The sequence below is a fragment of the Tachysurus fulvidraco genome, chromosome 24, assembly GCF_022655615.1.
Source record: "Tachysurus fulvidraco isolate hzauxx_2018 chromosome 24, HZAU_PFXX_2.0, whole genome shotgun sequence".
Classification (NCBI taxonomy): Eukaryota; Metazoa; Chordata; class Actinopteri; order Siluriformes; family Bagridae; genus Tachysurus; species Tachysurus fulvidraco.
The window spans coordinates 17,316,976-17,389,064 of NC_062541.1; the positions used below are offsets into that span (position 1 = coordinate 17,316,976).

The window sequence follows — 72,089 nt, forward strand, 5'->3', positions numbered from 1 at the left end:
GAATCAGGGCCCTCACTTTCTACAGCAACCACAAGAAAACTGGCCAATACAACCCAACTTATCCTCAACAGATGAGGAGTTAAGAAAATCATATTTCTGTGCGCATGTCCCTGTTACTTCATCTTCTCTACCAGCCCCAGACCAGTTCACAACATGGGCAGACAGTACAATCTGCTTATCAGCCACACCCTCAATGTCCGCCACACAGCATATCGACACTGAAATTCTCCTCCTGAAACAGGCCTAGCAGGACTGTTTTTCTGATGAAATCCATGCACTACAAAATGGGAAGGTAATAAGCTCCAACAGCAGATTAAACTCTTTGTCACCTGAATATGACCAAGCGATAGGATTCATTCGAGTAGGTGGTCGTCTTCGTAAAGCAGAGAAACTAGAGATCGATGCTTTGCACCCCATTGTACTCACACCAGAACACCCCATCACTAAACTCATAATACAGGATTATGATAATCGGCTCTTTCATCCTGGACCCGATCGTGTCTTTGCCGAATTGCGAAGAACTTATTGGATACTTAGAGGCAGGCAGGCCATAAGAAAGTATCAACGACAGTGCATAGAATGTAGGAGATGGCGTAGTACTCCAGTCAACCCCAAAATGGCCGATCTCCCTGTAGCTCGTCTCCGCATTTATCAGCCACCCTTTTGGTCGACAGGAGTTGATTGCTTTGGACCACTTATGGTAAAAATAGGCAGAAGACATGAAAAGCGCTGGGGTATTATTTTCAAGTGTCTCACCACAAGATGTGTCCACATCGACCTGCTACATGGTATGGCTACGGACTCCTTTCTCATGGCTTTACGTCGCTTCATTTCCGACATGGTAAGCCCTTTCAATTAATATCCGATCAGGGCACAAATTTTAGAGGTGGCAACCGTGAACCGTGAACCGTGCACTGCTCTTGAACCAACACTCAAAGAAAAACTAATGGAACAGAGTATCTCTTTTCAGTTTAACCCTCCACATGCACCTCACTTCGGAGGGGTCTGGGAACGGGAAATAATACGCTCTATTAAGTTCTGTCTCCAAGTAATACTTAAGGATCAGGTTGTATCAGAAGAGGTCCTTTCCACTGTTCTAGTAGAAGTAGAGGGGATGCTAAATTCTAAACCACTTGGTTACGTATCATCAGAGATATCCGACACTGACCCAGTCACTCCAAATCTGTTGCTCATGGGGCGGCAAGATGCATCTTTGCCTCAAGTGGTTTATGGTCCAAGAGATTTTCTGGGCAAGAGACAATGGCAACATAGCCAAGTGATTGCTGACCAGTTCTGGAAACAGTTCATTCAGAACTACTTGACAACTCTACAACATCGTCCTAAATGGAGACAGTCTACACCCAACCTATCAGTGGGAGAAGTAGTTATGGTTATGGACTCTCAATTGCCACGAGCCCTCTGGCCTGTGGGTAAAATAACTCAAGTTTTTCCTAGCAGTGATGGAACAGTTAGAGAGGCAGAAGTAACTATTGGGGACAGTATCTACAGGCGCCCTGTTTCCAAACTTATTGTCCTCCCAGAGTTACCAAATGATTAGTGGTATATAACCTTTAGTCACAGGTGTAATTTTATTTATTTCTAATTTGTTGTACAAATTAGGGGGCGGCTGTATAAAATACCCTGCTTTTAGACCTTATAGTTATAGACCTGCACAGACAAGTTCGGACAAGTTCTAACTAGTTCAGTCGCTACGGATGAGGCAGATTATTGTTTGTTCGGATATGTGCGTCCTTGAGACTGTAAGTTACATATATTAATGGTTAAGATACGTTATGCTACTGTTTATGTGCATTAATAATTATGAGCATCACATTTATGTTTGTAATAATTTTTGGTCACGTGTCATGATAGCATGAGCATGAGCATGTTCAAAGGTTAGCTTGCTGTTACAATCGCCCATACAGTTAGCAAAATATTTAATTCTTTGTATATGTTTGTTGTTAAACTAAGATATTAGAATTTCTACACACATATGTTATTTATAAAGTTTAATCGGATTTCTCGCGATTACCTATGTTAGATGTTAAAATTATTTCCGGGGTAATAGCGCAATATACCTTTACCGTTAGTGTATATGTTCTATTTCACTGTTTGTTGAATTAGTCTAAATATATACTTTACTTGTAAATTCCTGTTAAGTGAATTTATTATTTGTTTTATTTCAGAAACCACACACACACACACACACACACACACACACACACATATATATATATGTATATATATATATATATATATATATATATATATATATATATATATATATATATATATATACATATATATATATATATATATATATATATATATATATATATATATATATATATATATATACACACACACAGACAAACACATAAACCCAAATGGAAACTGAACATGATTCAAGTGTATTTTGTGGAATAAATCAGAGCGTTTGAACCATAAATGTCGTGGACAATCCATTATTGCATCATCCCATAACCTTCTGATCGAGGTTGAGGACAAGTGTTGACACATCAGCATCTCCCACGCATATATCTAGATCAATTACCTTTATCTAGAGATTACACTTGCAGTCTTTTTATATGTCTATTTATATGTCACAAAATATTATAAATATTACACCAAGGACGTATTGACTTGCTTTGGCCCTACTGAAGTTCACAAATGTTCTGACATTTTGTGATCACAGAATTGTTATATCATCGCAATTCTATTAGTTAATAGTACATTACAAAAAGCTGCAAAGAAAGTAACTTGCCAGGATTTTAAACATATCACTCTGTCTTAAAGTCCAACCCTTTTCACTATCTGATACATAGTATTTAAAGGAATAAGGATCCTGGAACCAGGGGCAGGATCTGAACTGAGGCTGATCTCTCGAAGCCTTACATCGTGTCTCACGTCTCTATTTGAACAGCAAATTCAGCGAGTTTACTATAAAATAATTTAAATGATCAGAACCATACAGAAATAAAATTTATAACATTGATCAGTGGGCAAAACATCCCATTTATTTGATTGTTAGCTTAATATAATTTGTTTTATGACAATTCACATTGTCTCAAAGCAAACTTTCAAACTTTAAATGTATGTATTCATTTATTTATTTTTGTTCTTAATTATTATTATTCTTCTAAATAATTTTTTCTTTTTTTTCTTCTGTTTCTAAACTTTTGTTAAGCTGCTTTGAGACAATGTGAATTGTTAAAAGTGCTATACAAATACATTGAATTTGGATTTATCAAATAAGTATGTAGCAGACAATTTGAATGAACAATTTAAGTTCTTTACATAAATATATCAACAGTAGGCTAAACAAGGCTAATTCACAGAACCCTCTTAAAACAGCATTGTGTCCATACTATATTCATCAGGAAATAATTAGGACATAATAAAACCTTTAAAATGTTGGACACACTCTTGAGTTGATACTGACATTCAGTTTAATCTATTTCAGATCATGGACTCATATAATTTAAAATGTGTTTGAGTCATGATATATGCACTTCACCATGTTACTGCATCAAACACATTCACATCAGCTACTGGAAACTGTTTAATCATTTATCAGTTTGATGGATGTGATTACAATATTTGTGGTTGCTTAGACATTAATTTGTTGGACAGGTTGTGTGTTCAAATCCCAGGTCCACCAAGTGTCCACTATTGAGCCCTTGAGCAAACCACTGTTGAGCCCTTGTGTGAGATGAAAATGTAAGTCAGTCTGGATAAGGGCATCTGCTAAATGTTGTAAATGTGCACTCTCAATACTCACTTAATGTTCTTAAATTGACTGTGGTGCTATTTGGCTTGCAAGCTTAATTGCTTATCTAGAGAATTAGAGATGTTTTGTCAGGGATGCAGGATAAAATAGACCCAAATGCAGGATCAACAGATTGAAGGACAGCTTTATCCATCAGGCTGTCAGGAAGCTGAACTCGCTCTCAAACTTGCCTCCACTTCTCTTTTCTGCCCCAGGCATCACAGATCTATGAACCCAACACACCCCTTTAGATCCCACATCCCCAGGTCCTTCCACTCCCCCCTCCCACTAACATACGAAAACATGCACCAGTCACTTTTGCTGCATTGGTCTGCTCATTCTTCACTTTATCTGCATATGCCTTGCACTGCTTTATTTATTTAAATTTCATTGCTAATATTTTGCACCTTGGGACTGAGAGAAATACATTTTCAATTCTTTTCTTATGTATGTACTGTACATGTGAAAGAGTTGACAATAAAGAGAACTTGAACTTGAACTTGAACAACAATGCCTGCCAGAAAGTCCCCCTGGTGTTCAGACATGGCATAGACCAAGCCATCCATTACACTGTCCATCTCTCTTAATTAATCTCTTGTATAACATGTGGTTACTAACTTGGTCACTAAGTCAGTGATCTACATTTTTGTTGAGGTAAAAAAGAGCCAATTTCCATTGCGTTATTCCAAGTCAGGTCAAGACAAAAAGAAGCTGCTTTGTCTGAAAGCAGCTTTACAGAACATAAACATAGAACAGAAAGTAAACATAAGGAGAAATATAGAGAATTAATATTTAAAAAAATTCAAGAAATATACAGGTCATAGTGTGTATGTATGTATGTATGTATGTATGTATGTATGTACTGTATGTATGTATGTATGTATGTATGTATGTATGTATGTATGTATGTACTGTATGTATGTATATATGTATGTATGTATGTACTGTATGTATGTACTGTATGTACTGTATGTATGTACTGTATGTATGTATATGTATTTATCCCCAATGAGCAAGTCTGAGCTGACTCAGGCAGCAGTGGCAAGGAAAAACTCTCTTAAATTGGTAAGGAAGAAACCTTGAGAGGAACCGGACTCAAAAGGGGAACCTTATCCTCATATGGGTGACACTAGAGGGTGGAGATGGAGTTCACATCTCCTCTTGGTATCATAGAGTCCAACTGGAGCTGGTAGATCTGTAGATGTCTCAGGATTCTCATCTCATCTCAGTGGACGGAAGACGATCAGAGCTGGTACAATGTCTGGATGCCTCGGGATGTGTAGAAAGAAAAAAAGCAGTGTAGAGGGATTAACATATCTGCTGTTCATAAAAAAGTGCAAGTCTAAAGTAATGGTGCATAATTTTATGGGATGTATTAATTGTGTGTGTACACCTGACTAAAGAGGTGAGTTTTTAATCTGATTTTGAACTGGGAAAGTGTGTCTGAGCCCCGAACACTATCAGGAAGACTATTCCAAAGTTTGGGAGCTAAGAAAACGCTCTACCGACATTAGTAGACTTAGATCTTCTGGGAACTACCAGAAGTCCTGAGTTTTATGATCTCAGAGAGCATGAAGGATTGTAACGTGTTAGAAGACTAGTTAGATACATGGGAGCTAAACCATTAAGAGCCTTGTACATAAGTAGCAGCAGTTTGTTAACAATTCTAAACTTAACAGGTAGCCAGTGTAGAGCTGATAAAATTGGGGTTATATGGTCATACTTTCTTGTCCTAGTGAGAACTCTGGCTGCTGCATTTTGGACTAACTGTAACCTATTTATTAAAGATGCAGGACAACCACCTAGTAATGCATTACAATAGTCCAGTCTAGCGGTCATGAATGCATGAACTAGCTTCTCAGCATCAAATACAGACAGGATGTTTCTCAGCTTGGCAATATTTCTAAGGTGGAAGAAGGCTGTTTTTGTTGTATGGGCCATATGATTTTCAAAAGACAAGTTGCTGTCTAACACCGAGGTCTTTCACTGTTGAGCTACTAGTAACAGTATGTCCCTCTAAATGGAAGTTAAATTGTGAGAGTTTCTGTGTACTGGATTTTGGACCTATACGTACTATTTCTGTCTTATCAGAGTTTAACAACAGAAAGTTGCAGCTCATCCAATCTTTTATCTCTCTAAGGATTTACAACACTTTGCCTATTTCATCTGGTTTTAATGAGACATATAACTATGTATCATCAGCATAGCATATAGCTGATGCATTACACAGTGAAATGAAACAGCGTTTCTCCATGACCCTGAGATCCATAAAGACACAGAGCCACAACACAGATCTGAGGGCTAAATATTAAATATTAACTATTCAACATGCAGGACAAGAGACAGTGCCAACAGACAATATAATACACTACAATACAGATACACAAAAGGAGATAGCAAATAAGATTGAATATACTGTAGAAGTATGATGCAAGAAGTATGCAAAATTCAACTCTATTCAAAAAATAATTATATTTAATAGTAAATATTTTTTTTTACTAGAGTATAAGTAAAATTTCACACATGCATTTATTTCTAGTTCTGTGTTTAATGTTAATTTAAAACGAGGCAAATTTAGCATAGTTTGACAAGTATAATCTTTCAGTTAAACTCCTACACAGTCTCTAAATGCTGAACCTCAGCTGTTCAGGTGGCACATTGTAACGTAAGGATCGGTTATGCCATATTTCAAAGACAGTCCAAACAAACAAACAACCAAACGATACACTTTATTTATGTTTTTTAAGAAAGCAAGAAATGCTTAATCCAACACAATATCATAGTTTATCTTGTGTGTCTTAATAAAATCAAATTAAATTCCTAATGGAGGATTTTAAGCTGTCAAATGGTCATGTTTAAACATTTTCTAACATTTGACTTCTTTTCTTTCCAAGTAAATAATTAAAATAAGTATGTTTCGCTCATAAAACAAGTGAACATATTTGTACCTGAGATGAAAAAAAAGAAAAAAAATGTTTTGAACTCTAAGTTCTTTTCCTCAAACTAGAGAAAACAGAGTATTAACTTCTACCCCGCTGTCCCCTTGCTCCTGTTTTACATTCATGCCCCGTCAAATTGATCCGATGTATGAGGAGCGCCTCATGCTGGTAGACATGACGCTTTTATCAATAACAATAAAACTGAACAGCAGATGGCGGTCTGTTTTTATTATTATTATTATTATTATTATTATTATTATTATTATTATTATTATTATTATTATTATTATTATGTTTTAAAGTATGTTTGATTATGAAGTACCACGTGTTAAGACCTAATATAAATTGATTCATAATATAAACATAATATAAATCCATTTATATTGAAACAGTTTTTTAATTTTCCTCATTAATAAAATATAAATAAAAATATTGATTACTTTTTATATTAATTAGATTATTAAAACAAAATACTCATTACACTTGATCAAAAGTGAATTAAAACTCATTAAATTGCCTAACAGAAAATAAATTCTTCCAAATACATATTTAACTCATTGTAATGAATAACAATAAAGCCTTAACAAAACCACCAATATCTATTTTACAGGCAACAACAACTTTTTTTTTAAAACTCAATATAAAAGGATAAAACAAATGACAATTAAAACGTACTACTGAAAGGTAAATAGCATTTCATTATTAATATCATGCAAGCAGAAACATATAACATGGCATTAAAACAAATTGTCTGAAAAATGATATGAACACAGTACACAATAAGGAAACAAATTTGTGCATATTCAGTAGTGTGCCAACGTTCTCTATTTCCCACCTTGATCCCGTTTATGCTTTATATCCCAATCTATTTTATTCCCTTGGAGTAAAATTCTGCTTTTCTAATTATCCTGATTAACCCATTAATCCTACTTTTACAATTTATATATTATATACAATTAATATATATATATGCGTGCTCTAAATCCGTGAAACAAAAATGATAATGATAAATCTGAATATGACAAAAACCTAATACAGTCTGAAATATTATCATTAAATTGCAAAATAAAGTAAATGTGTTTTAGTGTTTTATTTTCATTGAGTCAGATAAAGGCACCTTACTTTGAATAGCTCATTCCTTAGCTCTTGTGAGATCAACGTCTTGTCGGCTCAGGCCTTCACTATTGTAGGTTGCGTGAGTTCTTGTGGTCGTTGTGGCAAGCTGTAAACTTTTAGGAACATCTGACACTTTGTCTCCGTCAGATACTGAACAGCATTTTGAAGACACTTTATATGATATTAATGAACAGCATGCATAATTTTGACTACAAACTTAGTCAAAATTACATCCAAACTACTCGAAGGGACCTTTAAAGGTTGCATGTAAAACCCTTCCAGATAATTTCTGATATAACCCTTTTAGAAAGTCAGACATCTCTAATTATCGAATGAGTTCGTTTTGTAAGATTGTATTCACCAAGGATACTTCACGAACAGCTTCACTACAATATAATACATGTAAACAGCTGATATGACCCCATAACTAACCCATCCCATGAATCACATGAATTTGAGAGGAGTGGTCAAATGCATATACAAACTGGGGACTGACACTGCTAGCTCCTAGCAGTCTTGTTCATCAGAACATTCAGTACATCCAAAAGCCAGCAACATGGTTGAGTGGACAGATTTCGAGCGCGCTACCATCCAGGACAGCTTTTCCAAGATCGATTACAAGACTGTCGGTCACCAGGCGCTGGCAAGGTACAATCATTTTAATACGTATTACCTGACTTAAAGAAATGGTTAAATACATAAATGACATAAGGAGTGATTATAACGCTTATGATTTTATTTTTAAATGTTTCTCAGATGTCTGGTCGTGTACCCATGGACCCAGAGGTATTTCGCTAGCTTTGGAAACTTACGCCGCTGCCATCGTGGGAAATCCCAGGGTTGCTGCCCACGGCTTGACGGTAATGCAAGGGCTGGAGAAAGCGGCCAAGAACAAGGATTTTATCCTATACCACAACCTTAAAACAACCTTTATGATCTAGTTCAAGTCTAAGGAGTATAAAGTTATTGAGTTTTTTGGTCAGTGTCTAAGACAAGGAATTTACTTACAGACAGAAAAAATGTCTCAACATTCATTAAATTCATTTACAATATTCACACAGATTCATTCCTAATCTTAGGCATAATATGCTAAAAACCAATAACACACTACATTTCTATCGACTTATTTTTATCTTAAATTTATGAACATGCAAAGGCTCAGAGAAAACACAAAACATAGTGTTACTTTCCATAGTGTTGGCTTTTATTTAGATCAGTCAAGAACATAAAAATCATATTGTGTGTTTGCATGTCTCTGTTCTGTTGCCTGCAGAGCTTCTTATCTGTACTTCTCAGAGAGAGCCAGGGACAAAGCAGCGAGAAACTTGTCCATAGCCACATGCACCTCAGGAGTAAAGTCAGTGGGGAACAGGATGGCCAGAACCACCAGCAAATTGTGGGAGAGGATCTACAAGGAAAGGGAAAAACAACTACATTAAACAACATGTTGTGGAACAGGATTTACATATGGGTAAAACACACTAAAATATTATGGAGGAAATAGTATTAAATATTAAGTTTATTTACCTTGAAGTTGGCGGGGTCAACACGCAGCTGGAAAGCATGCAGCTGGCTTAGGTTGAGCAACCCATTGGTCAGGTCATCGATTTTGTTCACAGCCTCTGCCACACCTGAGACAACAGTCTTCCCGTGCTTCTTCACTTGGGGTGAGTCAAGGCTCAAGTCACTCCAATGGGAAAAGTAGGTTTTGGTCTGAGGGTAAACAGTCAGCATCCTGCATAGAAACATTGTACAGAGTGAGTACTCGGTATCAGAAGAGGAATCGAAATGAATACCAAAAGGAGAAGAGTTGCTCAAGCACCTACCTGTAGAGAGCTTGTCTACCGATTTCTTCAGCCTGTGAGGAGATCGTGGCCCAGAAGGCTTTGACGGCAGCTTTGTCCTTGTCAGAGAGACTCATGGTTTCGTAGTGGTGTGGAAGAAAACTTCTGTAGACTCTCTGAGAAACGACTCAGCCTTTTATACAACGACCCCCAGCTGGCACACCCGAGACCCACCAATTTAAAAAAGAGATTAGAAAGAGCTTCTGCTGCTTGTAATAGATAACTGTCAAGTCTGATAGGAAACAATGCGTTAATCGCTAACTGATATTTTACCCCCAAAATTAAAAATTGTCTAATCAGGGCAGAAAACAATTTACAAATTACAAATTAGATAACAAATGAAGTGAGATGTTTTTTTCTTTTCACTTGGAATGCAATAACTTAAAATAGCTTTACAAGAAAAGGCCAGCTATCAGATTGTACTTGAAGACAACATAATATGACCCAATTACTTAAGGGCTGTTGTTTATTTATTGATCATATATGACATGAAAACAATTTTAATGTAAATACTGCACCACTGTCAGGACTGTATGTGTTTTAGCCACACAATAACATTTTAAACATATTGTGTCTAAATTTATGGTGTTGTTTTGCATTGGTGTATAGCTTTAGTGGTTCTGTTTTTTTTTTAATTTAATTTATATAGTATAAATGATGTGTTTTTTAGACTAAATATGTTATCAACAGAAGGTTTCCATGGGCTTGACCACTAAAAATATATTGCAGGCTCTTCCTGTTCACTCACTGCAGCTCGAGTCAGCATGTGGTTAGCATGCTATTTCAGATGGCTCAAATAGACCAAGAATATATTGTTGGTACACAGCAAAGTGATATAAAGTGAATTCAGATATATTTTGGATAGTTTATAAATTTCTATAATTTCATGTTTACATTACTGAAATCCTGGCTTACTTTCTATCAAGACTTTGTAATGACATGTAGGCCTTGTTTCTAAAAGTATTTCTACACAAAGATAAAGTTAAAAGGCTTTGCTAGTTAAGATGATCTCATGGACACAGAGTTTGAGAAAAATCATATCATTTTTTAGAACCTTGGCCTTCATCATCTTTTACATTTTTAAAACTTAATTGAATTTTTATCAATGAAAAATGCTTAGCTTAGAAATTAGCTTAATTCCTAAATGGGTTTTCAGAAATTAAATTGAGTCACATGATCACAATTTGTTTTGATTACGAATTTTTGATAATGCAACCAATACTCTTACCAAAGCTGAGGCTCGAAACTGGGTCAAAAATGGGAAATTACATATTATTATTTATTCCTTTCCACACCAACAACTTCACCAACTTTTACATTTACATTTACAGCATTTGGCAGACGCCCTTATCCAGAGTTACGTACACAAGTGCTTAAATCTCTAACATTGGATACATTAATGCTGGTTCATTAGGTTACATACTTAAGATACCATGAGTTTAAAACATTGTTCAAAGTTACAAGTTTATTTATTTATTTTTTTAATAAAACGTTTTATATGAAAAAACGTTTTATAAACTTTCAGTGATGGCAAGAGTTAATCAAATTTCAGTAACTGAAATTAAAAAATCTTCTCCAAATTTATCAGTATAATATTGATCGAATACAGTAGGCTAAGTAAAATGACTACATGTAGTATAACTATATGTAGTAAATACACTGTAACAAAAATTACATGGTTGTCGAACTTATGTATGCTGTTTATGTATCATAAATCTGTGAAATATATTTAGAACCGAAAAGCACCGATTCATATCTAATCAATATTGTTCAGACTCTCAGAGTGAACACACCCCATCAGATGTTTGTAGTCAGGTCTTGGGAGGTGCCGTCAAATGCATATATAAGCGGCCTAAAAAGACTTCATCAGAACATTCAGAACCTCCAAAAGCCAGCAACATGGTTGAGTGGACAGATTTCGAGCGCGCTACCATCCAGGACATCTTTTCCAAGATCGATTACAAGACTGTCGGTCACCAGGCGCTGGCAAGGTACAATCATTTTAATACGTATTACCTGACTTAAAGAAATGGTTAAATACATAAATGACATAAGGAGTGATTATAACGCTTATGAGTAATTTTTAAATGTTTCTCAGATGTCTGGTCGTGTACCCATGGACCCAGAGGTATTTCGCTAGCTTTGGAAACTTGTATAACGCCGCTGCCATCGTGGGAAATCCCAGGGTTGCTGCCCACGGCTTGACGGTAATGCAAGGGCTGGAGAAAGCGGCCAAGAACATGGACAACATTAAGGGCACTTACGCCGAGTTGAGTGTGCTGCACTCTGAACAACTACACGTCGATCCCGAAAACTTCAGGGTGAGTCTGATTTGATTTATTTATAAACCATTAGTCCTAATTCTGTTAGTTTCATTTAGTGTCAGTTTATCACTCTGTCTACATGCATCATCCGTTCTATACTTTAACCTGTGTTCATTCTTTCTGCTCTGTTTCCTCCTGTAGCTGTTGGCTGACAACATTACCATTGTAGTCGCCTCTGTCCTGGGTGTTAGTTTCACAGCTGAAGTGCAGGCAGCTCTGCACAAGTTCCTGGCTGTCGTAGTCTCTGCACTCGGAAAACAGTACCAATAAATGCTGCATGTGATTTGTTCTGTTTTCTGCGTTGAAGTCAAACTTTGTCGATTAATGCAAATAAATGTTTAAATAATTAATATCTCGTCATCTGTTGTGTTTTTTATTACGCTAATTATTTTCTCCGTGGGGAATGCCGTTACAACTTGCAAAGTTATTTCAAATAATTTTCATTTTTAATTGGAAAGATGAAAATAATTAAACTTCTGCAAAAAATAAATAAATACAAAAACAACACACTTTGGTGGTGTTATTGGTGGTGTTGGTGGCTTCCTAGGCTAACAGATATAGTGGCCTTTTTCGGTTCTTAATGTAATAAAGTCCCAAATCATTATATCTACATTTATATAATTCTAAAATAATAATGTAGCTAAAATATAACAATGCAAGACCTTTACATATAGGACAAATAACAAACTAGAAAAAGTTGGTTTATTATAGTTCATAATATTTCTTATCTATTCACATGAAAGAGAGGCTTTACTGCTTACAGAGATAATATTTTTCAAATCTGTCTGCGTTCGTCAGTACTTAATGTTAAAGTACCGATCTATTTTCCGTACCGTTTATTTATTTAAATCTAGAGATAAAAATTATGAAATGCAAGAATAAGTGACTTTTGTACCCGTCCATAGGACACAAGGCTTTCTTATGGCCACTGAACTATCCCTTTACCTTTGTTAGCACAGACCTGACAAGAACATATATACATTGTAAAAATATCCGTATATTTAACAGTGATAAACAGTAAAATCGTGACAGTAAAAGTCCGTAAACTATAAAATATATTAAAACTGTAGATTTAATGTGAATTTCCCGTAACTAAATGAATCTGTGAAAACCAGTAATTTGTATATTGTTTCTCAGCAAAAAATACTTAACAATACCGTAATGCACTATTGCAGTGTTTTTTTAAATGGAAAATTTTCATGAAGTTTATAACGGTCAAACACAATGATTTTTACATTTATTTGTTGAAAAAAATACAGGTTTTAATTGTTGAATGCAAGTATGATTGTGTTGGAAATGAATGTATGCTATAATATGACATTGTGATTTTTGAAATATTTTCACATAATAATGAATTAAATAGCACTATTAAGAAAGCAAATTCACTTACTGAATTCATTCTTGATTCACTCCAACTTCACACATTGGTCGTGCTAATAAGCAGTGTACAATGTATTAGAATATTTTTTCCTCAAGTGTCATATTTGAGTAAAATTAAATCATTACATGTCTTTATCAGTTCCCTTTTGTTTTGTGTTTTAAAAAACAAAAAACAGCATATTCTTCTTTTTTATACTTGAAACAATCTTTTTTATGATCCCAAAAACATTAAAATAATAATCTCTTGCTTGTTCTATCTATCTATCTATCTATCTATCTATCTATCTATCTATCTATCTATCTATCTATCTATCTATCTATCTATCTATCTATCTATCTATCTATTTATTTATCTATACTTAAATAATACTATATCTCTATTCTTTTAGGGAAAATAGAACTGTATGATTTTAAAAGTATCTCATCCAAAATCGTTTCCCTCCTGAAGTCTGGACGAGCGGCCTTTCACATCAAGGCGCCTGATTTCAAACGGGCCAATCAGCGCACTGCATCAGGCAATTAATATGGGGTCAGAATTGTTTCGTTATTCTGAATAAATACACTATGATCCACAAATAAATATAAAGAGCTTCACAAATATTTTTACAAATTTCACAAAAAGAAATGAAATTAAAATAAATAAAATGGGATTTGCAAATAAAAAAAATTATAAATTGTATTTATTTGCGAATTGCTTCCTGCTCATTAGTGAATCGCGTTCTGTGCATTTGTGGATTTGAAACATTTCTAACGTCAAGATGTGCACAAAAATCCACAAATAGGTGGACTCCGCCCACCGCCTACTCCAGCCAATCACGTTCTGATTTACTCGCTCTTCACACTACCACTGGACCCATTGATGATGCTGAAATCGTTTCCAAAGAAAGCAGAATTGAACTAACCCTTAGTGCTGGCTACAATCCATGCAGGGTTACCAGATTGGGCTCGAATCTGCGACAAATGTTTTTTATTTGTTTTTTTTTTTAATCGTATTTTGCAGTACATATTACACATCACAGTGCGAGTAGATAGTGCGAGTAGATCACAACGTGATTGGTTTGAGGTAGACCGTGTCACGATTGGTCAGCGCCACGAGACCGTTGTCCGATTGGCTGGAGTAGACGGTGGGCGGAGTCCACCTATTTGTGGATTCTTGTGCACGTCTTGACGTTAGAAATGTTTCAAATCCACAAATGCACAGAACGCGATTCACTAATGAGCAGGAAGCAATTCGCAAATAAATACAATTTATAAATATTTTTTTATTTGCAAATCCCATTTTATTTATTTGTGAATTTCATTTCTTTTTGTGAAATTTGTAAAAATATTTGTGAAACTCTTTATATTTATTTGTGGATCATAGTGTATTTATTCAGAATAATGAAACAATTCTGACCCCATAATTAACGCCTTTGCAGCCCCGCTCACTTTGGATTACGGCATCATCGTTTTCACCAAGTTTTTTCTATTTTCTTGGATTTAACTTCAACCACAGGTCGTCTTCAGTTACTTCGGTAAGAAAACGATCTAAATTGGTTTATTTATGAACAGTGTTGTGTTGCAGACAGTGAAGGCGCAAAGTTATATTAGCTTTAGCTCAAGCACTAACGTTAGCCACCTCAGACTCAAAAACAGCCTTCTAACGCCAGTAGCGGTTGTTTCAGAGACGTCTGGATTAATGTAGGCCGTTTTATAAGTGTAACTCCATTTTAAGGCTTTAGGTAAAGGCAGCCAGGATTTTCCAGCTTTTTTTTTAACCTCACAGCTGTGTTTTATGGAATATGTGTTCTTACTGCATATGTGGAGAATCGGTTCAGTCCGTGAAAGCTTATGTTTTTCATTTCATTGTCAGACTGAATGCCTTAATTTCATTGGACCAGTGACCAAACTCTTTGTGTGTCTTAACAGATATGGCTGAATCACAGCTGCTAAAGAACATAGGGGATGCGATAGCAGGAGTGCTTCCGGACCTTCCTGATCAACTTGTTAAGTCCGTTGAAGATACTTTGAAAACACTTGGTGCGGCAACCACAGATGATTTAAAGTACATCACAGAAAACGATTTGCTGCCAGTGTTAAAGCCCATACAAGCCTGAGGACTGGTTGCTGCCTGGACCCAAAATAGTGAGTATAGAACAATGTCACCACACCACCCAATAGCACACTTGTTAACATGGTGTTAAGGTTAGAATATGAATTTTTATGAGTCTAATGATGATGTGATCAGTATTTCCTGAATAAATAAATGTTGTTATTATGCAATAGGGGGCTGTTTTCAAAAATTCAAATTTTTAAAATGCAATCTGTTAGATAAATTGCATTTAGTTTTTACTATTTTGTGTAAACTTAATGTCTCCAAATGCATCTATACAGTGTGTAATTTAGCAAAACAGGAAAAGCATTACTCAATGTTTAATACTTTCATATCTTCTTTTTAGTCTCTGGGACTTCAACACCAAAATCTGTGCATTCATCTCCAGTGGTTGTCTTTCACTCTGCACTCTCAATTTCTTCTTCACCAGCATCATCCACCTCTACATCATCTTCAGGAATCTGTACACCATTAATACCAAACTGCTTAGAGCGATTTGAAATACCATGGCAGAGGCTCCCTGAAGAGTTAATACAGAACTTGGAAAGACCTAGTGCAAGACAACGAAAAGAAATGGTAAGGATCATGGTCTCTGCAATGATGAAGATTTGCAAGAAACTAACCAAACACAACATAACAGAGATAGCAAAAATGATGGTGGCCAGGTATGCAAAGTCTCTGCAAGATGTGATTGATGGCGGCGTTATTGGACCAGGATATCATTCTCTGGTGAAGCAACTTCAGGCAAGAGTTGAAAATGTCAAGCGACCTGACACACCAAAGGTAATAAAGCGCAAAGCAGCATCAGATGATGATGACAGACAAAATACCTACCGAACAAAAAGCAAGTGTTCAAGACACCTATGGATGTATTAGCTGGGAGCCAAAGCACTCTCAGAGACTGTGGAGAGTCTGCTTGAAAAAAAAAAGAAGAAATGAAGTTGATGTTTAAGAAGAAATACAGTACAGATGTTGTGAAAGAACTAGTCAAATGCACCTATTACACCCAGCATAAAGACATCAACAAAGGGACAAGCATCCAGAAACTATGCCAGGAATGACCCTTTCTCTTCAATGAAGTTGGTATGCCAGCACATTTCCAAGAGCTGACTGGTGTGAATCTGATGGAAACCTTCTTGCCAATGTAGACAAAAAAGGGGCATGTCTGTTAAAGTTCCTGACATATGTTGATGCACAAAAAAGCAAACGAGTCCAGAACGCTCTTCTCAAGCTTCAGACTGAAAGAAGTCAGTCCAGTGGTTGCTCCCAAAAAGTCATTGAGATGCTGCTTCTTTTACTGGTTCATTTTGATGAGAAGAAAGAGCTTCTGTTCCACTGTGTTGAGACGACAAGCAATGCAGAGGATGTTCAGATGGAGAAAGTGCCACCAACACCCTTCATTATTGTTTGTGGTAAGTAAATAAAGAAAACTTCAACTTTTTTTCTGATGTAACTGCAATGCTATTGTTCTCTTGGCTTGTTTAGTTTTGTTATATCATTTCCCACAATTTGTATAACATTTTATGTAGTCCAGAGGACTTCAATACATGCAGTCATTTATTCATTCTCACACACATTCGCTAGCTTACGTACTGAAACACTAGCTAACACAACCTCAGAGGCTCAGCCAGTAAGATGATTCATCCTATGATCTGTTACTATTGAAGATGGATTCTGCTTTAATTGGTAATAAAAAAAGAACTAAATACATGGCTTGATTAATTATTGTGCCAAATATAGCATCCAAAAAAGAAACTATACCAACATTGACACACCAATATTTATCATTTTAAGTTTTACTTTAAAATTAGCACTATTATTTATTTTTCCTTTTTATTTCCAATCTTATTGTTTAATAATTACTTTTCTTTTTATGTAAATTTTTTATTTGGCACATTAATTACTTTATCAAGCCAATTTTTATTTGTTTACTACCAATATTAGCAGGGCCCATCCTCCAATTTGTTTCAAGTATCTGCATTTATATATATATATATATATATATATATATATATATATATATATATATATATATATATATATATATAAACTATAACTGACATTGAAGCCCCTGTTATTAAACGTTTTAATTTTTTATTTTTTTTAATTATTATTCCCAGGTTCCTCCTGCTTCGCTGCTGAGACATTCATGTTGAGCATCGACAAGAAGATTATCAATGACCACATCACAACCTTCACCTCCAACAGTAAAATTTGTTTTTATGGACACCTTTTTTGGATTTATCAAACGTATCAATTTGAAATCCCATCTCCGGTTGTTAATTTTCTCAATCTTTCTCTCACTCTTTTTTTTCCCCCCATAAAGGTGTTTCTTTTCCATAAATCCTGAGAGAGGCACCAAGGTTGAATCCAAGAAGAAAAAAGTGTTGTCAGTCAATCCCAGAGTCCTCACTCTCATCTCAGACATTGCTGACCATGAGTGGATCTACTGTAGTACTACCCCTCTTGTTGTGGACAATGTGATAAAGGGCTGTTACAAACTCTACAGATGTTTTTGTTGTTGAAACAATTGTTACACTTCTGAATGTCAGTGAAAAGTTTTTAACAATTTGGAGTTTTACTAAACAAGACTTGTTAAAGTACCTGTTAACTTTTTTGCTTGTTAGTTCAAGAGTTTCTTAGATTATAATTTTCCTACAGTAATTGTGCATTCTAAAGATGTAAAAAGGTGGCTGCATGTACATCATAGCATTTTGTAAATCAAAAACGTATGTAAAGTTCCCAGAAAAGTGCAAATTATTTGTTTCAATTACATGATGCAGTTTGAAGATGTACAGTTTCTGCTTTACTGCACAGTTCTGTGTGTAAAATAAAGTAATTTATTTCTTGAATTCAGATTTTATTGAAATAGATATATTTTATTTTCCTATAACTGCATTTGCATATTTTAAAATATGGAACATTTAATCTTTTTAACATTTTTGTAGTTCAAACAGCACCAATAACACAAAGTTCTTAATGTAATGGTGTTTGCAAATTGTCTGCCACAGTTGATGTAAAATATAATGTATGCTTATAACACTGGTTTTGCACAATTTGAAGAGAACTCATTGAGACAGTCCTTGGTGATTTGAGTGAAATGTTTTCACAACTTCATAGATAGTAAATAAAATACATTATTTGAAATATAAGGTGGACATTTGTCTTGCATTTATAAATTTTAATAAATTAACGCATTGTGTATTAAGCTTACAGAATAGACTGATTTTAAAGAACTCTTCCTGAAAAAGGTAGCTACTAGGCAGGCTTAATACTTTACTGGGACTTAAATTATTTGTATGCATGAAATGAGGTAGTAGTTGATCATTCATTGTGAAATAACCAGCAAAAGGTGATCATATTTCATGTATTCCATCAGGTAAACCCTTTCATAGCTCATAAGTTTTCCATGTCATCTCTAAATGATTCTTAATCATAATTATTAAAAAGGGGAAACTGCAGAGCATTTTTTTTTATAAATTCTGGGAATTTTTACAGAATAAAACTGTATTGTATTTTGTCATTTTTGGTTAATTTTACAGGGAATAGATGTGTTTTTTTTGTGGCACAAACTTAATTTTATAGGTAGTTTTCTTGTTCATTTTAAGGAAAAACATTGTTTTTTCCTAAGGTTAAAACTTTTTCTTTTACAGTAAAACACTGACTCCAGTAACAGATTTAACCGTAGAAACAACAATGACAATGCCTGCCAACCGTAAAAGAAAATAATGTTTTAGCCGTCATTTTACGGTGGAATTCTGGCAACCCCAGCTGCCAGCGTTTTACCGTAGAATCTACGTTTTTTTACAGTGTATGTACAGTATAATGGCTGCAGACATTTGGGTTAGTTGTCCAAAATTAAAACTAAAAGAAAAAAGAAAATTGTTTAAAAAAATAGATTCCAAACTAGATTCGGAAATAATATGTACCTGTTACGGGTCGCCGTGCGACCACTAGGGGATGACCCAGAAACAAGCTTCATTTCATCTTTAAAGCACCAAATCCTCTAAAAACACGAAAAAACCTATTTACCTAGTAAAGTTTATACTCTCAATATTTTTTTAAGCCCACACACAAAGCATAATATGATTCACAGCCTTCATACTATTAGAACATTTTTGGAGAAAACTGACCTAGGTGGCGCTAGACCGGTTTTCCCCTTACCTTTAGACTCTTCCCTTTCTTCACTGGGGTAATATATTCCAAAACAAATATTCCTCAAAAATCCACACAGGTCCAAGGAATCTGTAAGCCTTTTAATCCAAAACGCTTTGGTCGCGCCGCAAATATTCCGTTTGTATTCCGAAAACTGGAAACAGTAGTGCGCCATCATCTTGTTTTGCCGCTCTAACTTCTCATTGGGGTATTCAGAAATTCTACATTTACATCATATTTATAGCCCAGGGCCTAACGAATCAAACAAGCCCTCACTTGAGCCAATCGGTGCTTGTATGGCAGAGATAGACGGCTGAGAAGCCAATGATGTTGTTGTCATTTGACTGACAATTACTCCTTCCAATAGCAATGAAATGGGCCGGGACCTATACAGCTCTTTAGCCAATAAGCAGACGATTCCAACGATATGCAACATGCTGCGTCTCGTCTGCCAGGATCTGCGTGAAATAGCTGCGCAGAAGAATTCTTGCGTAATCCCTGACCTTTTGTCGCTCTCAAAGTTACATGCCTGTTTTCACACCAGAGTAGTAGAGAGAGAGTCTCTGCTTGTTTAAACTGAGCATGCAGTCTTTTAATTCAAAGTTATACAGTAAACAAGTACACAAAAACGCTGGACCAGACGACCATGTCTGTAGAAAAATATTTTTATTGAAGCCATTTTGGGGTCTTTTGACTTGAATTTTTTTTGGTGAAAGCCAAGACATGTGGCTATGACCCTCAGTTGTTATTTGGTCCCTAACATGTTCCAGAAAAATAAGATTAATCAGTTTATCAGGTAAACAACCCAGGCGGAAATGAAAACCTTCCATTCTAGCCCCTGTAACTTTGTGCCAGTAAGGCCTAGAATCAACCTGAATTTTTTTTTTTTTATCCATTCTACTGGTAAAGTTTTGACTTTTGTGTACTATCTGCTTAACTTAGTTGGTTCTAGAGTTGTCTAGCTATGTAATAAAAAAAATAAAAGCGGTTTTGCGGGTGGTTGCTTAGAGGATGATGTATTTATAAATGGAGACATTTGTACGTCACTCTGGATAAACACGTTTGCCATATGGGGTAAATGTACTTGTAGATGTAAATGTTAGTTCAAGTCTGAGGATGACTTCCACATCGCCGATCCGTGGCGTAGCCGACACAGGCAATTTTTTTTATTTCCGGAAAATAACTGGGGGCGACGGACAGGTTTTTTATCTTTTTGTCGAAATTTGATTTTGAAATCATGCCAAATTATTTTTGCCAGTTAACATAATTGTAGTACTGATCGATCATCGAACTGTTTCAAATATTGTTAGAATAAAATAAAATTGACAGATTTGACAACATACCATGTTGAATAACTGAAACACTTTCTGCATCATGACGTGATTATAATACGTCACCATAACGCATTAATTATGCATGGCGCACACTGCAGACAAGAGTTTTTCAAAGCACAAGCTGATTAATAACTACTTGAGGTCTACCATGATCCAAGAGCGTCTCAGTAGACTTGCTGTTATCATCAATGATGCTGATTCTAAGAATTTATCATTTGGTGCAGTCATTGATTATTATGCTGCAATTTTGAAACTGTTCTATAATTCAGAAATAATAATTGAGTTTATTGACCTTTTTTGTTGATTTGAGTTTTGTTTAATTCTTGTGTGAGTCTTCTAGTGACTATTAGTAAGATTTGTTTATGATTTATTATTACAATTTATTTACTACTTATTTCAATGCATATTATTATGTTGGCTTTGTAGCCAACATTCTGATTTCCGTTATAAGCTTATTATTATTATTATTATTATTATTATTATTATTATTATTATTATTATTATTATTATTAGACAAAAAAAAAAAAATGCGGACTAGGGCTTTCGAGCCACATGCACCAAATTCGGATATGTCGTAGACCCTGGTCTGAAGTTTGTTGGTTCTATTTTTCTAAGTGATCGGAATTCCGGCATTCCCAGTACGGAAGCTCAAAGTGGGCTTTTTTCCCATAGACTTCCATTATAAACTTTTGAGGTTTATAACTCGGCAAGTTTTTGAGCGATTTACACATGTGACATATCAGCACAATGAGGGGAACTGCCCCATGGGTATTCTGGTCAAGTCACGTGACATCACGTGTAGCCCCGCCCCCAAAACAAGCGAAATCAAAAATTTGCACAACATGGACATGTGACATATCAAATCACAGCACAATGAGGGGAACTGCCTCAAGTGTATTTTGGTCACGTCACGTGACATCACGTGAAAATAAATAATTTGCACAAGATGGATATGTGACATATCAAAACACTCAGCACAATGAGGGGAACTGCCCCACGGGTATTCTGGTCACGTCACGTGACGTCACATGAAAATAAAAAATTTACACAACATGGACATGTGACATATCAAAACACTCAGCACAATGAGGGGAACTGCCCCACGGGTATTCTGGTCACGTCACGTGACGTCACGTGAAAATTAAAAATTTGCACAACATGGACATGTGACAAATCAAAACACAGCACAATGAGAGGAACTGCCCCATAGGTATTCTGGTTAAGTCACGTGACGTCACGTGTAGCCCCGCCCCCAAAACAAGCGAAATCAAAAATTTGCACAACATGGACATGTGACATATCAAAACACTCAACACAATGAGGGGAACTGCCCCAAGAGTATTCTGGTCACGTCACGTGACGTCACGTGTAACCCCGCCCCCAAAACAAGCGAAATCAAAAATTTGCACAACATGGACATGTGACATATCAAAACACTCAGCACAATGAGGGGAACTGCCCCACGGGTATTCTGGCCACGTCACGTGACGTCACATGAAAATAAAAAATTTACACAACATGGACATGTGACATATCAAAACACTCAGCACAATGAGGGGAAATACCTCACGGGTATTTGGATCACGTCACATGCTCAAGTCCGCCCACCTCCAAAAGTATTGGCACCCTAGCGGTCCATGAGCTTTCACAATCTTTCTGTCCACTCGCCTCCAAAATGCACCGGCCTTTGCGAATTCTTGCACCGTCAAAGCCAACATCAAAGTTCGTCGCGACAAACTTTACAAATCTAGTGTTAACTTATATTCATTATTTAATTTCAAAAACAATTTACTTTGACAGAGAGCTAAAATATCAATACCTTGTCCAAATACTGTGCCTGTATAAATTCACAACACACTTGCACAAGTGCTTCCCCAGGTACTGGCTGTCCATAAGTGTACCTTAAAAATCCACAAGCATTGACATTGATGTAGACACTGATTTTTTCGGGCTACTTTGGCATGTCCTGAATATTCACTGGATGTGAATGCTATATTGTTCTTGTACAGTACTTTGTTTTAAAATATGCAAAATGTTTTAGATGTAAAGAAAACATGAAAATAAATCCCTTTTTATAAATGTATTGGCTTTACTCACTTTCCACAAATCTCCAGCTTCAGTTCTTCCTCTACCACATTGTGCTCTTTTGGTGTTTTCACTGTAATCTCAAACTTGGGTAAAACTAAAAGTGAATGATATTAGTTAGTTATATTTGTGTTACAGTAAATGATGTTAGTTAGTACAGTAAACAAAATATGTGATATTGATGTAACTTACCATATTTTTCCACCTTAAAGTTGTGTGAAATCACCCTTTTTCCAATTTTGGCAGATAAATAATAATACCCATTTGGAGCCTCAGCATTTAGCTCATGAGAAAGCTGCAGTATCAGACCTGTTGAGGACACATTCATCCACTGACTAATCCTGTTACTTTTACTATCCTGTATATTTAGGAGAGAAAATAAAGAGTCACCTACCGATGTGTACAAATATTAAAAGTCAACAACAGTTTCAAACATACGGATAGTTTCATTTACTTACCTCCAGAATTACTGAGCTGTACTGTAAAGGAGAATATGACAGTACACAGTTCAGATTAAGAACCTGCTAAGACTCTCTCTCACTCACTCTCATTTTCTACCGCTTATCCGAACTACCTCGGGTCACGGGGAGCCTGTGCCTATCTCAGGCGTCATCGGGCATCGAGGCAGGATACACCCTGGACGGAGTGCCAACCCATCGCAGGGCACACACACTCTCATTCACTCAAACACACACACACACACTACGGACAATTTTCCAGAGATGCCAATCAACCTACCATGCATGACTTTGGACCGGGGGAGGAAACCGGAGTACCCGGAGGAAACCCCCGAGGCACGGGGAGAACATGCAAACTCCACACACACAAGGCGGAGGCGGGAATCGAACCCCGACCCTGGATGTGTGAGGCGAACGTGCTACCCACTAAGCCACTGTGCCCCCTCCTGCTAAGACTATTTCTAATATTATCATGTATATTAACACTCTAGATTAATTTATTAGAAAATTACTGTGAAACAAGATATTAGACAAAAGGTGCTAAATCGATCTGTGCATAGAAAAAAAATTACAAAAATGTATTATATCGTATAGTAATGTTAAATAACAAAGACATTTTCTCCCACCTTTTGTTCAAGGGGAATAAAATTAGAATCCATAGTGACAATTCTGAAATTCACTGTTGAAAAACAATGCAATGTTTTGAGCTGCAGCATCAGCAACAAATAAACCTATTTCTATAAACCTTTATAAAACAGTTTATGTGACATTAAGTATTGCAGATACTTACTGGTTTGTCCTGGATTGTAGATGGGTTTATCCGTCTGAATAAATACCAGTGTGTCATAAGATTTAAACATCACTTTCCTTTTCTCTGTCATCATAAAACTTTCTCCTTTGACTTCTACTTTAATCTCCTGCACCGATTCACCTTCAACATTTGGAGCCTGTGAAGATGTGTTCCATGTGGAATCACAAGAAGCATTCATATGATCATAAATAAATAAATAAATAAATAAATAAATAAATAAATAAATAAATAAATAAATAAATAAATAATCATCTGCATTTCTTACCACAAAATGAGAGCAGTGATGAAATTCCTTTTCCACTGTCTCGTGAAAAAGAGTCCTGTCTTGTTTGTTGTGAACCAGATAAATGTTCATTTGCAGAGTCTCATTAGGCTTCATAAGACTCACACAGAATTTGGCATCAGAGCCAGCCTCTATTACTGCAGGAAATGTCACCATGAAATATGTAAAGACAAAAATAATATTCTAAGAAAAGCAATAGAGGATTTGTAAGAATAAATTACTGAAAGAAAGATTGACAGAAACATTATTTTAAAAATGCAAATAAGAATACAGTAGTTAGAGAGTTACTCAGAGAGTATAACAAAAGCACACTTATTTGTCCACGTAGCCTAACATGAAACTAAGTCATACATTCATAAATATCCCGCAATTCCTTACAATTTCTAGTTTGTAAGTTTTACATATTTGAAACTTATTGCACTATGTACAAAATGTAAACTTTCCCAGACACACGAATAGGGAGAGGTCTATGTACACATACAAAGCATGTAATGAATGTAATGAATCATACATTAAAGTTCAATCTACTACACCCATTAATGTCATCTATCACACCCATTAAATTCTAAATCCCTATCTTGTTCTATTTATAATATTAGATTTGACTGGAAAATCATGTACCTTGAATAATTGGACCCTTTTTTGAATTTAGCACTATGCACATGAATTCACATTGTCATTTCTGCGGGCAATTTATTCAGCCAATCTACAGAAGTGTGTTGATGACATGAATGGGCAAAAGGCTCGTTGAGAGTCTGCAGCACTGCTCGGGTGTTCAGTGAAACAGATGTTTCAGAAAAAAGTGTATTATATGGTAGATTAATAATCTCAGCTGAGGAGTATGTTTATTTTTTTCTGGTATTTAAGTGAAGTGAGCAAATGTAATTATCTATAAAACCAGGCAGTAGGAAAAAGACAGGAACAATGCTCAAAATAAGGAGAAACTGGCTGACAGATAAACACTAATGCTGACACAAAATGGTTCGGTTTGTGGCCAAACTCTTTCCGATTATATGCTGTAACACAAAGATTATTTAATTAGCCTCACCTCACAAATGTAAAAGTAGAAATCTTGCAATGCCTTTATAAATATGTTTTTTCCACATATCAAGTACAATTACTGTGTAGTTTATAGTATAATGTTAATTGTTTCTGCCTGTGGGTGTGATATATTAAGAAAATTCACAAAAAGGTTTTAGCATGTTAAAATAGCCATATTCATTCCCTCTCTTTTTTACTGACAACAGAATGATGATATAATGATTTTTGTTAATGTTTAATAACATCTACTAGATATAGTAGATACTTAGATATTGAGGCTTAACACTTTAGTTACAGCATCAATTCATATCTCATCTCTCTCTCTCTCTCTCTCTCTCTCTCTCTCTCTCTCTCACAGACACACACACACACACACACACACACACACACACACACACACACACACACACACACACACACACACACACACACACACACAAATTGATGCTTACACTATTCAAGATGAAAAAGGACCTAAAAGACAAAATCTTTAAATTTCCAAAATATCTTAATCCTTACTCCAAAAACAGAATGCGAGAGAAAGCAGGCTAACAGCCTTATCCTGGTGTGGACCCAGCTGACCACCGTGATGAAGTCCTTTGCAAATGCCAATTACTGATGTTTGATTTCTTTTTTTAAAAGAACACTTAGCCCAAAAAAGTCCATCTGCTGTTATCCTCTCACTAATGATTAACCATTTTGAGCATTTTATCCCAACTGCATTGCAAATGCTATAAAATAAATTCTGTTGACATGTAGTGGGTTTTTACAATATTATGTATTATCTGTATACATAAGCAGTGCAATGACTAGACAAAGCAGGAAATGGGCCAATAACAGACTTATTTCTTCCTAAAATCAACAAACATAACTGCATATAAAAGCATTGGAATATATTGCATATGTATTTCTGAACTAAACATGAATAAATGTCAATATTGACACTTGAATACATAGCATATGCATTAGGAAACATATTGTTATAATAATTGCTATTTTCTTCTCTTACAAGAAATGAATGCATGATGAAAAGGTGAGTTAAATGTATAAAAGTGAAAATTTCACATGTGGCAGAATTTAAGTCTAGTACTAAACGAATTATAATATAATTGGAAGTTCAGCAATATTTCAAATATTTTTTTTTTTAAATATTAAAAAAGGGACATTTTTTAAAAAAAAAAATGGTAACATTTCAGCTTTTGTTAATACCCTGTCTTTTCTTGAATTACACCAATCTTTGATTTAGTTGCAATCCGTAATTTATTGACCATTGATCACAAAACAAACTTTTGTGATTCAAACTCAACCAAAAAGTTGACACACTATTACTAAGTACATAGACATGCCAAACTTTGAACTGATGGTTTGAACAATCCATGTCAAAATCCATGTCAAAGTTACTAAGATCACATTCTCCTAATTCTGATATTTCACATTGTTTGATTTTATTAAACACATAATTAGCTTGATTAAATAGCTGGTAATATATTTCATGAGCAGGTCTATTATATAATAAAATAGCTGGTGGGTGTATATTAACATTTTAGAAATTATTCTATTTACATAATATTAGCAACAACTTGATTGGCAGAACATTGATGTGTAATGTACATCACTTGACTGACAATTTTTGTCTCCTTTTAATGTTAGTGAAGGAAAAGTTGTTGCTCGCCACTCCAGGGAACAAAGAGCGGACTACAAGCATGGTTGTTGACTACAAATCCCAAAACTCATGCATGGTCTGCAAACAAGATTATGATTGAACAGCAATCAATAGGTTCATGCATGCTTACTCAAATTCTGATTGCACACAACTGGAGCCAATACTTATTCACACTTCACGTTACAAAAGCACACTCATACCATCCAGTGTTGTAATGTAACGGAGTAAAAATACTTTGTTACTGAAGTAGAAATTTCACGTACCTGTACTTTACTTCGCCATTTAACTTTCACTTTTACTCCACTTTTACACTTTTACTTCCTAGATAAAATGTATACTTTTACTCCGCTATATTTCCACTAAACATCTTCGTTACTCGTTAATACAAAATAAAATCAGAAGAAATGTGTGCGACTGCAATAAGAGAGGTTTGGCGAATCACTGCTCCTAGATTGCATCACGCTCCGCGCGCTCTATTTCAGCGTAATGTTGCCAAAAGGAGGAGGAAGCACAACAGAAACCGCCATGGAAGCACCTGCTGGAGGACCTCCCGTTATCGCAGACCTGGGGTTTCCAACCAGTCTGGGACTAGAGCCACATTTTGTACTGTTTAAAGAGCCACATCATACACATGGGCACACAGGATCATCACCTTTTATTGTCCCTGCCATTTTGAGAGCGAACTTGACACAAATTGTTTACTCAAATGATTTTGCTCCTATTGGGAAACTTTGAGGTATTTTCATCCCAATGCGCGTTTGGCGAAAATACCGTATTGAATTCAAACGAAGCGAACACGCACAATAAAAAGACACAAATACAAACTTCGATATGAACGTAAGAGCCGCATGAAAACGGGCAAAGAGCCTCATGCGGCTCGGGTGCCGCGGGTTGGCCACCACTGTCGTAGACGACCACCCCGACGATAGTGGTGAACAGGGTGAAGAAGATAACGTTATACACCCGTGGCTGTATTTGCAAGAAATGTTTCTGTACATTGGAATGAAAGATTCTTCCTACCGGATGAAGTGTCTCTTATGCCTACCGAAAATCACTAAAATGTTACTTTTTACTTTTACTTCAAATACTTAAGTACATTAAATATCAGAAACTTAATTTTCATACTTAAGTACAGATTCTTTTTCTAGTACGATGCTTGTACTTTTACTCAAGTATTGCTTTCTAGTACTTTAAACAACACTGATACATCACTGCATTGTGAAGTATATTCTTAGTGTCTTAAAGCAATTCAATACAATTCTGGTTCTTTGGATTATGTCTTTGCTGTTTGCCCTATTAACAGTGCTTGTGCTTTGTCTGACTTCTGCCTCTATTATGACCTTGATTCTGCCTTGTGGATTTGTATTTGTTTGCCTGTTTTAAGTTTTAAAAAGCTCTTACATTTACATTTACATTTACAGCATTTGGCAGAAGCCCAGGCTCTTGAAATAATGGGTTATAATAGGCTCTAAAAAATTTGTAACTGCCATCACCTCTTCTGCTCAACACTCCTATGTATGAAGAACTGTTCTGTGTCTTTCTTTTTTTTTTTTATAGCAAAAGCAAAGCAAAGATAAAACAGTGGTGTACTTCCAATTTAATTGAAGGGTTTCTACATAACCCACAATCTTTTTTAACCTTGATCTTGCAGATCACTAACTAGCTGAGCAGGCTCTAAGGTAACTCAGCACTACAGCATCAAATAGATTCACATAACTATTAACATCTGATAGAAGTAAAAGAAAATATAGTACCAACGACTAGCGTTAATTTCGTCAGACGAGACGACATATGTTCGTCAACAACCTTTTTTTTTCAATGACTAAGACGAGACGATGACAAGACTGCACCTCTGTCCAAAAACGCTAACATGCATTATTGTTGACGAAAAAAGACGAGACGAAAATGTTTTGTATAAAATACAAACTAAGATAAAATCTCTCTTCATTTTCGTCTACAATTGTCTCTGATTTTTCATCAGCTGTTAGCCTTTAATATATTCAGAACGAGTTCGCGCTCGTTCTGAATATATTAAGAAAGTGGATCCCGCTTATTACACATTGCTACCTACCAAATAAATCAATGATTTGAAACACAATGATGATTTAAAAAGGAGTTTAATGATTTAAAAACGATTGTATTGCTTCCGCTAAAGAAAATAGTGCGCTCCGTCTCTACGGTAAGAATACTGTGTGTCCATGGCAACGCTCTATTTTTCATGGCAACGGTGTGTTTATAGTTAGCAGCGGTCTGTTATCAAGAAATAAAATTGTGTGTGCATAGAAAGAATTCGTCCTCACGCCGCTCAAAAATAAATAAAAATAAATAATAACCCTGAGGCAGGTAGCACGTCCCCCTCACACCTCCAGGGTCGGGGTTCGATTCCCGCCTCCGCCTTGTGTGTGCGGAGTTTGCATGTTCTCCCCGTGCCTCGGGGGTTTCCTCCGGGTACTCCGGTTTCCTCCCCCGGTCCAAAGACATGCATGGTAGGTTAATTGGCATCTCTGGAAAAATTGTCCGTAGTGTGTGAATGCGTGAGTGAATGAGAGAGAGAGTGTGTGTGTGTGCCCTGCGATGGGTTGGCACTCCGTCCAGGGTGTATCCTGCCTTGATGCCCGATGACGCCTGAGGCTCCCCGTGACCCGAGGTAGTTCGGATAAAAGCGGTAGAAAATGAGTGAGTGAGAACCCTGAGGCAGGTTGTTGTGTTAAATGACATTTGCTGTCGCTGCGCAGGCTCTTTACATGACAGCTTATGTCCCGATGACCGGTCTTTACATTACGATTAAAAGCAGTATCAATAAAGTAAAAAATGTGATGTGCATCAAGTTCGAGTGTCTGCACTGTTTAAACGAGTGTTCTCAACTTCTCACTGACACTTTTGTGATTCGCGGAGTTTTGACAAGTTTTATAGCCTTGCTCCTTGATATTGTTTCTTATTCAAAAGTGGTGACAGAAAAAACTCTTTAAACTCAAACTGAAACCTCTTCCCCTGTCACAATCACATCATAATCAAAATGAATAATTAGGCTTAAAAGCAAATGTATATGTAAGGGAATCATATTTAAGAATTACATTTAATATTGCTCCAAATATCATCAATATTGGTGTGTACAATACACACACACACACACACACACACACACACACACACACACACACACACTATATATATATATATATATATATATATATATATATATATATATATATATATATATATATATATATATATATATATACCTACAGTTTTGATCTTAGGCTTTTCATTAAGTTATTTATTTCCACTATAAATACAATAAACTATTTCCACTATGCTCCTGATATTATTGCATTTAATGAGGCCTCTTTGTATTTATTCTTACTATAGATTCCAGATGTGGTCAAGCTAAAATTTTTGATTTTTGATTACATTTTTGACTAAAACTAGACTAAAATTAAAAGACTTTTAGTCGAATAAAACTTGACTAAGATACCTTGAGTTTTCTTTTGACTAAAACTAGACTAAAATGACGAGACTTTTAGTCGACTAAAATTTGACTAACAAAAAAAAGATATGTGAAGGACTAAATATGACTAAAACTAACAAGGACATTTAGCACAAGACTAAGACTCTCACTCACTCTCACTCACTCATTTTCTACCGCTTATCCGAACTACCTCCGGTCACGGGCAGCCTGTGCCTATCTCAGGCATCATCGGGCATCAAGGCAGGATACACCCTGGACGGAGTGCCAACCCGACTTAGACTAAGACTAAGACTAAATTAAAAATAGGTGACGAAATTAACACTATCAACCACCAGGTTTACACCAGGGCTCTGCCAAACACATCAAAAATATTTCCATGTAACCACATTTAATGTGTCTTCTAAAAATGATAACTCACAAGATGTTTGTCAAAATGCCTGTACATTCACACTATGAAGATTTTCAACACAACAGCAACATATAAAGAGTTTAAAGGGTATTTTTATTTCAACAACAAAAATTCTTAATGAGAAACGAAAACCATCATACAGCAGATTGGCAAAGGATTTTTCTACATCTTCTGTCCCAATATAAAACCCTACACACAGGGAGAGGTGTACTCTGTCTCAGACTCGTCACCTGGATGAAATATGTTTAAAATCAGTTAATGATAAAAACATAGTTTCAGTAACTGCAATAATGCAATCCTAGAAAATCTTACTTGTTTGGTAATAATCGTAAACTTTGATAACCGCTGGCTTGAGATTCTTGACAGGAAGCACCTGCTTAGTGTGTAGCTCATAGTTTATAGGAAAATTCTTTTGTAGCTGTTGGAGACAAAGCAGACATCATATTGTAAACACACTAAATCATATATGTTTATGTGTGTAATATATATATAAACATGTTTCTTGGGCAGGACATACTGCACAGTTGTAATATAGGTAATGATAAGTATTGTATAAATGTTATCCTCTTACCTCTTTGATATACATGATAATATGGTCATCTTTAGAATCAACCCGTTCAACCAAAAGTCCTTCTTTCAGCTAAAAAGCAAACAAAAAAAATTTCTACTGTTACCATGTCATTAAAAAGGCCTGTTTATCTAGACATGTATATTACAGAAATCTAAGCAACGTTCCTACTCCTTACTTCAGCAGGATCTGCTGTGAACCCTGATAAGAGTTTTATGTCCACTATGATCATGTTAGTGCTCTTTAGTGCTCCATTATATCTGAAAAAACAAAAGTCATTAACTTCAGCAGTATCCACAATAATAATGATATCAAATGAAAAAAAATCATTATTGTCCCTGCAGGATAAAGTGTCATGAGAGAATAATATATTATATATATGAAATATTTTACAGCAATCTACTGTTTGCTTATACCATGAAGGCATCAATTACCCGTTCTTTTCTTTCTTTGCGACAAAGATTTATCACACATTTATTCTTACCCAACAGTGAACTTCAGGGACAAAGTGTGTCCAAACAATTTTGTGCAGTTTCCCTCAGTCTTTGCTGTAATGCTCAGTGTACTGATTTCAGTAGGTGTGGGGACATTGTAGAAAAGTGATGTCTGCAAGAAGGGATTTAAATCAACAAAAAGCAATCAATGGAAAATATATTTTAAATAGACTTTAAAAGGATTTGTTGGGGACACTGGGTAGTCAGTGCTTATACAATCACTTTATTAAAATGGGTTGTAAGACAGGAAGCATCAGATGCACTGACCTGCACTGATACACAGGTGGAGCCCTTCACATCAATGCTGTATTTACCAGGAACATCCTGCAATGATCTTTCTTGGTACAGTAACTTGTTGTTCTGATTCACATCAAAGTTGTGACTGTGTCCATCTGCTGACTTTACAGTTACTGTGCTAGAGCCTTCTGAGCTGAACACTTTAGTGGAGTATAGAGCCAGAGCTTGGAGAGCCACGACTGTGTCCTGATTAAAAACAGTCCTTTAAATTATGCTATAAAATGTATACATCGATTCATCACAACTGCAGAACAAACAAAAGGGAACAATGCAATTTAATCGGTTACCTGGGTGGATGAAAAGCCTCCATAGGGATTTTGCTGTTTCACGAGCCAGCTGACTATCCTATTAGCGTAGCCCAATTCAGCAGCAGTGAGTTGACCTGTAGTGAGAACAGCTAGGAGCACGTAGGAACTGATTTCCACTGACAATGAGCTGGAGTCATCTAATGCTGACTGAGACCAGTGAAGATGACCATCTAAAATAAAAGAATTTCAAATCCAAAAGCACGCATTTAGAAAGCAACTTTTACTGTCATAAAACCCTGTGGCTCTTGCAAGGCTCAGTTATGTCATAAATTCTGTTTGTCTGTCCTAAAGGCTTAGAATGTGGCATAGTTTAATCCATATACTGTATGCTTCTTCATACATAGTTTGCAATAACATTTTTCTATTTCTTATAACTACATTCAGTAATTTTACTTGCAGAAATGTAGTTTGTTGCATTTGTTACAAATATTAGTGTTACAAATTCTTCCAATAATTCTGTACCTCCTGAAATGGCAACGTCATCCAACTCTTTTAGTAGACGTTCCCGAATTTCATTCTCTCCTGCCAGACTGAAAGTGTAGGCCAACAGTGCAGTGGTGTACGTGTTTGTCAGGTTACCAATAGTAGACTTGAGGCACAATAATCCATTTTGTACAACAGGATTCTACAATTAAAAAGTGCATAAATCATTATCAGCAGAACCTATCAATTAAGAGGCTGGAACAAATATTCAATTTAACCACCACAATTTATCTTTATTAAATATGTACTCCCCTGGCTGAATTCATGAATGTGAATGAGATTTAGATTAGATTCATTTTATTGTAAATGTAGCAAAAATGTGAGATGTGAATAGTATCGTGCTCTTACCAGGACTGTATTCCCCAATTCTAGCAATGATGCAGTGATGTAGGCGGTAATAGTCACATGATCATTTACACCACCCTATAATACGTTATAATGATATGCATGATATGTCAATATAAATGAAATTAAAAGAATGATTCAGAAATTTGTTTGTAGTATGAACTGGCCTAGTAACATACAGTACGTACCTTCATTCTGTTATTGAACAGATTTCCCTTTTGTATAAAACATCCATCTGTTCCCTGCATTTGTATGAGCCATTTCTTTGCACTGTTAATGATTTCTGGATCAATAAAGATGTAACGTTGTGCTTTGCCAAACGTCCTCAAGACAAAAGCAGTTAACCTGGTGGAGATGTATTTGTAAAAATATTTTTGTACATTTCGGAATTATATAAAAAATCATAATAACTAATGCACACTAGGTAAGTGGTGGTATGGTTTAAGAAAATTTTACCATGTGTTCCCTGATCCCCTGCCAAATGTGCTATATGCCCCATTTATATGTTTATAGTTAAGTTGCCTCTGGTATCCTGTGTAAAAGCAAATGATTTTAACTCTAGTGCAGAAGTCTGTTTAGAGTTAATAGTAATGACTGTAACAAGTCAAAGAAAGCTCACTTACCACTCTTAAGGAAACCATTAGCCTTCTCACGGATATCTGTGGTGAGCTGCTCAGTGTTCTCTAGATACTGAAGAATGTAGATATTTGGGGCGAGAAGAGCAATGTTTTGTTCTCCACAGCCATATGGCATCCTTAGTAGGCCATCCAGATTTTTTAATGCACGGCCAAGTATGTCTCCTACAAAAGAACAGAATAATTTATCTGTTTAGCTAAAAAGATGTTTGACAAAACATATAGTTGATTTGAATGTATAGAAGCTCATATTCTTAAATAGAAACTTCTTATTTAAACTAGAAATGTATAGTTTTGAGTTCAGTGCCCAATAGAGAGGCTGGCCTTGCACTTCCTTATACTGAAAAAAAAAAGTCAGTAGAACACAGACAAAGTATGATAAACATCATTTAAGGTTAGATTAGATTAGGATTGTAAACTAGGGTTAATGGATATCCTCACATTGGCCTTGATTTTCATAGAAAATAATTATAGCTCAGATTGTCAGAAATTATATAGGACTGAAACTGTAAAAGAGCAACATATTGAATAATTATGATGAAATTTAATATCCAAACAGTGTCTTGTGTATTTTCTATTGAATATATCTGTAACCCATGTAGCACGAGTTCCCTGTGACAGCGCCAGGCCAAGGACCCAGGACAATGCTGTTCCAACACTTCTTGTAAATAAATGTATACAAATTTATGTGTTCATTTATGTCAATTTCATCGCAAAGCAATGTGTGCTCAGCAAGCACCGTTCCTTTCTTTATTATACTTTGTTGGAGTTCTTATTGAAGCATGTTGTGTTTGTTTGTATTCATTAGCATAAGAGGGTGTTATAAGACAAATTCTTTTTTTGTCCAGTTGTGTTTATTATTTTTTTCTTTCCTTAATGTTTCATGTCTTACCAAGCACTGAAACAGAAGCTTGTGCTGATCCCGCTATTATGTCCTCAGGAAGACTCAGCTCCAGCTCTTCTGAAACACTGTTGCCTGTTTATAAGATGAAAGTCAACTCCATCAATATTGAGCAGTAAAACCTTGTATGCATCATTTGTAAACCAACCAAATAAAATTCAACTGAAAACATATTTGCAAGTCTAACCTTGTGGGCATAATAACCAACTCTGGCTCTTTGTTTTCTCAGTTCCTTCAGCCTGCAGGGAAAATAATATTATTAGTTCATAACCTAACAAAGAAAAGGTTTACAGATTTAAAGTTACACTTTTTTACAATACACTGACCTTTACAATGAGGCTTCGTGTAACTGTGTCAATACGGCCTCTCTCTGGAACACTCACTATCTCATTATCACACACAGTCTGAGATTGTTCTGCCTCTGCACTCACTGTCACATTCAAGACTCCTGTATAATAAGAGGTGAAAAAATATGGCAATTATAATTAAAGAAAAGTCCATTGAAGCAAATATGTGTTTATGTAATATTTATAATATATAATTAGGTAAGGAAAAAAAACAGAGTAAAAGTCACAAGGATTAGATATTTTTATTTCCATTGGGCTACAAATGTCCTTAAGTCTCCAACATAAATAATCTGCATTGGACCTCAGGTCTACAGATTCAAAAACTATGCTGTGGAACACCATATGTTATGTTTTGTGTTATTTTTCATTGGTATCTCTTTTTACATGTTATTTCTGTTTCTATTTTAAGCACATTATGAAGATATACTCCGAATTTAAAAAATGCATTTTGTTTATACAATAAATTTTTTACTCATCTTTTAGAAGCTTCATGACATTTTATCCATTTTAACCATTTTGAAGTTTGCATTTTAACCATAAAAAAGTTGCACACAGTTACAGTAGGGCTACAGATTTATATATTGTTCATGTACTGTTTACATCTATACATCTTTATTTATATCATATATTGTACATGATTGTCCTTCGTGACAATTTGGACAACTTGTAGATTCATACTTTGTAGAGCTTTAAATCTTTGCTTCATCAAACCAGTGACTGTGCAGATATATAGCTCATGAATGTAAAGTGTAACAAGTAAGAATTCCTCAATATTTTGCCACTACCTACAAATATGCACAAATTTATCAACATCATATAATTATAATAACGTAAATATAAAAAATAAATATTTGTTTTAACCCAACTAAAGCTAAGAATAGGCCTGTATACACTCAAACAAGGCTGGCACTGGCAAAAGAAAATATAGAGCTCCATGATTATGAGTCTGAAATTGTTGACTGACCAAGCACAGAGGGAATCAGAGTCCATTTGAAGGTCTTTCTTCCATTTGCACACAGACAGGATGAATACTCGCCATCAGAAGATTTTTCAAGAGTGTAGTCTGAGGAAGGGGCTGGAGTCACTTTAACCTGTCAATGAGACCCAGGTGATTAATTTACTGTGCATCTCAAACGTCACAATACTTGTAAAGATCTAATCTCAGAAATAAAATAAGAAATAAAATACCATAATGCATTTGGAAAGATAATTGAAGACAGTGGCCTTCAGCTCAAAAACCTCTCCACGTATAATGGAGTAAGGCAACAAGAGCTCCAGGAAGAAGGGCTGAAACACTGTGAGCTGAACAGGAGGAGCAAGACCCAGACCTATAGAGGACACGCAGAAAGCCTCAGTCTCCCAAGTGGTGATGGTGTCAGGAACAGTGAGTGGAAGCTGTACAGATCCAGAGTCCCTGCGGAGAATAACTGTACTCAATTTCTGTTACATATTGTAAAAAAGACAACTTGAATTGCAACAACCATTGTAGAAACATGCCTTATCTGAGAAATAAGTACATTCACGTTCATTTTCGATATCTTGTATCTGTAATAGATTGAAATTCAAATAGTACATTGCAGACAAATTTATAAATATGCTGATTCACTAACCCCACTTCAGACAATTCCCATATCCAAGTTTCTGGGAAGAATTTGCGAACTGTCTCAATGGGTTCAAAATCTGGTGATGCAAAAAAACGATGTGCACCACCAGGACCAACAAGAAAATCAGGACTATGTATTGACTCTGAAAATGAGCAAAAACATAAATAGACATTAGTGTGTAGTAACCATTTGGTCTATGAGACTAATTAATACAAACAGAAAAAGAGCTACCCGCATAAATCTAATATATCAGCCATACCCAACATTTATTGTATTATGTATTATAATGTAATATACATAAAATATGTATATATGAGAAAGTGTATTATTTAATGATGCACCAACAAATGCCATTCGAATCGGGTGATATTTCATTCCTTTGTACATCAAACATTCAGGGTGTCTAACAGCCAAATTTGTTGCCATCTTCAGCCCCGCTTCCTGTAAGATGATAAGATGATACAAAAAATCAGTGTAGTGAATTATAAAAAGGACTTAACCAAATAGTTTCAAATAAAATAAAAATCAGTAATATGTATATAAAGGGAATACATAAATGTGAAGAAATGAATTTTTTCCCTTTTTCTAAGCACCTGTAGGATGCTTTCTATACACCTCGAGCAGTTTTTATGTAAATTCCTTGAAGTAATTAAAATAAATCAGAAGAAAAGCGAAGAGAAGAGAGCGTCCAGATTGCACAGAACATTTTAGGTTTTTATTCCCATGTCAAATAACACTGTTTTGTGCAGTAATTGCTAATCTTCATATTATTATTTTGAGTTATTTGAATCATATTTTTAGTGAAACTGATAAAAAGGTATTTTATTTTTTACAGTTATTATGAATAATATTATTAATAGTAAATCTTGCTTCTACGACTATCTGCCAATCCCCCAAAAAAGCTTGAGAATGTCACACATCTTGCACTTGTTATTGTACACGTGACACAGTGATTTTTATTAACCACATTTTCATGCAACCCTGATATCAGTGCTTGTATACATGAATCTCATAGTTATTTAAGACCATAAAATGATTCACCAGTACCCCAAGTGAACCGGTTACATAATGGCATATTTTGCAAATACTATTTTCTGTTACTAATGATTTACACCGTAGAAATGTTGTTATACTATTATAACATCCATACACATTTCAGTAAAGAGTTATGCAACATTTTAAATGCAAGCTGTCATTTACCTTTAATGTATTGTAAGCAAGGTCTAGCGACACATCCCGTCGAGTTCTTACATGCAAGCAGCCTTGAACATCTTCAACCCCATCTGGATATTCTGATAACGTTTCCACTGGCAACAAATTAAATATCTAAGGGAGATACAGTTTGTCTTTATTATAAGATAATGCAATACATCTCAAAATACACAAAAATTACTTTGTGGCATTGTGCATGTATGATTACATTTTACATTAACATAAGAAATACTGTATGTAAATTACAACTTATGTTATTTTATTTAACTTACTTTACCTCAATATGCAATAAAATGGGAATAAAACACATTACTATAATTGTCTCTGTTGTTATACAGTAAGTTCTATGATATAATGATTATGACTGTTGCCTTCAGGCTTTTCCACTGTGCTTCACATTAAGTTGCATCACACCACCCTGGGCATGAATTACTATTATTATTACCTCCTGTCATGTTTTTTTTCTTAATGAATTTAATAATGGATATGACAGCTAAAAGAAATGAACCCTTTTAAACACACCAATTCATCCTTCCTTCTAGATGCATAAGCCAGTAATTGAAAAATTTTACTTTATTCATCATTCATTCATTCATTTTCTACCGCTTATCCGAAATTCTTGGGTCACGGGGAGCCTGTGCCTATCTCAGGCATAAAGGCAGGATACACCCTGGACGGAGTGCCAACCCATCACAGGGCACACACACACTCTCATTCACTCACACAATCACACACTATGGACAATTTTCCAGAGATGCCAATCAACCTACCATGCATGTCTTTGGACTGGGGGGAGGAAACCGGAGTACCCGGAGGAAACCCCCGAGGCACGGGGAGAACTTGCAAACTTCACACCCACAAGGCGGAGGCGGGGAATCGAACCCCCAACCCTGGAGGTGTGAGGCGAACGTGCTAACCACTAAGCCACCATGCCCCAACATATTATGTGTATAAATAATTCCTGGTCAAGCTTTATCAAAACATATACTGTACAATGACAAATTTACCATAAAAATGTTAATGTATTTTAAAAATTTGAAAGCTACATTTTTGTTTCAATCCGATTTGAGGTTAGGTAGAAAAAAAATAATTACTTTAAATTATTTTGCATTTATTTTTAATAAAGTTTACACTTAAATGGCACTAAATTTTAAAACAGGCTCAAAAACTTGTATATGTAAAAGATTTACTAAATCTTAACTCCACCTTGTCAGTGTCTAGCCGTTCGTTGGACTCCAAGATTAACACACTCTGATCTATTGCACTGAGGCCACACAGTGACCCAGGATGAGCTGAGACCTCAAGAGTGTTCTTCTCACCTGGAACTGCTTTAGAGGGAGAGAACTGTAGCGAAACCTGGAGTCCACCAAAGAAAAAAGTTTCCATATGTTCAACATTCATGTAGAGTCAAAATCTAATACTCAATAACTCAATAACTAGTAAACATAAAAAAAAAACAACAAAAAAAAAAAACATCAAACCTGGAAGGTGCTACCATTACCTTATTTCTGAAACACTTTTCAACATCAAAATTCCTTCTAGCTGCAATGATGTTCTCACTGGGCAGGACAGAGTATGCCACAACCTGCACTACAGGAGCCAGCTCAGCAAGAACAGATAGTTGAAATGATATTTTTCCTTTTCTGAGATCTGTAGATGCTTCCACTTCAACCGTTTCATGCCCATAATGAACTATGACTCCTTTAGACAAAACCTGAATCAGAGAGAGAAAAAATATAATAATTGTCCAGTGTATTATATATGGCGTTACTGCAAGACGTTAGATAATGCAGATGACAGAAAGTCATATAAAAATCATACAATTTTACTGCATGTACTTACCATGTATATAAGATCAATACTGTAACTTTCAGTAGTTTCCCCAACAATATAGTAGTTAATTGTTATGGGAATTTCATCACCACATTTAAATGGTTCCTCTGAGCTCTCTATTGACAGTTCACTGTACACTGGACTGTAAGGTGTAGCAGGTTGGAGCAGATGTATACGTGTCTCCGCAGTTGAAAAGAATGTTTCTTTGTATTTATCTGTTTTCTCTGTATAGACACTTGCCTGGATAACAATGAACAAGTAACATAATCTTTGATTTTAAGATTTAAATGTAATATTACTTTTTTATGATGATCATTTTGTGAGTGCTTAGATCAGCGTATCATACCTTCAACACTATCTCTGTTTTAGGATGTTCAGGCGATGCAATTGAGAAGCTTGCTAATCCATTACTATCTGTAGTGAGATTGGCCATAAAAAACCAGTCACCTTCTACAAGATACACTTTCTTGTTAGGAATTGGTGTTCCAATGTAGGTAGTAACTTTAATCTGTTGACCAGGAAAAGTCAAAATGCTGTAAATTTGTCAAGGCTGGCAAAAAACCTCATAAATATGATAGAAGAATTAGTGTACCAAAGTAAATTTAAAATCAAGAAAATCTTACTTTTCCTTCTATAACTGTCTCCCGTTCAAAGGTTTTTGGTAAATCCACAAATTCCACTTTACCAATTAGGTGTGTGATTGATATGCTTTCAGATTTTGCCATGGAAAATTCTAAACAAAAATAATAACACTATTTATAACAGAGTATTATAAGTATTATAACGTTACGTTAAAAATGAACAATTAGTGTTTAAATCTCCCTTATCTCTGTTCTGTTGAGATCTGTTACTGACTCACCTGTTCCTTCCTCTGTCAGTGTAACAGTAACATGAAGATTATCTTCAAATTCAGAATTCATAAAAGTTGACACATTCAGTACATGAAAGACACAACCAGTCTGACTCATCTATTTGGAAAACACAAAAACAAATACCAGGTGAGAACTTTATCAGTATAGAGATAAATACATAATGCTCTTTAATACAGTGTTACTTACGCACCTTTACTGTATCAACCATGCATGCTGAAATCACTGCATGATTCCAATGGTAATAATTATAATTCTGCATACGTTTACGACACACTTTCACAAGTGCTTCCCCAGGTACTGGCTGTCCATAAGTGTACCTTAAAAATGCACAATCATTGACATTGCAGTAGACACTGATTTTTTCGGGCTACTTTGACATGTCCTGAAAATTCACTGGATGTGAATGCTATATTGTTCATAAATTACTTTGTTTTAAAAATATGCAAAATGTTTTAAATGTAAAGAAAACATGAAAAAACATTTTCCCTCTTTTTATAAATTTAGTGGTTTTACTCACTTTCCACAAATCTCTAGCTTCAGTTCTTCCTCAACAACCGTGTGCTCTTTTGGTGTATTCACTGTAATCTCAAACTTGGGTAAAACTAAAAGTTAATGCATATTTTTATTACAGTGATATGATATGTGTCAAAAAATAAAATGTACTCTACTAGTAGTGTAACTTACCATACTTTTCCACCTTAAAGAAATGTGAGATCTCCCTTTTTTCTATTTGAACAGTTAGTTTATATTGTCCCTGTAGAGCTTCAGCGTTTAGCGCATGAGAAAGCTGCAGTATCAGACCTTTGGAGGACACATTCATCCACTGACCAATCCTGTTTTGATGATTATCCTTTTTATTTAAGAAAGAATTAAAGAGTCACAAGCGAATGTGTATAAACATTAAAAGTGTTCAACAAAAATTCCAACAAAAAAATATCTATAGTTTCATTTACTTACCTCAAGAATTACTGATCTGTACTGTAAATGAGAATATGACAGTTTAGATATGACAATTAAGAATCCTGTACATTATCACTCCAGATTTATTTATTAGAAAATCACTATGAAACAATATATTACACAACAATAGGTGCTAAATCAATCTGTGCATAGAAAAAAAATGACATTACAGACACTTCTACATACAACAAATGGATGATAAAACCTGCCATTCTAAATTAAGTCAATGCACTTAAAGACATTGAGACATTTTCTCCTACCTTTTGTTCAAGGGGAATAAAATTAGAATCCATATTGACAATTCTGAAATTCACTGTTGAAAAACAATGTTAGAGAAATGTTTGAGCTGTACCATCAGCAACAAATAAACCTTCAGTAAAGAGTTTAAGTGACATTAAGTATTGCAGATATGAATTACCTGTTTGTCCTGGATTGTAGATGGGTTTATCAGTCTGAATAAATAGCAGTGTGTTGTAGGATTTAAACATCACTTTCCTTTTATCTGTCATCTTAAATCTTTCCCCCTTGACTTTTACTTTGATCTTCTGCACTGATTCACCTTCAACATTTGGAGCCTGTAAGGTGTCCATGTTGAATCAGAACAATCAATATAACAACAACAACAACAACAACAACACTACCACCACCACCACCACCAACAATAATAATAATAATTATTTTTCTTAGTATTATTATTATAGACTGTTTGATTCCTTACCTGAAAATTAAAGCAGTGGTGAAAGTCCTTTTCCACTGTTTCTTGTAAAAGAGTTCTGCTCTGGTTGTTGTGAACCAGAAGGATGTTCATTTGCAGAGTCTCATTAGGATTCATAAGACTAGCACACAATTTAGCATCAGAGCCAGCCTGTATTACTGCAGGAAATGTCACCATGAAATATCTGAAAAAATGCACAAAAACAATGATCATTTGTGCAAGTGCAAGATGAACTATTCTAGCTAGGTGACCTCCTAAACGAGTAATTAGTAATCTCCTAAACTCAACAATCTCTACTATTGCAAAAGACTATACACAGTGTCTTAAGAAGTGTTGTGCTAGTTACTAAGAATTAGTAACTAGGTACAGTTACTAGTTACTTCAACGCGTTAGAGTATTAGTTACTGTCAAAAGCAATTGCGTTACAGTAACGCATTATTGACCAACAGTTAAATAAACTTAAAATTATATGAAATAATGTTTAAGTCACAGATTGGTATCACACAGCATGTTAGTAACATCTAAAATAAAGCTACATACACCACCTTTTTATCTATAGAAATAAGCTAGTATGGAACACTGCACTAGTATAATGTATTGCATTATAGCTTATTCATGATCATTCTTCTTATTCTTAATCATCACTCCTCTTGTGTATCTAATGGTATAAAACATTTTATGAGTTAGACATTAGTTGAATCTATGAAAATATACTGAAAACCACTATGATAATTTACTTTTAATTAAAATAAAATTATAATTTTATTTCATTTTAAAAGAAATAGTATTCAGAAATTATTATTTTTTTTACATGCATGTGTAATTTTCTCACTGTTGTCCAGAGAGGAGGATACATAAGATAGCAGGGGATAGATAATGAATTTCACTACCCGACTTTGACTGCTTGAATTTAAGTTTTTATTAATGTCTGATCTCTGGATTATTGAATCTGAATATCTTAAATTGTAAACGCTGATAGATACTTGATTTTTTTTTAAAGGGATTTCAAGGAGGCTTATACACAAACAAACAAACAAACAAACAAATAAATAAATGAATTAATTAATGAATAAACAAACAAACAAACAAATACAGATTTTCAAGCAAATATATTTACACATTATGAATTAATTTGTCTTTAGTTTCCATTAATAATAATTTAATGGCATGTAAATCTTTGCAATAATTTCCTACTATATAAAGTTTGTAATTTTCTGCTTTCGTATACAGTTTAAAAATGTTATTTTGCACACGCACGCACGCACACACACACGCACGCACGCACACACACACGCATACGCAGATGTATAAACCTATTACCGCATAATGCTATGTATGCAGAAGAACATTGTATAGTATGACATAAAATAGACCGCTGTATTTCCACCATCGGACATCCTTTATGATTACTTACGGTCCTGAGCCTTGTCCAGAAACAGAGAGAAAGAGGAAGCAGGCTAGCAGTAGCCCTGTCCTTATGTGGACCCGACCAACCACCATGATGAAATCCGTTGTAAAAAGCAGGTTCTAACGTTTGAGCAGCTTTTTAAAGACTCTTAAAGCCAAAAAGCTCCATCTGCTGTTGTCCTGTCATTAATAATTAACCAGTATTCAGGCAAATATATGTCAAAGTGCAGTTTCATGTAGAAACTTCTACTGTGTGAAAATGTGTGGGATGTCGTAGCCTAGGGTGTTGGACTACTGACCGGAAGGTCATGAGTTCAAATACCAGATCCACCAAGCTGCCACTGCTGGGCTCCAAAGCAAGGCCATTAACTAATTGCTCAGTTGTAATTTTAAGTCACTTTGGATAAGGATGTCTGCTAAATGCCATAAATGCAAAATTAGAAAATATCTTGATTCTATTTATAGCCAATACAACAAAACGAGCAGTTTCAATGGGTCACAATTAAGTAGCAACATTGTCCAAAAGTTCATACTTGGAATAAAGATAAAATTTCAGCCACTGTAAACTGTTATTCCAAATATAATAATAATAATAATAATAATAATAATAATAATAATAATAATAATAATAATAATAATAATAATAATAATAATATAATAATTCCAAGTAGCAAAAATGGGTTGCACGGTGGCTTAGCACATTTGCCTCACACCTCCAGGGTTGGGGGTTCGATTCCCACCTCCGCCTTGTGTGTGTGGAGTTTGCATGTTCTCCCCGTGCCTTGAGGGTTTCCTCCGGGTACTCCGGTTTCCTCCCCCGGGCCAAAGACATGCATGGTAGGTTGATTGGCATCTCTGGAAAATTGTCCATAGTGTGTGATTGTGTGAGTGAATGAGAGTGTGTGTGTGCCCTGTGATGGGTTGGCACTCCGTCCAGGGTGTATCCTGCCTCGATGCCCGATGACGCCTGAGATAGGCACAGGCTCCCCGTGACCCGAGAAGTTTGGCCCTTCCGCCGTTTGATCCATTTTCACCTGTTTCCTCTGGTTCCAAGGGGGATATGAGGTTAAAAGTTCGGATAGCTCGTTTGCAAATGGAAGCTCAAGAAAAAGCGGATAAACGACAGGCTGAATTAGAATTGCGCCTTAAGATACGCACACTTGAGATTGAGGCTGAGAAACAAGTTAGGATGCGACAGTTGGAATTGGATGCCATGAAAATTGTTGGTGGTGCAGCTGTCGCGCAGCCGGTTCCTCCTCCTCAAGTGATGCCAGCTCCTTCTGCACATGTGCCCTCGCGAGTTGCTATGGCCTCTCCACCGGCAGGTGCACACTCAGTAGCGAGTACGTTTGATGTTGGTAAAAATATCATGTTAGTACCTCATTTTAGGGAAACCGAGGTTGACTCCTATTTTAATGCTTTTGAACGTATCGCAACTTCACTTTGTTGGCCAAAAGAAGCATGGACAATTTTACTTCAGTGCAAATTAGTGGGTAAGGCACAAGAGGTTTTCTCGACTTTACCTTTGGAGGAGAGTTTACAATATGACACCGTAAAATTAGCCATTCTCCGTGCGTATGAATTGGTTCCCGAAGCCTATCGGCAGAGGTTCCGTAACCATAAAAAGAGTTCTAATTCTACTTTTGTAGAGTTCGCCCGTGAGAAAAGTACTTTGCTGGATAAATGGTGTAGTGCCAGTAAAGTGGAAGACTTTGCTTCATTGAGAGAACTAATTTTGCTGGAAGATTTTAAAAGTTGTCTACCGGAACGTGTTGTGGTTTATTTGAACGAGCAAAAGGTATCATCGCTGTCACATGCTGCCGTTTTAGCAGACGAATTTGTCCTTACACATAAGACAGTGTTTTCTTCACGGACAGATAAGAGCGCAGTTCGGCCTTTTCTTCCTATACCCGATCAGTCTTCTCGGGCAAAGGTCGCACCTTCATCTAAAGATGTTCGTGAGTGTTTTTATTGTCATAAACAGGGCCATTTAATCGCTGACTGTAATGCGTTAAAACGTAAACAACAAACACAGCAGCCTAAAAGCGTTGGCTTACTGAATGCTATGTGTCAGGTAGGACGTTTTAGCTCCGAAGGGACACAGGATGCTCCTGATGTTGGTTATAAACCTTTCGTGATGAAGGGGTTAATCTCCTTATCGGACGATGCGACTGATCAAAAAGAAATACAGATATTAAGGGACACCGGAGCAAATCAATCTTTTGTTTTAGCTGATGTTTTATCATTGTCACCCGACTCATATTGTGGCTCAAGTGTCTTTGTCCGGGGCATTGAGATGGGAGTGGTTAAAGTCCCACTACATCGCGTGTACTTGAAGTGTGCGCTTGTTACAGGTTACGTGAAGGTTGGTATACGTCCTTCACTGCCGGTAAAAGGGATAACTTTTATCTTGGGGAATGACTTAGCTGGTGGCGAAGTCATGCCCATGTTGGAAGTTACGGACACTCCGAAAATGGGTCTAGTTACTGATGAGTTACGCGTGCGTAGTCACACGCGCACAATCGCGGAAATTTGTGGAAGATGTCGATTTGGCTGATACATTCATGGTGCACAATGTGGTTGGGGAAGATATAATAAAGTCTAACTTAAAACACTCAGAAGGGTCGCTTGGTAGTAGTAACTTGAAGCTGCCTGTAACTCGAGAAAAGATTATTACTGCACAGAATCAAGATCAGACCTTAAGCAAATGCTTCTCTAGCGTTGTTAACCCTGACGCTGTTAAAAAGAGAAACGTTGCTTATTTTTTAGAAGGTGGAATGTTAATGCGCAAGTGGAGTTCAGGGGTTGACACAGACCTAGACTGGAATGCAGTCTATCAAATTGTCGTTCCTAGCGAGTATCGGCAAAATGTTCTATCTTTGGCACATGAGCATTTATTGTCTGGACATCTGGGAGTGACCAAGACATATCATCGCATTCTCAGACATTTTTTTTGGCCAGGGATAAAGAGAGATGTTGCTAGATTTTGTCGAACTTGCCATGTTTGCCAGCTAATGGGAAAACCGAATCAGCTGATTCCACCCGCTCCTCTCTCGCCTATCCCTGTAATGGGTGAGGCATTTGAACAGGTGCTTGTCGACTGTGTCGGACCCTTACCTAAAACGAAGTGTGGTAATCAATTCTTGTGCACTATTATGTGTAGAGTTACTAGATTTCCTGAGGCGGTGCCTTTGAGAAAAATAACTGCTCCAGTGATTGTAAAAACGTTGCTTAAATTCTTTTCCACGTTTGGTCTCCCTAAGGTTATACAGACTGACCAGGGAACAAATTTTCTATCACGACTTTTTGCACAAGTTTTAAAGTCACTGTGTGTAGAACACAGAGTGTCCAGTGCTTACCATCCTGAAAGCCAAGGAGCTATTGAAAGGTTTCATCAGACCTTAAAATCCATGTTGAGAAAATATTGCTTGGAAACTGGAAATGATTGGGATGAGGGTGTTCCTCTAGTGTTATTTGCAATCCGAGAAACTGTGCAAGAATCCTTGGGATTCAGTCCAGCTCAGTTAGTATTTGGACACACTGTGAGAGGACCATTAAAAGTTCTCAAAGAGAAAATGCTGGAAGCCGATACGAATTCAGAGATGCATGTTCTGGATTACGTCAGTCGTTTTCGTGAACGATTGCATTATGCATGCAGTTTTGCACAGAAGTCGTTAGCCACTGCTCAGTCAAAAATGAAGAAACGCTATGATATCAAATCTGTGTACCGTTCTTTTCAGCCTGGAGATGAAGTTTTAGTGTTGCTGCCGATTCAGGGTTCTGCCTTATCAGCACGGTTCTCAGGTCCATACGTTGTGTTGAGAAAAATCAGTGAGACTGATTATGTTGTCCGAACTCCTGACAGAAAGCGTAAGTCGCGCGTCTGTCATATCAATATGCTCAAGGCTTATCACACCAGAAATGATTCACAGAACAGATCTGCTGAGGTGACCATAGGGCCCATGGAATCTTCTGTGGCTCTGACTTGTGAAATCCAATCAGATTTGGAGGACGAAGTTGGTGCAGATGACATAATCTTACGTAATACTTCTCCACAATGTGCAAAGTTGGAAAATTCTGAAATTTTAAAAAACTTGTCGACCCATTTCTCTCATTTACCTGAAGATCAGAGACGAGACAATGTGGGCGTTATTACTGATTTTCCTTCTTTATTCGGAGATGTTCCATCTCAAACTACCGTGTTGCAACACGATATTAATGTTAATGGCGCATCCCCTATTAAGCAACATTCTTATCGGGTTAATGCCATTAAAAGATCTATTATGAAGCAAGAGACTGATTATTTGTTGCAGAATGGGTTAGCTAAACACAGCAGTAGCCCTTGGAGTTCTCCTTGCCTTTTAGTACACAAGCCAGACGGTTCGTTTCGTTTCTGCACTGACTACCGTCGTGTTAATGCAGTTACAGTACCTGACTGTTATCCATTACCCAGAATGGAGGACTGCATTGATAATTTAGGTTCCGCCAAATTTGTCAGCAAACTGGACTTATTGAAAGGGTATTGGCAGGTCCCGCTAACATCTCGTGCTTCTGACATCTCTGCTTTCGTGACACCAGACTGCTTTATGCAATATCATGTAATGTCGTTTGGCTTACGGAATGCACCTGCCACATTTCAGAGACAATACAAACAGTATTGGCTGGAGTTCCAAATTGCAATGCTTACTTAGATGACCTTGTACTGTATTCAACTGGATGGACAGAACATCTGAAACTCATTCGTACAGTGTTTGAACGTTTGGAGAAAGCTTCATTAACTCTCAATCTGTCTAAATGTGTCTTTGGTAAGGCAAGGGTAACATACCTGGGAAAAGAAGTTGGAGAAGGCCAGGTAAAGCCTGTAGACGCTAAAGTGACTGCTATTGCGGATTTTCCTGTGCCTACTTCTAGGCGGGAGTTAAGACGTTTTCTGGGTATGGCAGGCTACTACCGTAGTTTTTGTAAAAACTTTTCTACAGTAGTTGCCTCATTGACCAGTTTGCTTAGCCCAGTTAATTCTTTTGTCTGGACTGAGGATTGCCAGAATGCATTTGAGGCAGTGAAAGCTATGTTGTCTAGTGCTCCAATCTTGGCCGCCCCAAATTTTGGGCGGTCTTTTAAGCTGGAAGTGGACGCGAGCGCTGTGGGAGCTGGGGCTGTGCTTCTGCAGGAAGATGATGCAGGGGTAGATCACCCAGTTTGTTACTTTTCAAAAAAATTTAATAAACATGAAAAAAATTATTCTGTCATTGAAAAGGAAAAATTGGCATTGTTGCTCGCTTTGCAGTTTTTCGAAGTGTACCTGGGTTCTTCAAGTGCACCTATAGTTGTTTACACTGACCATAACCCTCTGGTTTTCCTATCTAGAATGTATAATAAGAATCAACGTCTTATGCGTTGGTCATTGGTGGTTCAGGGATATAACATTGACATCAAGCATAAAAAGGGTTCAGAGAACGTGTTAGCTGATGCTCTGTCTAGAGTATACTCTGATAAATCTGTTTTGAAATAAACGTGACATGTTTATTTTTAAGGAGGGGAGTGTTACGTCCCCCATAATATTGTTAGTTTTTTTGGAATGGTGTTTTGTTGTTGTTTTTCTTCCCTTCTCTTTTGCCCTCACTTTTGTTTTAACAGGTCAGTGTGTGTCTGCCAATCACAGCGATGCATGGTGATGACAATGTGCAGCTCCACCAATGGGGGCGCCCTACGTGGGATTTAAAAGGCACACCTGTGCAGGAGGCGGGAGCTCTCTGGCACACGGCGTCTTTTGTTTGTCTGGTGGTTGACTCGTGTGGTTTTTGTTTTGTCCTGTACCATCCTTGTGTTAAGTTGTTGGTTAAGTCTGTGTTCTGTGCTGTATCAGTGTTCCATGCCTCATTCTGGTCCTGTCTCTCTGATGTTTCCTACCGATTGTTATCTGGCTGATTAAATATCAAATCACACCATAAACGGGGAAAGAGATAGAACAGGCAAGACATCACGTGATGTACATATGCAACACTGAGCTACAGCTACTTGTTTAGAACACTAGGTTAGTGACACGTGCCACCCCTTGTATTTTTGTTTCTAGTAAGTGTAGTGTAGTTAGGGCGTCTTGCCCGCTGAAGATGTTTCTTTTTGTTTAACGTATGGTTTATCGTGACTGAGTTAGATTAGAAGTTTTGTTTCCGGTTTAGTAAGATTGTTTTGTTTCTTTCCCTGAGTTGGCACGGTCTTGTTCTTTTCTCTTGTCCCTGTTTTGATGTGAATTAGTTTGGGTTTTGTTTTGTAAAAATTATAATGTATATAGTTTGTATATAATGTTTGGACTGTTTGGTGATGGTATGGTTCACTAGAATAAAAGACACTATTGTGGACTTGGTGGTTTCCAGCTAGTACTTATTTCCAGTACACGTTCAGGGTTTTAATGTTGCACCCTTGACCCCTAGGCACATACAAAAAGGGTTTGTAACAATACCCTCACATCCTAGGTTTTTTCATTTGCAACCATTTTCCCGACGGTAGTTTTTGGAAAAGCAGGGTAGAAGGTATTAGCCAATGATTTTCTCAGCAGCCTTGATAGTGTGTTGCAGGTTCCTCTTTTCCCTGGAGGAGGCTGCATCTAATCAAATAGTGACGACAGACAGACGGTAGTAGTGGCAGAATACAATTGCACAGTATAACCTGGGGTAGATGGAACTTTGCCAACCAGTGTGGGACGTTGTATGCATCTCCTATTTGAGATCCTGTATGATCATAGAAGGCCTGATTAATTATTAATGAAGGACCGGGAAGGGGAAGACGAGTGTTTATCTGTTCATTTTACTAAAATAAATATTTATCACCTTCTGCATACATTTATGAAATAAGATATATTTATGCAGCAGAGATTATTGAATAGGATGATTTTTTTAAAGAATTGTGACAAAATATATACGACAAATTTTAGTGGAAAGAAAGAGTAATCAAATATTTTATATAAACACAGAAAACTCAGCTTTGATTTTCTTGGCTTTATGACAAAGTGTGACATTTAGAATGACTAATTTTTTATAACTAAATTAAGTGCATTCATTAATATAAACCAAATAGAAATATAAACATTGTGAGCTGAATGAAACAATATCAGCAGTAAGAAACTCATATTTTGGTTTAAAATATGTTCAGAATTTTTTTTCATTAGTCAGTGAACTATACACTATTTACTTACAGATAACACGGGCACATTATATAACCTGTTACTCTTGTACAAATATCTCTCCCACACAGGCCTTGATCTTTAGGCAATTTACTTAAACAAAAGCTTGCAAAGTAATTATTTTCTCAAACATTTTTAGAGGTCAAAAATAAAGTACATACTTGCAAATATTAAGTCAAGGTATTAGCATGTTATAAATATATATATAACAAAAGTATTTCTAAAATGAGATAAACACACACATATTTTTCTATGACTGTATGTGGTATGTCTTTGGAAAATTGTCCGTAGTGTGCGTGTGTGTGTGTGTGCGTGTGTGTGTGTGTGAATGAGTGTGTGTGTGTTCGCCCTGCGATGGGTTGGCACTCCGTCCAGGGTGTATCCTGCCTCGATGCCCGATGATGCCTGAGATAGGCACAGGCTCCCCGTGACCCGAGAAGTTCGGATAAAGCGGTAGAAAATGAATGAATGAATGTATGTGGTATGTGCAAACCTACAAATAAACAAGCTTTTTAAAGATCATATCGGCTGACATCATGCAGAATAAAATCAATGTCTATGTTCTGTTTACACTCTGATACAAAACAAAATGTGTGACTCTTCTTTTCAGGTCACAGGAAATCATCAGCTTTTGTTGTTCTACATATGGTTCATGTAAATAAGTCAACTGAACCTTCCAATGGAACAAGGAATAAAGATCAGCTTTATAAAAATATGTCTGTGTGATTGTTCAGAAACATTTATAGTATAAAATTATACAGTATAATATACAGCAAAATTCTATCATTTATCCAATTCAGTTTGTGATACCATTTTCCATTCAGTAAATGACATTCAGTAGATGAAGTGAAATCATTGTCTGTGTCTGAGATCTGAAACAATCAAGTCTAACAACTAAGCACAATTAGATGAAATCAGGAAAGGGCTGTATGTGTGAAAGATATGTTTCACTGTTTGGATGTTTGTTTCTGTAGCAAATTGCATTATTACTAGGAAGAGAATGAGAGCTTACAGTTGGCTCCTTCAGAGAACACTGTCCACACACACACACACACACACACACACACACACACACACACACACACACACACACACACACACACACACACACACACTATTTCATACCAAGACAAGATCAGAAAAGTCCTCATTGATGTAAAAGTCTTGCTTAATAAAATCTTTATTGATAATATAAAAACCCAAACCTAAATGATTGACAGGATTTTGTGCAACACCTATTATACATGTATAATAATTTCCCCTTTAAAATTAAAATCTGGTTGTGCCACCAACCAAACAAAAACAAACCCTTTAAGTAACTGGGTATGTCGGAAATTTTGGAGAGACCCCTCCAAGTGGACATATACCAGGGGTGAATTACAGCCAAATTAATAGTCAATAATAGATAATAGTCTTTCACACTTAATACTAAAATAATTATACTTAATACTAATTAATAATACTTAATTATTAATATTTAATAATTATTAATTAATCACACTTTAAACTTTGTACTTAATACTATGTGAATTTGAATAATAAGAAAACTTTCCAGACCTGAATGAGAATGAGCAAAACTCTTTACTGGTGCTGATCAGCCACTGCTTCCATTGAGCTCAAGGAGGAAAAAACTTCTAAGTTGAAAGTATCAAGGAAAAACCCAAACAGCGCATCCCCATGCCACCCAAAAAGTTCCCCCCACAAAAAAGCAAGCAAGCAGGAGCAAGAGTGCCCCCTCCAAAGGAATCTCCTCAATATATACCCTGGCACCTCTAGGTGCGTCTATAGCTTCTTACGTCAATCCACCTGACCTGTCTGGGTTTTTTTCCCTGACTCTACAGAATCGCCCCGTGACCCCCCTCATTTCCCCGAAAACAAGTCTGCCTTTTAACGAAAATCAAGTCTGGCCTTTTGTTTTTTCCTGTTGCAGTACTTCTGCCTTATTATTAAAAAACATGCTGCATTGTCAAAACTGTTGTTAAAAATGTGCTCCAGAGAACTTCTTGTACGCTTCCCTGTCACGTATCACACAGAAGACATGTCTCATGGACCAATCTCCCAATCTCCCTTTATACAATTACAATCAGTCTTATCTTTTTCTATGTTTTGTCTGTATATGATTTCCACTGATCATACACCTATATACGTATACACATACATACACATGAATACGATAACCATGACTTACACAAAAACCTATGTATGAGATATCCACCTATATTAATACCTACATTAATCCCATCTCTACATATAAAATGATCAATGATGATACTCTATCACCTACAATCACCTATGGTATAGGAGTTCTGATTTAGTCTGATTTAGAATATGATTATGACATACGTTTATGATCATATGTTAGGATATGGGTTTTTGATTAAAATAACATTCTGGTTCAGAATCAACTGGATCATATATTAGTGGTTTTTGACTTATACTTATGATTACGTTTTGATCAGTACAAGTGTACTGCACTATTACTAAGCTAAGCTTTTGTATTTTATAATATTGTTTTGCATATATGTGGAGGTCTGTTTATGCTGACTCCTTAAGTTTGCTAGACTATGATCTCAGTCTGTCTTGTTTGACCAGACTGGGCCTGCACATGCATTTTTATTTTTAAGCCTTAGTTCCTCTGTTCTCTCCTAAAGGACAGGTTGCCTTTTTTCTTGTTTTTCTCAAATTCTCAGAGTTCTGAGTACTGAGTTTTATAACTTCAATAAACCACCTTATCTCTGTTAACACTTGTCTCAAGGTATCTAACACTACATATATATATATATATATATATATATATATATATATATATATATATATATATATATATATATATATATATATATATATATACTATTATAATCATATAACTCATATAGCTCAACACTATTACATTATCTGGCCTACCCCCATATGTCCTACAACATCAATTGTAATAGTTCATATAATAAGAGCACATATCAAGATTTTTTCAACAGGTACCAGGTATTCATATTCCTGTGGGGAAATATTGGCCCACTCTTGTTTGTAGAATTACTTTAATTTAACCACACCAGAGACCTATGCCTGAGGTGAGTGAGGGCTGCGAGATCATCATCTGGCCTCTTTTTTCTCCATTTTTAGATGATGGCTTTCACAGCAATTAAAGAAAAAGTCTTTTTAATACCTTTTCAATTGCAATATCCAATTTTAATAACATTCCTTCTCATCACTTCTGAAGCAGGTGTCACAGTCAGTATTCTCAAAATGTAATTTTTAAGAACAAAATCTGTATTAGATTGCATGCATGTCAACTTGTGTCGAAACAAAATGTTTATATGTATGTTTTTATATGATACATTCTATACGAATTTCCACAAATTTTTATGCAATACAGTCATATTAAACAGTAAGATAGGAGATGAAATGATGGAGTTTCTTCTTTTTTAATATTTTAATATCTGTATATATGTGTTTCTGGAAAATCGTAGGCTAAACGTATGGAACTATTCCTTAAATATCTTCACGATCCTTAACAGCTAGTAAAATCTGTCCAATTTTAGCAGCACAGTTAGCATTAGCTAACCTAAAGTGGATGCCTAGTTCACTGGGATAAATAGCTTATCTTACTCTTTGTTTTTATGCAAAAAACATATATAATGCACAAATGTTGTTTAAACGCTTAGTCTCACATTTTTACAACAATAAATTTGTTTTAAAAAAATGTCATGTCATTTGTTAATATGAAAATAGTAGACAAATTGCTGTGGTGTACATATTGTACACATTGTACACATTGGGATGTGCCTTTATTGAAAAAATATTGAACAGTTCTGGATTTTTCTCTTTGCCATGTTCTGTACTGCTTTACATATCTCAGCCCTAACAAAAATCTTATTGAAATACCACCGACTAAAATGCTGCATTTCTTTTATTTAGTGGCTACTGCTGAGGATCCATCGGCAATTACAACTATTCAGTCAGCTGCTACGTTTTCCTCGGAACAGCCTATAAAATACCTCTTTAAGACAGAGGGAGCTGGGGGACAGGTAGGGGAACTGAACCCTTCCATCGGGCAGGTAGGACAGGAGAAGAAGTGATGAAGTTGTACTGTAAACTGTAGTTGTATTCCACTGCTCTGTAAGCATGTGTCAGCTCAAGCAGATGTAATGGATATATGTTTTGTGTTAGGATTGTCTTACATGCAATAGGATGTTAAGAGATGTGTTGTTGTAGGTGTTAGTGACCCTCCCATTTTTTGCAGGTGACATATCGGGTGATTCAGGTTGCAGATGGACAATTAGAGGCTCAATCAGATGGCACCACTGCTGTCAGTGTTGTTGCTGGAATTCCTGCTACAACACAGCCGGTTACACAGGCAAGTGTATGGTGAGCTATGTTAAATTCTTAAATATTATCATTCTCTAAATGTAACTAATACCTCTGTTTTTCTCTGTAAATAGGCTGTGTTCTCACAGGCCGAAGCCTTAGAGGGAGATGGCACAGAAACCCATTACACCTATTACCCTGCCACAATTTCAGAGGCTGGAACAGGCACTATGGTTACTGGTGTGCAGGCTTCTGACACAATCCTCAGCCAGGGAACACCTACAGGTATCTTTTTTAGCATACACTAAAAAACCTGGCATAATTATACATTATAGATGTTGTCATAACATGGAAAACATACCAGCAACACCACTGTTAATGGTGTTATTTGTATTGATTTGCATTTTTATTTGATTTGCATTTATTTAAACCACTTTGGTGTCAGGAGTCATATACAGTTTCTCATTCTCGCACTGTTTCCTTTAGGCCATCCTTAAAATTATTTTGGTTTGCAGTAACAGTAAAAATAAATAAATAAATAAAAGGTTGGTAGGTAGGTCTATATTTTTTTTTCAAGTTTCAGTGAAAAAAAGTAAAATTTTGGTGATGGTGATTACGTAGGTATGACTTTAAACAAATTACAGACCTGCCAACCTTTATGCATTTTGTGTAGCAGATACGCATTTAGACATTAAAGTACGCTGCTACGATTTGTCACTTCAAAATACGCATTGTAAAAAACTGTTGATGCCTTTGAGAACAACTGTCTGTGCATTTGCGCAGTGTAACCGCATTGGGCAGCAACCTGGGAAAATAATAATTCGACCAATCATTATATCGCCAATTTAAAACTCTTCAACGCTACAAGCGGAGAGCCGTCAAAATTAATGTGGTTTTCATCTGTCTCTGTCCGTCTTTAATTCTTCTTACAGTGACTGTTTTTTACAAGTTAGGACTTAACGTTTCAAAGGTAAATGGCCAGAATTGTGAATTTCATCAATTTTAATAAGCCTGCAGAACCACAGGCGTCGTTAGACTCCTTTACTGTGCCCAAGTGTCCGGTGTTGTGCCTCAAGTTGTGCGTTAAGTTTTACGCACAGATCAAGTTTTTCTTTATTTGCCAGTATTTATATAGGAAACGTAAGTCATGCCTGTAAACGCATTGCCGTCGTACATTAACGGAAAAGACAAACTGGCGCGAGCACGCAGACATCAATATCCGCGAGCGTCTGTGTATCCGTTTTATAGCACGCAGTCATGCTATAACATGACGAAACGAATGTCATTTTTAAAATATCAATCGTATTCTGACTCGAATGTTACTGGCTCCTGTAGATCACATCTGATGGACATCAGATTTTTTTTGTGAAAAGCAGGGAAATAGAAGCAGAAAGATATTATTATATGATCAGCCAGTCAGAACCATAGTGAAGTCTAGAGTCTTGCATTATTGCTGAGAAAATTAACACATGTATGTGTTGTCAGATATGAAGTTTAGTTCATTTACTGTTTAGTTCATTACATCTAATTTATGGCAATACATAAAAAGTTGTTAAAATAGTATGCAGATATTATACACAAACGATCATGCACATAATGTTATACTCTTTATTTTAGTAGCAGCTAAATTATTTCAAGTATTGTTATTGTACATTTTGTACATCAGTACTGTAAAATGCAACTCTTCTTACATGCCATTTGTGCCTTACAACATATTGTAACAAAAATTTTGTGTGTGCCTTGTAGTATTATGTTACTTACGGTAATGTTATGAGGCATGCAGTATGCTTGGGAACCTATATTGGGGGTGTTACGGGACTGGGGGAGGAGAATAAAAGTTCGTTTAAGAAGTTATGGTCGGCTGTCGCGTGGTTCATTATGAAAGGTTTATGTTGTACCTATTAAACGACAGAACATGGTGTCAGAAGTATAGCGGGTGTGCGTTATGCACAGGGTTGTTAGCAAATTTGTATTCTGTGTATTTGTAGTTTCGTTTGTGCCGTCAGCGTGAAGGATTGGCGAGACGAGTTAGCACGGCGCTATCATGGCTCAATTTCAAGTCTCTCCGCCGGAGAAATTCACGTTCAAAGCGGATGACTGGCCGAAATGGATAAAACGTTTTGAGAGATTTCGTGTTGCATCTGGCTTGGAGACACAGGCGGATGAAAATCAGGTGAATGCCTTGATCTATACGATGGGGGAGGAAGCCGAGGATATACTCACCTCCCTGCATTTAAGTCCTCAAGCGGCGAGTGACTATGAAGTAGTAAAGAACAGATTGAATGATCACTTCGTAGCTCAAAGGAACGTGATTTTTGAGAGGGCGAAGTTTAATCAGCGGCAGCAAGAAGTGGGCGAGTCCGTGGATCACTTCATAACGGCGTTGCACTGTTTAGCCGAGCACTGTGGATACGGCGATCTGCACGATGAGATGGTAAGAGATAGACTCGTCGTGGGTCTGACAGATAAAGGGCTGTCAGAACAGCTACAGCTGGACCCTGAATTGACACTTGAGAAGGCTGTCGTTCGAGTTCGACAGAGTGAACTAGTAAAAAAACAACAGGAACAGCTCAAATCAAACTTCAAGTGGGACATGGCAAACGAACAGCTGGATAGTGTACAAACTAAACAGTACAGTAATGTGAAAACAAAACCAGTAAAGCCACTTTTTGGACAGCTGGCAAGGAAAACACCTCAAATAAAGCCTAAAAAGCAGATGCTATGTATGAGATGCGGTGACAATAAGGGGCATAATTTGCAGCGATGCCCTGCAAGAGAGGCAATATGTCACCTCTGTCATAAGAAGGGACATTATGCTAGAGCATGTAAGTCAAAGACGGTACATGAGGTGAATATAGCAACTTCAGATACAATGGAGGACATTGCATTTCTTGGTTCACTGACATCTGATGTAACAGGAAGCCCCTGGATGACTGAGATACAAATTGACAATCTCAAGACAATGTTCAAAATTGACACTGGGGCTGATGTAACAGCAGTCCCAGTTACACTGTACAACCGGGGCCAGTTCCAAAAACTGAAACCTCCCAGGAGAGTCCTGCAGGGACCAGGTGGAACATCACTGAAGGTAAAAGGGAAATTCTCAGCAACCCTTGGCAAGCATAACAAACATACGACTCAGGAAATCTATGTGGTGGATGGGTTGTACATGCCTTTGTTAGGTAGACCAGCAGTAACTGCACTTCAACTAGTAGCTAGGCTTGATGTTGTTAGCTTAACTTCTAAAGAAAGGGTAGAAAAGGAGTTTCCACAACTCTTCAGTGGCTTAGGCAAAATGGACGGTGAGTACAGCATTGTGCTGAAACCAGGTGCAATACCCTTCTCCATATCGACTCCAAGACGCATTTCCCTCCCTCTCTTACCAAAGGTGAAGGAAGAATTGAGGCGTATGGAACAGCAGGGTGTAATTTCAAAGGTGGAGGAGCCAACTGAATGGTGTGCTCCCATGGTTGTGGTGCCGAAGAGTTCAGGTAAAGTGAGAATTTGCACAGATCTCACGGAATTGAACAAATCGGTTATGAGAGAAAAACACCCTCTCCCTTCAGTAGAAAGCACATTAGGACAACTTGCTGGAGCCAAAGTGTTTTCCAAACTTGACACCAATGCAGGGTTTTGGCAGATTCCACTTTCGAAGGAATCCTCTTTGCTCACCACATTTATAACTCCATTTGGCCGGTATTGCTATAACCGTCTATGCTTTGGAATCTCTTCTGCACCTGAGCATTTCCAAAAGCGCATGTCCAGGATTCTTGAGGGACTGGAAGGTGTTGTTTGTCAAATGGATGATGTGCTCGTATGGGGATCATCACAGAGTGAACATGATGAGAGGCTGAGAAGGGTGCTCTCAAAGCTTCAGGAATCTGGAGTCACACTCAATGAGAAATGTGAGTTTTCAAAGACAAAAATCAAGTTCCTTGGACAGATCGTTGAGGCATCCGGGGTAAGCGCAGATCCGGATAAGCTGGAAGCAGTAAAAGCAATGAGACAGCCATGTAATGTAAGTGAAGTAAGGGAAGTTCTTGGGAATGGTAAACCACCTCGGTAAATTCTTACCACATTTGGCAGCGAAAACGCAGCCACTCAGAGACTTACTGAAAAAGTCCAATATGTGGGTTTGGGGGTCGAATCAGCAAGAAGCCTTTGAGAAAATCAAAGAGGAACTGACAACACCTCCAGGTTTGGCGCTGTATGATCCGAATAAGGATACAGTTGTTTCTGCAGATGCCTCGTCATATGGACTAGGTGCTATTCTCCTCCAGAAGCAAGCAGACAATGTATGTAAACCTGTGGCATATGCTTCCAAGGCTCTCAGTGACACAGAGCAACGTTATGCACAAATAGAGAAGAAGGCATTGGCCTCCACATGGGCGTGTGAACGGTTTGCAGAGTTTCTCATTGGGAAGCATTTCCACATTGAAACCGATCATAAACCTCTTGTTCCTCTGCTTGGCTCCAAGACATTGGACGAACTCCCTCCACGCATTCAGCGCCTTCGCATGCGTCTTCTGAGGTTCTCATACACCATATCACATGTGGCTGGCAAAAACATTGCGACAGCAGATGTGTTGTCTAGAGCTCCCGTGAATAGTACAGCGGGAGGGCTTTCTGAAAAGGATATTGACCTGTATGCTGACTCTGTAATGGCGAGCCTTCCAGCTACTGCAATGAGGCTCAAAGAGATCCGGGAGCACCAAGAAAAAGATTTTATACTCCAGCAGCTAAAGAAGTACTGTGAGGAAGGTTGGCCAAGTAAGTTCTCGGTTGACCAAACTATCCGGCCTTACATGGCTTTCTCAGGGTCCCTTTGTATGCATGATGGGCTCTTATTGAATGGACTCAGGATTGTCATTCCGAAATCGCTCCGAGCAGATATCCTGGGAAAGTTGCATGAGGGGCATCTGGGCATAACTAAGTGCAGAGAAAGAGCTAAGCAGTCAGTTTGGTGGCCAGGTCTCAGCAAAGACCTTACACAAATGATTGAGAATTGTGACACCTGTGCTCGGGAAAGAATTAACTTTAAAGAGACATTGATGCCTACTGAGTTCCCAACGAGGCCTTGGTCTATGGTGGGAGCAGATTTGTTCCAGAAAGACAACACGCACTACTTGGTCATTGTGGACTACTTTTCTAGGTTTTTTGAAGTTTCCAAACTGTCCTCGACATCAGCGGAAGCTGTAATTGAGCACTTCAAATCCATCTTCGCACGTCATGGAATTCCTGAGGTGGTGCGCTCGGACAACGGGCCACAGTTTGCTTCTGAGGGTTTTCAAGCCTTTGCACGGGGCTTGGGTTTTGACCATGTGACTTCAAGTCCTCGCTTTCCACAGAGTAATGGGGAGGCAGAGCGTGCTGTAAGGACCATCAAAAATCTCCTCAAGAAGTCTGCGGACCCCTACCTCGCACTTATGGCTTACCGAGCGGCCCCTCTCGCCAACGGTTACAGTCCTGCCGAGCTCCTAATGGGAAGAAAGCTCCGAACGCGAGTTCCGGTGATTCCGGTGATTCCGTCTCAGCTCATTCCAGAGACTGCAGATTTGGAAAAGCTAACACAGAAAGAACTGACATATAGACTGAAACAGAAACATTGTTTTAACCAAAGACACAAAGCACGTGACATGACGTTTTTGCGTCCAGGTGAAACTGTGTGGGTCAAAGACACTTCTGAAAAGGGCACTGTTGTGTCTAACGCTGGCTCTCCCCGGTCTTACCTTATAGAGACACCCAGAGGTACCTTAAGGAGAAACAGGTTTCATCTCTCACCATCTCCAATAGCTCCTGTGACTTCTGACCTTCCTGACTTGGTGGAGATGCAGGCATCTCCGCTCATTGAAGATTCATCCAACACGGCAGAAGTTCAGTTGGGTTCCCAACCGAACTCTCCATGTACCAGTCGGTACCCTTCCAGGATTAGAACTCCCCCCGGGTATCTAAAGGACTTTGTTTGTACTTAGAGAGAAGCACCGTGTGGTCAATGGGGCAGAATAATCCCCACACTCGGTTGAAGGTTTTGGGTAGTCCACCCCATCCTTCTAGGCAGAGAAACTCCTCTCTTGCGAAAGAAAAAAAAAAAAAAAAGGAAGATTGTTGAAATTTGTTGCCATTATATTTACATGTTCAGTGTCTAATAAGAAGGTCAAGTATAGTCATGTTGGTTTGTTTGCTTCCCCGTGTGTTAAATAAAGAAAAGAAAAGTAAGAATCTTATTTGTGAAAGGGGGATGTAGTATTATGTTACTTACGGTAATGTTATGAGGCATGCAGTATGCTTGGGAACCTATATTGGGGGTGTTACGGGACTGGGGGAGGAGAATAAAAGTTCGTTTAAGAAGTTATGGTCGGCTGTCGCGTGGTTCATTATGAAAGGTTTATGTTGTACCTATTAAACGACAGAACATGCCTTGCAGTTCCCTTTCGGAACTCGAGCTGCGTCGAAACGCTATTGGAACGCCCTCTGCGTGACCGCGCTCTGAACCACGTGTGTAATCTGACCAATAGGCGTTGGGACGTGACGTCATCGGCAGGTGACGTCGCGTAAACAGGAAGCTACAAATGGCTGCGAGATGGACAAGACGCTAGCTTCTGCTCGTTCAGGTAGGCGCTGTTTTCAGATACTGTGTTTTTCTGATCGAGTGATGGCTAGCAGACAGAGATTCCGAAAGTGTGTTTTTCCATGTCCCCGTTTTATTACCGGGAAGGATTCGCACGATCGATGTGTTGTTTGCTTGGGAGTTGAGCATGCACAATCGGCTCTCGAGGGAGTCGATTGCTCGCATTGCAGCCGCATGGCTATGCGCACGCTTCGCTCCCGGAGAGAGCTCTTCGAGAAGAGAACTCTCTCCCTCACGGCTCTGGTCCAGCTCTTGCCGAGGCAAAGCAGCGCCGGCGCTCGTGGGGCTCGCAGGTCGATTTAGCAGCGGGATTGGAGGCGGATGAGTCCTCTTCAGCCTCGTCTGCTGAATCGAGCTCCGGCTCTCGCGGAGAAGCAGGCCCGATGGCTGCTTCTTCTCCCGGTGCGAGCAGTGCTGCATTACATGTCTCTTCCTCCGAGGAAGGAGAGCTGATGGATGCTAGCGAGCCCGTGGGCTCCTCACAGCCTGTGCTGTATGAGGAGCTCCCCGAGGTCGTGGCATGAGCCGTAGCCAAACTGGATTTAGATTGGCCGGTGGAGCAGCAGAAGCAGCGCACACCCAGTAAGCTGGATGAGCGTTTCCTGCGCCCTGTGTCACTTCCTCGGCGCCGGAGCCTGCCATTTTTTCCCGATCTGCACGCCGAGGTGTCCAGATCCTGAGAAACCCCGTACTCTACGTGCACTTCTCCTAGTCACTCCTCGCTTTACGCGAATGTGGTTGTGGCTTAGGCATGCGGCTACGGGGCGATGCCACGTGTGGAAGAGACACTGGCTAGCTATCTCTCCCCTAGTGTTCCTACTAAGCCGTAGTTCCCTACGTGCTACGTCAGCCTTAGTAGGGAAGGCTTACGCGGCAGCAGGTCTGGCTGCGGGCTGCCTCCACACCATGGGTGTGTTGCAGGCATACCAGGCTGACCTGCTACATGATTTGGATGAGGGACTTAGCTCCGGGACGGCTGATATTGAGGAGTTGCGTCGCACTGCCGACTTGGCTCTTCGGGCCACAAAGCACACGGCGCGGGCCGTTGGGCGGTCCATGGGAGCCCTGGTGGCCACAGAAAGGCATCTGTGGCTCACCTTGTCTGACCTCCCGGACAAGGATCGAGCTGTGCTACTAGACGCACCGATGGCTCCTCCTGGACTGTTTGGCGACGCTGTAACGGCGGTCGTACACAAGGTCCAGGAGTCTAAAAGGCAGTCGGCTGCAACCGCCGTACCTCCCTCTGCGATCTCGTGGGGCTGTTCGGCGGCAGCCCCAGCCTGGTCTTTCCGGGCACCGCGAAGCCCAGAGACAGAGCGTGGCCACCCGATCTCCGCAGGCGGGGCCTAAGGGCTCAAGGCGACGCTCTAGGCCCAGGAAGGAGCTCGCCTCCGACAAACGGGCAGTGGTGCGTAGATCCTGATGATCTACGGTTGGGGGGATGGGGCACACCTCACGTGATGGTGCCCATCCTTCCCCTGCACCACCGGGGCTCTAGGCCGTTGGCTCTGCCACAAGATGTGCTTCAGAGCACGGCCCCCCTCCAGCGGGCACCTCCCTCCACTTCCGCCCAAAGTCTCTGTACGGATGGGGGAGGCCCGCCGCCTCTCAGGAGGTCTCAACGGCCGCAGTACGTGGCTCCGGCCGTTCAGGTCATGCAGGCTGGTCTGTCTGCCCTGCCACAAGATGTGCTTCAGGGCGCGGCTTCCCTCCAGCGGTTCGCTCCCCACCTTTCCACCCGAAGGTTCGTTGTGGAGGGGGAGGGTCCGCCGCCTCTCGCGAGGCGCCATCAGCTGCAGGGCTTGCCCCAGCTGCTCTGAGTAGGTCAGAGGCCAGCCCTGAGGGGCTGATTCCCCTGAGGAACTTCCTGACAGCTTGGGAGGAGCTGCCAGGAGTCTCCCGGTGCGTCCTGCGGTACCATAGAGGACGACTACACGGTTCATTTTGTGTCCTCTCCTCCCCGTTTCAACGGGATGTGTCCCACCCTGGTGGGACCCAAGCAGGCTCTGGTCCTAGAACAAGAAGTGCACACACTCCTGAGAAACGGAGCCATCGAGGTGGTAGGGCTGGGCAATTAATCGAAAAGTAATCGAAATCGACATTCAGAACCTATAATCGATCAAATTTTTCCAGGTCGATTATTTCAATTACTTTCCCATTAAAAACACTACCGCGTGTGGAGTCACGTGACCCTGCTCCGTTACATTATGTTATTCCACCGACATGCTCGACATGAATATGAAAAACATTGAAAATAATTTATTTTGTTTCCAAAAGTGCAAGTTATTTATTTTTACTTTTTTTTATAAAAACAAAGCGACTGTTCGTTTTAGGCAATGTGTGCTTTAATTTCAGTTGTTCAACATTGATGTTCAATAGATAATCATAGATAATAGATAATGTGTGTTTCCTTCAATTATTTTAAAATCAAGTAATGCACCCTTCATTCAAAAATCGCTCACTTGTAATATGTGAGCATATTTACTAAACAAAACTTGTCAGTGAACTATGAGGGCAAAAAAAATAAACATAAAATAATTGTTCATTAATCGTAATCGAGTTAAATCGTTCAATTAATCGAGATTTTGATTTTAGGCCAAATCGCCTAGCCCTACAAGGTGGTCCCCCCCTCGGTTCGAGAGTCAGGCTTTTACAGCCCGTACTTCGCCATTTCGAAGAAGGATGGCGGGTTCCGTCCCATTCTAGATCTACGCTCCTCGAACCGCTCTCTCAGGAGGCTCAGGTTCAGGATGCTCACCCTCAGGGAGAGCGTGACTCAGATCAGGTCAGGGGACTGGTTCGTCACAATAGATCTGGAAGATGTGTACTTTCACGTTTCCATCCTTCCTGCACACAGGAGGTTCCTGAGGTTTGCTTTCGGGGGCGAAGTTTACCAATATTTGGTCCTCCCGTTTGGCCTAGCACTCTCGCCCCGCACCTTCATGAAATGCGTCGACGCGGAACTGACCCCGCTGCGGCTCCAGGGCATCCGCATTTTAAACTACCTCGACGACTGGTTGATTCTGGCTCAGTCGGAGCGCCAGAGCGCCTTTCCTCCGATTGCACTGCTCCCTGGAGTTCTGGAGAGAGTTCGCCGGGATGGAGTCCGTCTCCTCCTGGTAGCACCTCGATGGCCGGGCAAGCCATGGTTTGTGGATCTGGTGTCCCTACTCGAAGGGCCCTCCATGGGAAATTCCTCCCAGGATGGATCTCCTCTCACAGGCGGGCGGAACCCTGGTGCACCCCCGCCCAGAGCTGCGGAGGCTGTGGCTGTGGCTGGGGCCCCTGTGGGGGCACAGTTCATAGCGGCTGGTCTATCTACTGAGGTAGGAGAGACCCTTCTCCGCTCCAGAGCTTCCTCCATTTACAGCCCCCGAACAGAAGCGACAGAACTGACTGTGTCCAGTGCAAGCACTGGTCACTTACCTCCACAGGACGAGTGCCTGGAGAGAATCTGTGCAGCTGCTCATCTGCTTCGGCCCTAACAGGAAGGGTTTCCTGGCCGCCATGCAGACGTTGAGCAGATGGGTAGTGGATGCGATTGTCGGCTCACAATCCCTCTGGCTTCCCCGCACCGTTTGGGGTCCGAGCTCACTCCACCCGGAGCGTCTCGTTCCTCAGGGAACTAGGGTTACGGTCGTAACCTAGAGACGTTAGTAATACACATGATGTCAGATGAGGATACTGACAGAGAGGGAGAGGGAAGCAAATCTAAAAAGAAGCGAGTATATGCCCCTCAGAAGTTCTTGACCGGTGTTGTGCCTCAAGTTTAAGTTTTACGCACAGATCAAGTTTTACTTTATTTGCCAGTATTTATATAGGAAAAATATAGTAATAGTTCATTAGTGTGTCATCAATAGTGTGATGAGTGAGCTTGTGAACCAAATCAACACTGACCAGCAAATGTGCCTGACCTCACGCCGCGACGCTGCAGTAAGTTGCTACTCAAAAAATTTTTCCAAGGTTGGCAGGTCTGCCATAGGTGTAGAATCTTGGTGTTTTATTCACTTGCAACCTCTAATATCAGGAAATCACTAAGGCATAACAAGAGACTACTTTTTAATTTGTACTGTTGCGCTGATAATTATCTGTTTTAAGGTTTTTAAGATTTTAAGATCCAGTTTAAGGTTTTTCTTGTGGTTTCTACATGCTCTAGTGCCCCTACATCTCAGAGTTACTGTGCCTTTGTTCACACATCATCTTTTCTCATGGGTGCAATTTCTCACCTGTGTGCTCACATCCGGAGTGATCGGTACACCATTTGTTCTGAGTTTTTCAAACCCATCCTTATCTACTACAAGCAACATAAGTGAAGTGCCTCCTTTCATGATCAATGTCAACAAATCCTCCAAATTCTCATGCTCCACATTCTGCCCGTTCACGTCCACAATCACGTCCCCCTCCCTCAGCCCTGCTCTCTCTCCAGCACACCCAGCTTCTACCTAGCAGAGAAAAACAGAGTGTTAATCTGCAGATGATCAGTGATTTGTTTTAGAAAACTCATTTGGTGTGATTGTGACAAGACTGTCACAAATAAAACGTGCAATAACATCAGTGCAAGATATCAGATGATAACCTGGCCAACGTAGACGACATTATCAATATGGCTGCATGCCAGCTTAAAGCCGAATCCTGTGTCCTCTCTGTGAAGGGTACACAGTCGAGGTCATGGTGCTTTGTTGGAGGGTAGAGTGTTTGTGGGGAAACGCACTTTTTGTGGAATGTATTCTTCATAAATCATCAGTGGTGAAAGCCCCAACTGTAAAGGGCACAACCAGAAAATTCATGCCTTTAATTCACAATTACACAGAATCCACAGTTATTCTACATACAGTGCTAAAACAGATAAGGGCTGCTCTCCATCACCTCTACAGTGGATTTCTTATTAATATGATTTTAAACATTATTGAAAAATGATGAGTGAGGGAAAAAAAACCTTTTTAAATGCACTAGCAAGTCCCTTTGTAATGTCAGTGTAACACATTTACTGTTTACTTAAAAAAATGCACCAGAAATATTAAACATGTCACTATTTGACCTATATGTAGGTTTACACTATACGTATGTGAACACCTGACCATCACATACATTTGTGCGCATTAAACTATCTATTTCAGAATTATTCCCCACTTTTATAATAATCCCAATTCTTCTGGGAAGCCTTTTCACTACAATTTGGAGGCTGATTGTGGGGATTTGTGCTCATGCAACCACAAGAGCATTAGGGAAGTTAGGCACTGATGTTGGGTGAGGATGTCTGGTGTGCAGTCAGTGTTGCATCTCAAAGGTGTTCACTGGGGTTGAGTTCAGGACTTGACAAACCTTGTCTTAAAGGAGCATGCTTTGTGCACAGGGGCATTGCCATGCTAGAACAGGTTTGAGCCTGCAAGATTCTCCAAGAAATTGTAATGCACACAAACAGTCCTGCATATGAGTGTGGTAATCAGGTGTCCAAATACTTTTGACAATATTAGTGTTTTTTTTTGTTTGTTTTTTTAATAAACATATTTATTGTGTATCAGGGTGGAATTTTCCTTGAAGCACATTTGTAATTAGCCCAGGCTTGCATATATCTCCCAGTTTAAATCCCAAACCAACTTAAACTAAAAAAAGAACACTTACTAAATCACTGTTCTTTGAATGGTACTAAATTCAGCCCCGAAACATGCAGTACTCTACCCTTGTGTGCATGTATGCACGTGAGTGTGAACTCACCTGTGTGTAGTAGTCTTTGCCTTGAATAGAGATGGTAGTAAGTGTGACCTGCTGGCTGCTTTGCCTTATTCTGCTGACTATGTCCTCATGCTCATGTTCTCCACCTGTTCCCCGTTAACGGCCAGGAGCAGATCCCCATCCTCCATCCCTGCTGCTTCAGCTGGGCTGCACGGGTCCACCTCTCTCAGCAGGTGAGCTGTAGGAAGCCAAAGCATATGCTTGCTTCATTAAACATACAAATGCTTCATTAGTACGAAAGTAAATTCACACTGAATCATAGAGCATTCTATCCAGAGTGCATTCCCACACCATGCCCAGCATTCCCAGGATTCCCAGATCCACTGCAACACTAATCAGGATAAAACATCTACTGGAGATAAATTAATAATAATAATAATAATAATAATAATAATAATATAATTTTATATTTTTCTGTTCATTCTCCATTGTTATTAAAAGGAAAGGTCATACAGGCACGATAATGAAATTAAGCTGAACTTGCTTCATTTAAAAAGAAAGTGCTTCCCAGTATTAGAGTGCTAGGAGGGTCCAAACACGTGCTTAATCCAAACACGTTCCAATAGGACAATGCCTCTGTTTATTACATATACAGTGTAATATTACAGTAATTTACAAGGTTAAAAAAAAGCATGCTGAAGCACATGCTTACACATCCTCACCAATATTTCCTGTAGTTAGTTTCTCTTGTCGTAACAGGAACCCATATCCCTGTGGTCCCTGGATAAGGTGTATGTTTTTTGGCTTGTGAGGCAGGTTATGAGAGCTGGCAAAAGCGGGTAGAATGGGCAATCTTCGTCGCTTATAGCTCTCTTCACTTCTACTGTTTACCACCAAAATGGTTATATATTCACACTTTTTAACCTGATAAGACAAAATACAAATACAAAAAACAGAAGTAATTGATAAGTCTTGATGAACACCATGCCACTAATCATTTTCATCAGTGCAGAATATGTAAGTTTTGAGACAAGGACACCATTGATCGAGAGCAGATGATCTCCAGCCTGAACCCCTGCCCTCTCTGCTGGACCCTCACTTACTGGATTTAAATAATACTTTCCTCTCTCACCTGCACACACACACACAAAGCATACTCAAACTGCATGCCCTCAAGCCATTACAGATTTGGATATGTGTGTTTTAAGACTTATCCTGATAATGATTCATTCCTTATGCTGCACATAATATTTAGTACCCACTATAAGACTGATGCTGAGTCCCAATCCAATGCCAGGATCTCTGATTATGTGGCACAAACGAGGACGTGCACAGCCTTCACCTCGATGATCCCTGGATAGAGCTATGAGGTCTATTCCTTCATTCACAGCTCTTTCATACTCCACAGCACTCAAGACCAACAGACATAGCTGTAGCCCAGATGCTTGCACCTTCAGTACCACCTTCAAAAAGAGGTGAATTTAGTACACAAATGAGTCCCATTTGAATAATTATTGAAATATTCCATTTTGTGCATATACTGTACATGCTGAGAAATAAGGTACTAACTGGCTAACCTGCATATATCATCTGAAAATGTATTCATGAACATTGTACATGGGAAAATCCACCCTGAATAATCTGTATTATTTACACATGATCTTCAATGCCATGCAATATTTATTTTCTACTAAAACTGCACTGAATTGACTTTTGTTGTTTCCCACAATACTATCCAACTACCTGTTCATGTGTTCATGTACCTGTTCGGTGAACTTGCACTCGTTTACAATCAGCAGTAGTTGCAACAAATGGCACAAATTATTTGACACCTACTTCTGTGCTGGATTTGTCTTAACCAACCAATAGTACCAATATTCTCATGGGATTCTTAAATTTCAGTTTATAGTAATAGCCATCTGTATATTATGTTCATAGTACATATACATTCATCTGTATATTATGTTCATAGTACATATATATTCATCTGTATATTATGTTCATCGTACATATACTGTATATTCACCTGTATATTATGTTCATATTACATATATATTCATCTGTATATTATGTTCATAGTACATATATATATTCATCTGTATATTATGTTCATAGTACATATATTCATCTGTATATTATGTTCATAGTACATATAAATCTGTAAATTACTGTCCTAATTACACAAAATGATCTCTGTATCTTGAAGGTTCATATTTGGAGAAATTAGGATGCAGTGGACAAAAGTCTGGCTCTGAAGACAGATTCATTTATAGCAGCATTGTTTATTATTGTAATGATACACAAGCCACAGGCTAGGGTAAGCAAAACCAAAGAGATCTTTATTGAAGTCCGTGAGCAGATGTATAGAATTCAAAACTGTATGAAGCACAACGAAATTGCAGAAAGTGTAAACACACACACACACACACACGCTGGGGAGAACACAGGAGGAGGAGAGACAGGATCCTAAACAGGAGTAGGTGGATACGGGGAGCATAATCCGGTAGCACCAAAGGCGAGGGAGAAGGAAGGAGAGCCGGTAGCTGTGAAGCAACCGGGAGTCTGGAGCTTGAATGACTGCGGGGAAAAATCACGTTAGCACATACGAGACCAGACAATGACTGAGTGACTGAGAGTGGTTTATATAGGGTGTGCGGTGATTGAAGAATGTGGATCAGGTGGTGCTAATTAGTACTCAGGGGAATGTGAGTGCTGGTGAGTGAGAGAAGGACCTGGTGACTCCGTGACAATTATACAGATAGATGCATAAACATTTTTAGGATCTTGCTGTCATATTGTTTTTCATGTCATCTACCTGGGTCATCTGAGATCATCAGCACTGGATTGTCAATCCCTTCTTTTGGGTTAAAAGTGAACTTCCTTAGAAATTAAATTACATAATAAATATAAATACGTTTGATGTATACATTAATGAACAGTCATTAATGAATTAATCATGTGTTAGGAGGTCTGTACAAGATTAGCTCACTGATATGGAAACTTACTGTAGCACATCTGTTGCATCTCCTGGTTCTGTAAAAATGGGTGAATATAGTTGTAACTCAATCCATTCAAGACCTTCAAGTACTGTATATCTTTGGTTTGAAATTTTATTTAGCAAAATTGAGATGAGATTTCGGCTGAGATTTAAAATGAGCTTGAAAGTACTTTCGTTATGTTGGTTACTGCAGCTGCAAATACTGTAAATGTCAAATAATTTAATGAATGCTAAAGCAGCATTGTATAATGGAGCATTAGTGAAAACAAGGATTAGGATATTAACGATTCTGTAATTATCTCACACATAGAACATTATTATAGTCAGATTCTACCCTCATTTAATCATATTTTGTCATGATATTTAAAACCATAAGGATGGGGAATAGTGTCTATTTGACTAAGATCTTTAATATACAGTAGCTGTGAGGAACCTTTGTCTACTCTTCTCAACATTTGATAATAGCAATCTTAGCTTAGCTGGTCACCGAAAATGTAAATAATTCCCCATGTTAATACATTCTTTATTTATTTGTCTAACATAATTTAAGCCAAAACACTTCAGGTAGATATGACAGTTTTGGCTGCATTAACTCTTTTTAGATACCTCGATATATGGATTTACAACAACATCTATTCAAACATATTTTCTTCTCAGTGACAAGATAATCTGCGTTCCTTATTTAGAGACTTAATACAGACAATGTTCAGAATAATTAAACTTATAAGTGTATTTATACAGCACAATATTATTATATGGGGGGCACGGTGGCTTAGTGGGTAGCACGTTCACCTCACACCTCCAGGGTCGGGGTTCGATTCCTGCCTCCGCCTTGTGTGTGCGGAGTTTGCATGTTCTCCCCGTGCCTTGGGGGTTTCCTCCGGGTACTCCGGTTTCCTCCCCCAGTCCAAAGACATGCATGGTAGGTTAATTGGCATCTCTGGAAAATTGTCCGTAGTGTGTGAATGCGTGAGTGAATGAGAGTGTGTGTGTGTGCCCTGTGATGGGTTGGCACTCCGTCCAGGGTCTATCCTGCCTTGATGCCCGATGACGCCTGAGATAGGCACAGGCTCCCCGTGACCCGAGAAGTTCGGATAAAGCGGTAGAAAATGAATGAATGAATATTATTATATATTATTTACTTCGTATACT

General features: G+C 38.0%; 4 protein-coding genes, 1 long non-coding RNA gene and 2 pseudogenes across 7 annotated transcripts; 4 read left to right on the plus strand and 3 right to left on the minus strand.

The window, feature by feature from the left end:
- Positions 1-7,229: 7,229 nt before the first annotated feature.
- Positions 7,230-8,765, plus strand: LOC113656780 (annotated as a pseudogene).
- A 241-nt stretch (positions 8,766-9,006) lies between these two features.
- LOC113656758 (hemoglobin embryonic subunit alpha-like) lies at positions 9,007-27,574 on the minus strand. 3 transcript variants are annotated; one of them, XM_047808034.1, is made up of 8 exons: positions 27,558-27,574; positions 24,573-24,727; positions 24,287-24,443; positions 24,123-24,175; positions 23,497-23,517; positions 23,231-23,396; positions 23,051-23,135; positions 22,631-22,854 (listed from the first exon to the last, which is right to left on the minus strand). In XM_047808034.1, the coding sequence occupies exons 2-8, from the start codon at positions 24,684-24,686 to the stop codon at positions 22,758-22,760; spliced, it is 693 nt and encodes a 230-aa protein (XP_047663990.1). In that variant the 5' UTR covers positions 24,687-24,727; positions 27,558-27,574; the 3' UTR covers positions 22,631-22,757. The 3 variants fall into 3 exon arrangements, with proteins under 3 accessions (XP_047663991.1, XP_027023951.2, XP_047663990.1); XM_027168150.2 differs by lacking the exon at positions 27,558-27,574 and having other exon boundaries at positions 22,630-22,854; positions 24,573-24,769; XM_047808035.1 differs by lacking the exons at positions 22,631-22,854; positions 23,231-23,396; positions 23,497-23,517; ... (2 more) ...; positions 24,573-24,727; positions 27,558-27,574 and adding exons at positions 9,007-9,232; positions 9,352-9,559; positions 9,651-9,822.
- On the plus strand, positions 11,179-12,342 carry LOC113656759 (hemoglobin subunit beta-like). Its single transcript, XM_027168151.2, has 3 exons — positions 11,179-11,659; positions 11,767-11,989; positions 12,134-12,342. The coding sequence occupies exons 1-3, from the start codon at positions 11,568-11,570 to the stop codon at positions 12,260-12,262; spliced, it is 444 nt and encodes a 147-aa protein (XP_027023952.1). The 5' UTR covers positions 11,179-11,567; the 3' UTR covers positions 12,263-12,342.
- LOC113656762 lies at positions 14,652-19,534 on the plus strand. Its single transcript, XR_003443992.2, has 3 exons — positions 14,652-15,496; positions 15,811-16,876; positions 17,585-19,534. It is a non-coding gene; the product is annotated as an uncharacterized LOC113656762 (long non-coding RNA).
- A 3,672-nt stretch (positions 27,575-31,246) lies between the features above and the next one.
- Positions 31,247-44,310, minus strand: LOC113656761 (alpha-2-macroglobulin-like). The gene is made up of 34 exons (XM_047808033.1): positions 44,161-44,310; positions 42,750-42,930; positions 42,450-42,606; positions 42,292-42,344; positions 42,029-42,049; positions 41,756-41,921; positions 41,589-41,673; positions 41,262-41,388; positions 41,059-41,167; positions 40,823-40,932; positions 40,546-40,707; positions 40,209-40,439; positions 39,868-40,080; positions 39,573-39,722; positions 38,355-38,480; positions 37,496-37,595; positions 37,161-37,296; positions 36,739-36,964; positions 36,515-36,641; positions 35,530-35,651; positions 35,391-35,442; positions 35,195-35,278; positions 34,291-34,467; positions 34,124-34,199; positions 33,856-34,012; positions 33,671-33,745; positions 33,302-33,464; positions 32,819-33,009; positions 32,502-32,717; positions 32,225-32,346; positions 31,919-32,000; positions 31,744-31,812; positions 31,485-31,590; positions 31,247-31,402 (listed from the first exon to the last, which is right to left on the minus strand). The coding sequence occupies exons 1-34, from the start codon at positions 44,244-44,246 to the stop codon at positions 31,362-31,364; spliced, it is 4,299 nt and encodes a 1,432-aa protein (XP_047663989.1). The 5' UTR covers positions 44,247-44,310; the 3' UTR covers positions 31,247-31,361.
- A 936-nt stretch (positions 44,311-45,246) lies between these two features.
- On the plus strand, positions 45,247-57,649 carry LOC125140181 (upstream stimulatory factor 1-like). Its single transcript, XM_047808252.1, has 5 exons — positions 45,247-45,524; positions 55,190-55,358; positions 55,574-55,687; positions 55,773-55,923; positions 57,627-57,649. The coding sequence occupies exons 1-5, from the start codon at positions 45,247-45,249 to the stop codon at positions 57,647-57,649; spliced, it is 735 nt and encodes a 244-aa protein (XP_047664208.1).
- A 6,044-nt stretch (positions 57,650-63,693) lies between these two features.
- On the minus strand, positions 63,694-69,522 carry LOC125140182 (annotated as a pseudogene).
- Between the last annotated feature and the right edge of the window lie 2,567 nt (positions 69,523-72,089).

What these genes read in the sequence shown, in the direction of transcription:
- LOC125140181 (XM_047808252.1), top strand. Translation starts at nt 45,247, where the DNA reads ATGGAAGCTCAAGAAAAAGCGGATAAACGACAGGCTGAATTAGAATTG. An exon ending in GATGTTGGTAAAAATATCAT is followed by an intron (nt 45,525 to 55,189) that starts GTTAGTACCTCA and finishes TACATATCTCAG; the next exon opens with CCCTAACAAAAATCTTATTG. An exon ending in CAGCCAGGGAACACCTACAG is followed by an intron (nt 55,924 to 57,626) that starts GTATCTTTTTTA and finishes GTGTATTTGTAG; the next exon opens with TTTCGTTTGTGCCGTCAGCG.
- LOC113656759 (XM_027168151.2), top strand. Translation starts at nt 11,568, where the DNA reads ATGGTTGAGTGGACAGATTTCGAGCGCGCTACCATCCAGGACATCTTT. An exon ending in GGTCACCAGGCGCTGGCAAG is followed by an intron (nt 11,660 to 11,766) that starts GTACAATCATTT and finishes AATGTTTCTCAG; the next exon opens with ATGTCTGGTCGTGTACCCAT. An exon ending in TCGATCCCGAAAACTTCAGG is followed by an intron (nt 11,990 to 12,133) that starts GTGAGTCTGATT and finishes TTCCTCCTGTAG; the next exon opens with CTGTTGGCTGACAACATTAC.
- LOC113656761 (XM_047808033.1), bottom strand. Translation starts at nt 44,246, where the DNA reads ATGGTGGTTGGTCGGGTCCACATAAGGACAGGGCTACTGCTAGCCTGC. An exon ending in TAATGGTTTCCTTAAGAGTG is followed by an intron (nt 34,200 to 34,290) that starts GTAAGTGAGCTT and finishes GCTTTTACACAG; the next exon opens with GATACCAGAGGCAACTTAAC. An exon ending in TGACGTTGCCATTTCAGGAG is followed by an intron (nt 33,010 to 33,301) that starts GTACAGAATTAT and finishes CTTTTATTTTAG; the next exon opens with ATGGTCATCTTCACTGGTCT.
- LOC113656758 (XM_027168150.2), bottom strand. Translation starts at nt 24,746, where the DNA reads ATGGTGACATTTCCTGCAGTAATAGAGGCTGGCTCTGATGCCAAATTC. An exon ending in ATCACTGCTCTCATTTTGTG is followed by an intron (nt 24,444 to 24,572) that starts GTAAGAAATGCA and finishes ACATCTTCACAG; the next exon opens with GCTCCAAATGTTGAAGGTGA. An exon ending in ACAGCTCAGTAATTCTGGAG is followed by an intron (nt 23,397 to 23,496) that starts GTAAGTAAATGA and finishes CTAAATATACAG; the next exon opens with GATAGTAAAAGTAACAGGAT.